Source organism: Phragmites australis, chromosome 21 (genome assembly GCF_958298935.1).
Source record: "Phragmites australis chromosome 21, lpPhrAust1.1, whole genome shotgun sequence".
Lineage (NCBI taxonomy): Eukaryota > Viridiplantae > Streptophyta > Magnoliopsida > Poales > Poaceae > Phragmites > Phragmites australis.
The window spans coordinates 2,296,339-2,367,059 of NC_084941.1; the positions used below are offsets into that span (position 1 = coordinate 2,296,339).

A 70,721-nucleotide genomic window follows, 5' to 3' on the forward strand; every position below is an offset into this window, starting at 1 on the left:
CCTCCGCCGATCCTATGCCGGCCTCCGCCGTCGCAGCAGGCAGGCTCGGCTCTGGCTCCGGCGCCTGCTCTCTCTCCGTCACAGCAGCGCCTGCAGCTGGCCTGCGGGAGACAAGCGAACTTTGTCCCACGAGGCATGGTCGCTGCTCTTATTTCATCTCCAATATTGTCGGTATATTCAGAACCAGGGGTCCCTAAGTCCCGAGGCCAGGCCGGCTATCCACCACATGTCACCACCCTGCGAGGTAAGAAAAAGCTAAGTCCCGGGAGAAGGTGCTCGGGGCCGCCGCCTCTGGTTCCCGAGCACCCTAGTTCCCCGATGATCTGCAGGGTCCAAATACTAAGACCGAAGTGCTCGGGAGAGAGTGCTCGGGGCTGCACGTGGCAGCCCCCGAGGACTCGGTGCCCCGAAGGTCCCACCGAAGTGCTCGGGAGAGAGTGCTCGGGGCTGCACGTGGCAGCCCCCGAGGACTCGGTGCCCCGAAGGTCCCACCGAAGTGCTCGTGAGAGAGTGCTCGGGGCTGCACGTGGCAGCCCCCGAGGACCCGGTGCCCCGAAGGCCCCACCGAAGTGCTCGGGAGAGAGTGCTCGGGGCTGCACGTGGCAGCCCCCGAGGACTCGGTGCCCCGAAGGTCCCACCGAAGTGCTCGGGAGAGAGTGCTCGGGGCTGCACGTGGCAGCCCCCGAGGACCCGGTGCCCCGAAGGCCCCACCGAAGTGCTCGGGAGAGAGTGCTCGGGGCTGCACGTGGCAGCCCCCGAGGACCCGGTGCCCCGAAGGCCCCACCGAAGTGCTCGGGAGAGAGTGCTCGGGGCTGCACGTGGCATCCCCCGAGGACTCGGTGCCCCGAAGGTCCCACCGAAGTGCTCGGGAGAGAGTGCTCGGGGCTGCACGTGGCAGCCCCCGAGGACTCGGTGCCCCGAAGGTCCCACCGAAGTGCTCGGGAGAGAGTGCTCGGGGCTGCACGTGGCAGCCCCCGAGGACTCGGTGCCCCGAAGGTCCCACCGCAGTACTCGGGAGAGAGTGTTCGGGGCTGCACGTGGCAGCCCCCGAGGACTCGGTGCCCCGAAGGTTCGCGCAAGATCATTCAACGACCCGAAGGGTCCCGTCGTCAGGGTGTCATCCAGTCAAAGGCCCAATGCCGCATTTAATAGGCACGCGCGGTCTGACATCCTGACATCCTGACATTCTCAGCTGCCCACGCCCCAGTGTCAGACCCTGCCATGCACTAGCAGGGGGCCGTGGGTCCATTAAATGCACGGGTCCCGTCCCGTTTCATCCAGGTGCCTCGGGATAACGTTGCCAGAATCGAAGCACTCCGCCTGCCACCCTGCCCTGGCAGAAGAACAAGACAGGGTGGGCGCACTGGGCACCTCTGAGGCTGACCGGTGGGCCCCTTTTAGGGCGCCCCGAGGCTTCCGCAGCGGCTGGTGGTCGAATGCGCGCCGTATTTCTCCACCGCCCCTGTCACTTCGCCAAAATGAAATGATTACGCCTTTCTCCGTGGCACCTTGGCATTCGCGTCCCCTCTTTCCCATTCAGGATATGTTGGGGTCGGCGCGCCTATAAAAGGAAAAAAAGGCCCCCGACCACCAGACGACCAACAATCTCCGACGAACCAGGCCAAAGATAGATCGACAGACACTCGAACCAGCTCAAGTTAAGCTAGAACATAAGAGCCTCAAGCTCTTTGTAAACAGCTCTCCCCTTAGAACCAGATACCTCCTTGAAGAATTCCCTTCAAGGATAAATATAGTGTTCATACAGGAGTAGGGTGTTACGCCTCCGTGCGGCCCGAACCTGTCTAAAACCCGGCGTACCCACTTTTTCTTGCATTAGGGTGATCGTCTCCCGCCAGCCATCGCATTTATTTCCGTTCCCGCTTATTTCCCAAACAAGTTTTTCCAGGATCATCCCCCGGCCGAATCTCTAAAAAGGGGTCTCTCGGGATCCCTGCGACAGGAGTTCACTCTCCGACAAATATTTACTTAAAAATTTATTCTCTATAATATTATTATAATATTATCTTATATTATTATAGTACTTTTTATTTTTTCTATCTCCAGTAGTTACTATATTTTTTACTTTCTATTACTCTTTTACTCCCTTCGAACCCACAGTCAACCTCTATAAATAGTATTGCGGTTGCTACAGGATTTCAGCAAATTTGGAGTGCAGATTATCTCTCCTCGATACTGCAGCACTGCAAATTTGAGTGCTACAGTGTTTTTGGGATGCTATAGCAGTGGGAAACCGAACCGGCCTTAATACCGCTGGATATCCATACGTACAACGTTCGACGGTGGCTGGCACCTGGCTCTCCGATCCTGACTTGCAGTTGCTAACGAACGAGCAACGACCTCCCAATTACTACCGCAGAGCTGCTCCATGCTTGCGGTTGCAGGAGGAGCAGTGACGCCCAACCGGTTCCTGAAATGCATGCACGCAGGCTGACTCGGTCAGCCAGACAAACCTTAAACAATAGGGTTGACTCGGTGATCACCTGTCCCGTACCCATGGCACCACAGCCATTTCATTCACTGCATGTTTGACTCTTTGCCTGACCTGTATGCGCGTGCGATTCGGCCCTCGGGCAGTTGAGCTTCCAACGCGGATACTTACGCCGGTGTCGCCGGCTGTTTTCTGTTTTCTGTTCTCTCCGCAAAGCTTCGGCCGTAAACCTGGTGCGGCGCCGACGCCGACGCCGCGTCCCGGTGTGCCGTTCCGGGAGCGCGCTTGCGCTTGCGGTTTTCGCAAGTGGCAGCGCTTCTCCAGCTCCTCATCTTTCCGTTCCGGCGCAAGCCTCGCGCGGCATCCGGCTGCGTCCCCGTCCCCGTGCGGGCGGCACGTTTGTTGCTGCTTTTCCTGTTGGCTGGCTTGCTGCATGGATTGCAGCGTGGCAATACCGGCGTGTGCGCTGGCCTGCAGCGGTTGCCATGTCGTCTCCCCGGGGTTGCTATCGTCAGGATGGGATGTCGGATAAAATAGCACTTTTGGATTTAGTTTAATTTAATTTCTAAATATAATATAAATAGAATAGATACAAGTAATAGATTACTGCTAGTTTTTTACTAGCTCCGACGAGCCGTGACTAGATCCGAGTAGGATTTTGACTAGATTCGATGATCCCGACACATTTGATGATCCCCGACACAGTTTCGACAAACTCTGATTAGTTAATTAAAATAGACCGCAATATGCATACCTGATAGCAACGTGAGATACAGAGGCTCTCGTGACGTCAAAGCAGTAGACGATGATGAAGATAAAATAGTCTAAGTAGATCACGATGATGTAAATGAAGCATATCATGAGCAGTCGCGCCGAGCGCTTCTAAAAAATCTTATTCGTGTTCTCCCATGCATGATCCTAAGAGCAACGGGTTCCGAAAACCTGCTCTCCTATTCGTCGGTGCACGCCAGTGCAACGGGATAGAGTAAACTACGTGCGATGGCGCAGCAGAGAGAAATTGGTAAAACACTAATTGCGTCTATGTTTTGTGGCAGCGTTTGGCAGATATATATATAGAGGAGAATCGCACAGTTGAGACACGTCATGATCGAACTCTGTTACGCGTTATGATCGGACTTTTAACCGACACAATTTTTATATATTTATCTGTTTACCAACGCAGCAAAAAGAATAAAACTGCAAAAAAAAAAAACCCCACACATGAACCTGATTTTGATGGACCATTCATGCAGGTGCTACGCACCCACGCTCTCCGTCCCTACAAGAGGCGCAAACGCACGTGTGTGTTCTTCTAGTCTTCTCATCCACGCATAGTAAGTAGGAGATGAGAGAATCTCTTTTAAGTTAGTCTCATTTTATCTCCACTAGAAATATGAGACTAAAAATACACTACCGTTTTCATATGATTGAACATTTATGATTTATTTGAAATTACACAAATATAATGAATCAATTCTATATATTCTAAGGAGGGAAACCTCTGCAAATGACATTTTGGCACGGTCAGAAAGGTCAGCAGCTACCACATACTTGTCGGGTCGAGCATCAGAGTTAATAGTGATAGTAGCAGGCTATCCATCCAAAATCAGGGTAGATTGTTTTAACCTACAGAATCTTAGTTGCATTCACTTGCAAAACCAAAACCAAAAGAAGGAATTCTTGTCATAGTGCCCACAGGATGACAGGAAAGGCATCTATTCTGTACTGTCCAAAGCGCACACATGCGTTAGATGGTACAAATTCAAGAGCTTACTTTGAGAAATAACACGATTTTCTATGAATAAATGACCTAAAATTTATAATTTTGTGATGATGGTATGTTATGTACGCCAAGGTTCCCAATAGGTAACACGTTTGGATGGACCCAGTATCCATGTTAATGAAAGACCGCAAAAACTTCGAATTGAAAAAGTAACTTTGGATGGAACCACCGATAAACGTTACCCTCGTTCTCGTGACAGACCGTCGACGTGTTAGCGTGGTTGAGGCAACGGTCGCAGATTTCACGGCACGAGTCACCAAAGGCTGAGGAGGGCTGGGTGAGAACGAGGGTGGAATGGAGGATCGCCGGAGCGGAGGATGGAGACGACAATAGAAACTGCGTCATGGGCTGACTTGCTCCGTGACTTGATGGGCTAGTGGAATGACCAATGTAAGACTAAAGGTCTATTTGGTTGGTAACTAAGGCTGCCACGCCTAAGATTAGTTAACCATAATTTTCTTAGTCAGTATTTAGCTGCTGTCATAATTTCAGCTTACCTAACTTCTTAGCTTCCTAGTCCACTCATCATAGAATTTTTCTTTTTTTGTCAAAGCTTTTCTAATGTTAATCGGTCATTTTTTTTAAAAAAAAGTGTGACAAGACTAACCTTAGATAAAGTTTTATAGCAAAGCTAGTTACCAACCAAACGGGCCCAAAGGAGTAGGCTGACATGTGGGCTAGCCACCGGGAAAGGTGTGGACTACAAAAGGCAAGCAGCGACCGAGAAGGGTACCGAATAGAATGTTTAACTGCCCTTCTTCCACCTCTCCTCCCTCTCCTGTGCCTCTTCTTGGAACCTTCTCGAACTTACGTATCCTCTCTTCTACCCCTCCCTCCTCCGTCCATCTCTATTACCTCTGAATTGTATCCTGGAGTGAGTGAGATCCAATACAATCGTTGAGTAATTCTTGTCAGGCACTTGAGGTATGTGACAGCAGGCCGCGTGATGTCTCGGCCACAACGATGCAGACGACGCACACCATCATGCGTAACAGCATCCGTTCACGTCTGATGAAGATTGAGGCACACCCGCGCTCTGCTGATGTGCAGCGGCAACGAAGCGAGAAGAGTCGAATGCTGCTCACTGAATCCCAACACGAGCATGAACTCCTCTCAGGAAAAAGAGTAAAAGGACCGCCATGGTTTGTCCAAACATCAGGCTCAAGCACAGACAAAGGTTAACGTGCTTCGGGTTCAGGACAAAATTAAGAATGCTATGCTCGGTTTGGATCCTTCCCAACCACTGAACTCGACGGATCCTTTTCTGATCAGCAAAGTGCCAAAAGCTGGTAGTTACTCTATTCCAACGTCGATCATAGACTCAAACAACCGATGATGTTCGATATAGAAATGATAACGCCCGCTCGCTGAATTTGATAAGCATTCCGGTTCACTCCAGATATGTACTGCAAGTGGCAATTCATCCAGTTATGTTTACATCCTTGCCTGTATAACTTCTGCGATTTCCCGACGCCGATATTTTACTGTGAGTACATTAGAATGTAATGTTATAGGGCATTCTTACAAAGTTGTGTGCCTTATTGAGATGACTAAAAAAATACCTATGATCAATAAACTGGGAATGTGATATTTCAAATATGATACAGGAACTATTGTTTTTTAATTCAATGTAATATGCTACTGGTACTACCAAATTATAAGTGCAGTGTAATGTTTCACAAGTTGAGGTATGCAGCTGATGAAGGTTGCCGATTGAGCAGAACATTCACTATTCTGAAAAGCAATATCTAGAAGCATATTCTTTCAGTAACCCATGTGTGTTATCGTGTTTCAAGTTGCCTAAATAGCCAACAATGATTATAGCTATAGGAAATACAAAATGCATTCAGATGTAATGAAGTATAAATAATCTTGAACCTTGTATAAAATTATACCTCTTTGTTACAATTAGGGCTGGCCAATGCTTGAATCTCAACAACAGGACCTTGTATCTTCTCTGGACAACTGATGAACCTGAATTCTCTTTGTATATTTCCAAAGCTTCTCAACAAACTTCTGGCCAAAAAGCATAACATCTTCAAATTCTGTTTTAGAATCTCGTCATTATATGTTTTCATGCCAACAGCTGTCCGTTGCATGCATTCCTAAGATCAATAAGAGCAAGTGAGATGACCATGGGAAACAGTGTTTCTGCCTCAGCATCCTTTCTAGTACCACGATTTCTGCTGAGGAATTTGTCAAATTTATATGTATTCTAAAAAAAACTTGACCAACCTAGGAGGAACTAGGTGACATTGTAAATAATAAGAAATAGGCACCCAAATTCGAGTTAAAGAGGACTTGAACCTGGATGATGGAGGTGTTCACCCACACCTCCCACCAACTGAGCTAGACTCGGTTCCTAAATTTATATGTATTCTCAGAGCTTCATAAATTAGTAGACTGAAACTTTTTACAAAAAACAGATTAATCACCAACAATTCCAAGTAAGTCATCTTGCTCAGATGCACACCCCTCTTCATCAACCTCAACAACAGAAGCTGAATCAGGCTCATATCCAGAGAGTTTCATCTCAGCAATCAAATCACTCAACATCTCATATAGCTCCCTCGATCTCGGATGGACCTTATCTCCTACAAGGAAACCGTGCATTTCACTTTGCACCTCAATCCAGCTACAACCAGGTTCCTTCTTCAGCCGCCCCTGCCTCATTAGCCTTCTTGTCCTTGAAACATCAACCCATTTCCCTGATTCTGCATATACATTTGAGAGAAGAATGTAAACTGAAGAATCGTCAGGATCCAGCAGTAGAACTTTGCTGGCAGCAAGTTCAGCCACCTCGACATCTTGACGGATCTTGCAAATGCTTAGGAGAGTCTTCCATATGACTGCATCTGCTTCAAAAGGCATGTTACTGATAAACTTCAGAGCTTCCTGTGGGCCCTTTGAGCGTCCTAGTATATCCACCATGCAAGCAAAGTGCTCCAGTTGTGGTTCCAATTTGTAGCAGGTGGTCATCAGATGGAAGTAGCGGCATCCATCGTCCAGCAGCCCAACATGGCTGCATGCCCGAAGCACTGCAACGAAAGTTGCATGATTGGGCACAACATTCTCTTTTTGCATCCTCTCAAACATCTTGAGTGCTTCTACTCCTTGGCCATGGAGTGCGTAGCCACATATCATAGCATTCCATGACACGAAATCCCGTTTTTGTGCCTTCTCAAACATTAGCAGCGAGTCTGACATGTTTCCACACTTAGCATACATGTCTACAAGAGTGCTGGATATGTATTCATCTCCTAGCATTTCCTGCTTGATAATCTGAACATGGATCTGTTTCCCGAGCTCAATGGTGGCCAGGTTAGCACAAGTATCAAGAACAGTTGCATATGTGAAATGATCAGGCTTTAGTCCCATATATAGCATCTTCGAGAAGAATTTCTGTGCTTCTTCACTCTGTTTGCTGTGTGAAAATCCTGAAATGATGGCATTCCACGAAACAAGTTCCTTCCTCCCAATTCTGTCATGAAGTTTCCGAGCCTCCATAATCATGTCACACTTGCAGTACATGTCAATGACAATGCTCGCTACAAAAGCATCTGAACCAAGTCCCGACTTGATAACTTTGTCATGAACCATCAATCCATACTCTAAAGATTGTAAACCTGCGCAGGCCTTAAGAACACTACCATAAGTGAAATCATCAGGTTCCATACCATAGCGCAGCATTTCATTAAAATGAGCTATAGTATCCTCATAGCGCTCATTTTGCTCAAGAGCCGCAATAATAGCATTCCAAGAGACCGAATCTCTTTGCTCCATCTCCTGGAAGATAAGGTATGCTTCTGCCAATCCTTTGCACTTCCCATACAGATCAAGAACTGCATTTCTGACACAAACGTCCACATCAAAACCTGATTTAATTGCTAAGCAGTGGACTTGCAACCCTTGAAAATACCCCTTAACCTCAGCACAAGCACTGAAAACACCTGACAAGCTGACTACATCAAAACCAATGCCAGATCTGATCATGAATTGAAACAGTTCCATGGCCTCAACTCCAAGCCCTGCACGTACAAGCCCAACCATCATGGCATTGCATGTCTCCACGGTATGGTTGGGCAAACCAAAGAATGCCCTTCTAGCATCGACCAAGCTATTAGCCTTAGCATACACGTCCACAATGGCTGTCCCAACAATACGGTCAGAATTAAACTTGTTCTTTATGGCATGCGCATGTAACTGCCTAGCAGTGCTCAGACATGACATTGCTGCGCAGGATCTAAAGACACTGGCATAAGCCGGCTGGCTCACCCCGAGTCCCAACCTCTGCATGTCCGCGAACAACTCCAGCCCACGCGTGTACTGCTCATTCTGAACACATCCAGCGATAGCTGCACCCCACGAGACCCAGTTTCTCTCAGGCATACCACGAAAGAAGCACAGTGCGTCTTCCAAACTCCTGCACTTGCCATACATGTCCACAAGAGCACTCGCGGTCCGGACATCAACCTCTAGGCCCGTCTTCACTGCCAACGCATGGATTTGAACACCGAGCGCCAAGTCCTCCAAACCACCGCACGCCTTCAGCAGGACAGAGAACGTCGTCCGATCGGAGGCAACACCGCGGCGAGCCATCTCGAGATACAAGCCCACCGACTCCCGAAGCATGCCACGCTGGCAGTAGCTCGACACCAGCGCGTTCCATGACACGACGTCCGGGTCAGGCATCGCATCGAACAGCGAGACCGCTGTGTCGATGTCCCCCGCGTGAGAGTACGCCGTGAGAATGGTGTTCCACGAGACCGTGTCCCTGTGGGGCATCGCGTCGAACACCCTGCGCGCGCGGGCGGCGCCCGCGCAGCGCGCGTACATCTGGAGGAGGCAGTTGGAGACGAAGGCCGTGGGGACGAACCCGGACACGAGCATGCGCGCGTGCGCGGTGCGGCCCGCGGCGAGTGCCGCGCGGCCGGCTTGGGCGCAGTGCTGGAAGAGGCGGGAGAAGGAGGCGTTGGCGAGGGGCCCCGGCCCCGGCGCGGGCGTAGGCGGCCGCGACATCGGGAGCTCGGGGAGCACGCGACGCGGGAGGTGGAGGTCATGTGCTAATGGGAGGCGACGCGATAGGTGGAGGAGCGGAGAACCGTGGAAGCTGCCACTGCCGCGCCGCAGCCCGCGCCATTGGCGGGCGCACGACCTTGCTCGAAAATGGCCACGGGAATCAAGCGGCTCGTGGGGATTAGCTACTGGGCTTTAGATATCGTGCGGCCCATAGTTTCCTATACATCTTCCATCTCGTTGTTCTCTGCCACATTTGTCACGCCTGCTGTGCTTCTCTGTACCATAGTCAGGGTAAGAGAAAATGTATAGTCTATCTCGATTATCCATTCATCATATCTAGATTATATTTATCTGGTGATCCTCTTATATATTTAATAATTTTTTTATCTATTCTGATAGTACAAATCTCAATACAAATAAACGATTTTGATAAATCATACGTCTGTATGTCCTAAGTGTATTTTTCGTGTTCCTAAAACCCTACTCGAGCCGTTTCCTGGCCACTTTGCCATCCACTAGCATCAGAGGAGAAGCGCCATCGCAGACTTTACTAGTCATCCAGAACCATACGAGGAGTTCATATTTTTTGCTCAGAGAGTGGAGCTCCAATCTCCATGGTCAATAGTCCGTCTGCATCTAATCGCAGAGATCAAGAGCCACCCTATCTATTCTACGGAATCATATTCACGTAATCCACACCTAAACACCCAAAACTATACATAGACCCGTTCCACGAAAGGAAAGAGTAACCTCCCCTATTGGCAATAGCGTGCGCCTAGGCCTAGAACCTTCTCTGCATCGGCCATCACGCGCCCGGTCCACAGCCTAGACGACCCCACTATACAGCGTGACATAACTCCATGTCACGCCTGACACGTTCTCCATCGCTATATTGGTTGAAGCGGGGCTTTCGGGTTGGGTTCTCAATTGGGTTTGCTTTGGATGGTGTTAATATGGCTACCAGAGTTGAGTTAGTTTGGATTTGCAGGAAAAACAAGTTAGGTGCAGTTAGAATGTGTTCATACTTTTTAATGGTCGAATGGATTCATTCATTCTATTGGTTATCCTCTAATTTCTGATCTCACATGGACTGACGATAGGTACTTCACTATGAAGGCATAGAGGACCAACGTTGGTCCCTCCTCTCGTTCTCCAACTCTCAAGCTTCTCCATGCAAGGGCCGACTCTGGGCCAAAGTGATAAGGGTGCCGACCTAGGGCCCAGCTTAGGTAAGGGGCAAATATGTAATTTGATTTTTTTTCTATTTACAGTAATTTTGTGATAATTTGTTTATGTAACTAAATTTGTGTAATTTGGTATTAGGCTGAATGTGCCTTCAGTGCATCAACGTGTTGGTAATATGCGCAAAAATCTAATTCCAGATTTTATAGAAAAGCATATTTCATAATCTATAACAAATGAACATACTTCTAACCCTAGCAGTAAGCAACAATACTAAAAATCCATCAGTTTCATCAAGAACTCACAGTCGGGTTGACGAATGGATGAAGTTGATGATGTGTCGATTCGCTGCCGTGCAGATCGTAGATGAAGTAGTGCAGAGCGGTCGCGCAGGTGCATTGCCCAGAAACCTTATTGCCGTCCCCTCGTGCGGGCTTCATGACGGCAGAGGCTCGGAGATACCGCTCACTCTCCAACCTTGTGCACGGCAAGGAGAAGGGCCGGCGAGATCCGGCAGCACAACACACAAGACAGTGATCTGGATGGGTGGAGAAGAAAATGTGGAGTAGAGAGATCTATTCTCAAAAGCCTGGACTTCTCTAGGATTTATAGGGAAATGGCTGCCCTCTTTGACCCGTTTTCTCTCATAAATTGCCCACTAATTGCTACCTCCATAACTGATCAATAAATCTCAGAATTAAGACATTGATCACGATTAAAACGACTAATTACGACATTGATCATAATTAAAAAGGGAGAGCAGCAAAATGGCTTGCAATTTTGTGCTGTCACGCCACGCCATGGCCGCAAGTCGCAAGTCACGCGGATATTCACGCGAAAAATACGCGAATACGCTCGTGCGTGTGAATATAGCAAAAATACTCTCTCTTTCTCATTTTCTCTATTTCAAAGAGACGAGAGAACTCAAGTATTTAAGTTGATCTACATCCCCTTGCTTGGCAATACGGAACTAAACCTTCTTACTTTGCATTCTCATAAATGAGTTTTAAATGAGCCACATTCCAACACAACGATTGTTCATGTGGGTTTTTTTTAATAATTATTTGTTTTATTTATTTTTGATTATTTTCTAATTTCTCTTTTTGTTTTTTCTTATTTTCCATTCATTTATCATTATTTTCTGTTTTCATATGACTTTTCCTAGTGAATCTAGTGTCCAAATTTTAGCGTTCTTGTAACAACCTACTTTACAACCAAGCCTATTTATTTTAAAAAAAAGAAATTTTGGCAGTATTTTCTCTATAGAGAGGTATAACTGACCAAAAGAAATATCACAGGCAGGCAGAAACAGATATGACCAGCATATACATAGAGTCTGCCGCGACGCTACCAGCGTCGTACCACAACATAAACAAAAACAAACGACGGACCATCAGACACACCACTTGTATACACCGGTTGAGCTATCGACATCGTGATAAGTTAGTGTGTGCAACTACTGAGATCCATTCCCAAAATGCACGTCAACATCTAAACATACCTGTAAAGAAAACACGGGTGAGATTCAAAAATCTCAGCAAGTGAAAGGTACTTTAACAAAAAGCTATTTAGCCACAGTTGAATGTGCTAACAATTCTAAATAGAAACTAGTAATGAAACAGACCGTCAACACTAGGAGAAACAGTTATGACTAAGCAAGTCCAACGATAACATTAAACATTTTAGCATTCGGTTGGTATAAGCCTTCAGAGCCGCATATATATCTATATACACGCTAACTAAAGGAAATAAGATTTGATATGAATAATTCATTGAATTTCACAAGAAGACATAACCATGCACATGACATGCTCTTCTCACCCTTACCCCTCCTCGGGTAACGTAAGGGTGTGCACCGTACCCCTCCTCGGGTGACATACGGTACTGTACCGGTACGGTCGCAGCCAGAAGACGACGACAAACTTCCAATGCATGAGATGTATATGTATGACGTGCTTCAAGCATAACCAACATAACTTCCGGAATATGCTTGAGACTTCAAAAAAAAACATTGCATACAACACTAATGAACAACTGCAGAATGGCATATCATGCCTACTGCACTTCATAAATCAATCATCGAGTAAACTTCTGGAAACGTAAACAACATAGTACTCAGCCCATAATCAGTCATTCAGATTAGATGAATGCACTGTAATTAAAGAATGTAGGCAACCCAATATTAGGTTAAAGCATAGTCATACAATACATTCACTTGCCTTTACCGACGATGAAGAAAATTCGATCAAGAACGTCCGGAAATAGTACCACCTGTACAGGCATACTATTAGAACTAAAACACATTTAAAACACATAAAATATGAAGCGTCAATCCTACGCCTGAAAACGTCGCGTATACGCCTATATTTCGAAAAATCGAACAGAAAACCGTATCACATGAAATGATACATTATTTCCAATTCAGAGTCGAACCAAAATTCTCACTAATTAGACTTCGCTTCGATGAACGAAAAGAATACTTCGACTCGGATGTCGTATCTTCGAATCAATAATGATTATCGAAACGAAACAGACTATTAATCACATGAAATAATACGACAGGAATTGATTAATTTAATTTAGTCCAACCACAAACATCTAAGAATTACTGAGAAATCACATTCGAAGGATTGACGATGAATGCGACGAAAATCCAAAATTTTCACCTTTTTCCTCTCTCTTCTTTTTTCCCCCTTTTTTTTCCTTCTTCCTGGCTCTCCACTCGGCGCTGCTTCGGCCGGCTGGCCGGCGGCTGCTGCTGCTTCTTCGGCCAGGCCACAGAGAGAGGGAGAGCCCGCGGCGGCCGGAGCAGGCGCACGGCGCAGGCAGGCGGCGGCGCCGGCGGCGGGAACGGCGTAGCGGTGCGGCGACTGCGCACGGCAGCAGCGCGCGCAGCAGCAGCACGGCGAGCGCGGCACAGCGGCTGCGTTGTGCTGGCCCGGTGGAGGAGACGGCGGCCGGCGGCGCAGCACCGCACAGCAGCGGCAGGAGCAGACCGACGACAGGCTCGGTGCAGACGCAGGAGAGAGAGACGCGAGAGAGAGAGAGCGACGGCACGCTCGAAAGCTCTGGATGGGTCGGGGTGATGACCGATCCATCCGGCTTTATCTCTTTTTTTTTTATTATTATTTTTCAAAACAACGAACGGTCTAAATTTATTGGGCTCGCTACGGGTCTCAAAGTGCCCGGAACGGACATATGAATAGCAAAATGGGTTCGTCTCGACGAGATGAACGCAACCACGGTCTCCGATCGTCGGTACGAGCCTCGGATCAAAAAGTCAAAATTTGGTCAACTCTCTCTCTGTTTTTTTTCTCAAACAATTCAGTATTACAGTTCTTCCACGACACATGCTGCCGAGCCACCTAACTATTTGTTGCACATTAGCTGAAATTAGGTGGAAAATTGGTTAGTGAATATTGTTAAAGAAAAATTGATGGGTTAGTTTAGGTTGGATTCACAATTTTACATAGTTGTTCTTTGTCTTGGGTGGGACTGAGTTCTCTGAGTGTTAGGGACGGATGTAAAATAATTTGTTGGTTTATTCTAATTTAACTGAATTAACTAATTAGTCATTTTGATTACGAATATCCACGGATCGCTCACGTCAATTCTTTGTAGATTTATTCTAGTTTAACTGAATTAACTAATTAGTCATTGGATTGGGTTGGGTTTGGGTCGGGTTGGGTTGGGCTTGGGTCGTTGGATTCCACCCCATTTGCAGGGCTTCTTAAATACCTCGCGTCACAGATGATGCCGTTCTTCTTTCAGTTATTTTCTTGCAAGCAGGGGGGAAGAGGAAAAAAAAAAAAACTCGCAGCTCACGCGCACACGCCAAACCCCAATCGGAGCTGCGACCGCCGACGCGACCGGATCGGGGCGCTAGGTTCGGAGGGCATGGCAGGCGGCGGCGAGGGCGCCGGTAGCGGCGACGGCGGAGAGTCCCCGCCTGCTGCCGCGGCGGCGTCGGCTGCGGCGGAGGCGATTCTGCATATCCGGTGCGCGAACGGCGCCAAGTTCACGGTGCGGGCCGACCTGGGCGCCGCGGTGGGGGCGTTCAAGGACGTCGTGGCAGGGAGCTGCGACGTGCCGGCGCCGCAGCAGCGCCTGATCTACAAGGGCCGCGTCCTCAAGGACGAGCAAACCCTAGAAAGCTACGGTGCGTGCCACGCTAATGGATAGAGTAAAAATAGCTCGCGATTTGACCTCGTGGGGGTGGGATTGGCCGGTTGGGTCCATGAATTCGGCGGCGTGGTTGTGAATTATGCACGGTTCGGGTCGTCGGCGCAATGCGTGCCTGTGTGGCTGTAGTGCATTGATGGTGGCTAGATTCTGCATTTGGTTTCCCTTTGCTATGCATGTAACTATGTGGTAGATTTACCATGCATTGCACTAGCTGATACACGTGTTATCCGGTGATGCAAATAGTGTAGTGTAGTGTGTTGATTGTAACGTATACCGTTAACTTAGATGATATAAATTACATCCTAGCAGTAGATGAAGCAGAGGGTAGCTTCTCTTGTCGTGACTCGCATACAATCTACGTTATCGAGCCATATTAGCTACTGCTGGTTGTGCATATCTAGGTATGTATTGATAGGTGGACATGAATGTTCTCCCTTGGATGGGCTGGCAGGTCAAGCGAAATTTGGTATATTATCTTATGATTGGCACATGGGGAGTTATGTTATTATTATTCGTAATGTTTTGCTAGAGTACACTTGATTCTTGAATATAATTTACAGGGTACAGATGTAAGTAACTGATATCAATCGAATGTAGCAAGTGCAATTTTTTAATATACTATTTTCCATGGGCCTGGATAGTTTTTCTTAACGTGTTAATTCACTATATTTAGAGCCTTCTGTGGCGCTTGAATATTCAGATATGTGTTCCCAACGGAGATTATACTGATTCGTTCTGTTTTTGTAAAGTTCTCAAGTTTCCTGAAGTTATATGTTGTGATGGTCATTGCAACCAAAATAACTGGAATTCAATGTACATCTGATAGATTCCCTAGCAGTTATTGGTTGATCAAGTTCTATTTGGTAAAACTAAATGAGGGGTTCATATCACCCATGGTCTTCTCTCCTGTGAATGGCCCTGCCATATCTGTTTTTTATCATGTAGGTAGTGAGAATCATACACTAAATGATTGTGTTGTTCAATGAAAGTAAGATGTGTTTTTTTAGTGCTGTGGATTTATTATGATCTGTACATTTGCAGTGTAGTGGCCTTTTATGCATTGGAAATTACATATTTGGTGCTACTATAGATTTATGGCATACTCGCAAAATGCATTGCCTTTCGCACATGTATATAAATTCTGTAGGTATTGTCACTGGGAGGTCTTTTGCATTTGTTTACATCAGATGTAGGAGCATTCTCTTTCTTTCTATTTTAATTGACCTGCAATTTAAATCTTGGAATTATTAAGCATTTTTAGTTACTCATGCTTCTTGTATTTTTTAGGTGTTGAGACAGATCACACAATTCACTTGGTGCGTGGTGTTGCTACACCGGCTGCACCGACTGCACCTGCTGCTGTCAGCCCCCATGCTACAACTACTCCTAGCAGTGGCCCAGCAGGTGGCCTGGGAGGCCTACTTCCAGGTGTTGGTGCTCCAAGAAGTGGCAGGTCATCAGGTGTATTTGGTTCAGGATTTCCAGAATTAGAGCAAGTTGAGCAGCATTTAAGCCAGAATCCCAACCTAATGAGGGAAATAATGAATATGCCAGCGATGCAAAATCTCATGAATAACCCTGATTTAATACGTGATATGATCATGAACAACCCCCAAATGCGCGAGATCATGGATCAGAATCCAGATCTGGCCCATGTGCTCAATGACCCAAGTGTCCTCCGCCAGACCCTTGAAGCAGCTCGAAACCCGGAAATTATGAGGGAGATGATGCGGAACACAGACAGAGCTATGAGCAACATTGAATCTTCTCCTGAAGGGTTTAATATGCTCCGACGCATGTATGAAACTGTCCAGGAGCCTTTCCTAAATGCAACAACAATGGGCGGGGAAGGCAACACAGCTTCAAACCCATTTGCAGCTCTTCTTGGCAATCAGGGGTCTAACCAACCCAGCCAACCTGCAACAAATGCTCCAACTCCTGGCTTAGAGTCGACAACAGGAATCCCTGCTCCAAATACTAATCCACTTCCAAATCCCTGGAGCCCCAATGGTAGGTTTTGAATACTTTGAGTAGTTTTGAATGTTTTCACTTTTCTTCTGTTGTTGATGGTGCATGTTACAAATTTTTTTTTGCCTACTTAAATCACCAGCTGGGAGTGCACAAGGAGCAACACGGACTGGTCCTGCTGGCAGTGCAAGAACTGGTACCACTGGTGGCCTGGGAGGGTTAGGTTCACCAGATTTGAGTAGTTTGCTCGGTGGTCTTGCTGGTAATGCAAGAACTGCTGGTGTCGCTGGTGGTCTAGGAGGGTTGGGCTCACCAGATTTGGGTAGTACGCTTGGTGGTTCACCTGATGCTTCTCTTTTGAGTCAGATGTTGCAAAACCCCGCAATGATGCAGATGATGCAGAGCATTATGTCTGACCCACAGACCATGAACCAGGTACAGTATGATTCAACTTGAGCCAACCTTTTCTTGTATGATTTTGGAGATGCTAGAATCCTAACATAGGATCGTTCCGTAATCTCTATTTGTCCACAGTTGCTTAACTTCAACCCAAATGCACGTAACCTGATGGAATCAAATACTCAGCTGAGGGAAATGTTCCAAAATCCAGAATTTCTTCGTCAGTTGACATCTCCAGAGACTTTGCAGGTACGTTACGATATAAGCCTTTAACTATTTCCATCTCTTACTAACACTAAATGTTTTGTCCCCTTTTTTCAGCAATTACTCTCATTTCAACAGACTTTAGTAGGACAGCTTGGTCAACATCAACCTAGCCTGTGAGTAACAGTACCTGAATTTCATATATCTTATTATTAATTTCTGTTACATTTTGTGAAATAGAAATCATACAGTATCATTATTATGTTTTTTTGAGTTCCTTCCAATTTGTTTGATTTAATTCAGGGATGGCAACCAAGGAGGCAATGCCACAGGTAAATTTCCGGTTACTTTTACGCACCGTATTTTTTTTCACTTGGATTAGCATATAGCTATGTCAGGTTTTGATGGGAATAGTTTTGAGTTGCCCTTTTGTGTTGTGTTGCTTGTGCACAGCAACAATTGCTTTGCTTTACATATGGTGCTTGATTTACTGTGTTTTCCTCAAGGTTCCAGTCCTGCCATGAGTTAGGCTATAAATTGTAGCATCATAATGATAAGCATTGATCGGTTTATTCTTAATGCCAAACTGCTGCGGGTTCATAGCATAAGAACATTAAATTTTTCAGGAATATTTATATCAGCAGTCAGTGATTCAAGTTCTGTATGAGGTGATGCATGAATATATAGAAAATAGTTTGTGTATGACTAAATACTGTTCATTCACATGGATTTGATAACTGGGAAACGTAGGCAAGTTCCTTAGGCCTTTAGACCGCCAATTTGGAAACACTGGAACCCTTAAAGTGAATTTGTTAAGTGTTGAACATGCTGAGCTAGTTTTACAGCTGCTGAACCGTGCCATCCAAAGCGAAGTGAACATTAAGTCTGTTTAGGCTAACTTCAATGAGTTCCCCATTCTGGAGCAATGTTAGATGTGCAGCTGTACACTGACCTTAAGTTCTTACTTGAAAAATTCATGAGATCACTCTAGTTGAGCAATAAAAAATTGCAGGTACGCGAGGAACTGCTAATCTTGACACCTTGATGAGCATGCTCAGCGGGCTTGGTTCAGGAGGTGGCTTAGGTGTGCCAAATATTTCCAATGGTTAGTATACAGTTATTTAAGAACTTGTATGGTCTTATTGACTTCTTTCTGTTGATCTGTAATGATTAACAGTGATCTCACCACCCTTTTCAAAATTTCAGTGCCACCGGAGGAACTGTATGCAACACAGCTTACTCAGCTCCAAGAAATGGGTTTCATTGACACTGCAGAGAATATCCAAGCACTGGTCGCTACTGCTGGGAATGTGCATGCTGCGGTGGAGCGCCTTCTCGGGAATCTTGGCCAGTAGCTAAAGCGAGCCAGATGCTGTCTGTTCACCATTTCGCACATCCGAAAGAGTGTTTGGCTTACTGTTTTTCTAGCCCCCGAATTTGAAGGCAGTGTGCATAGTCTGAAGAACCTGAAAAACAAAATAAAAAAGAAGTCAACCAGCCATTAACTTTGTCATACATGGTCGTCATGTCTTTGTTTCTACAGTGTTGTATTTGCAATTGGGATTGGTGTACATACATATGGTTCGAATATTACCGCATAGATTATGCCTGTAGTTTTTCAACTGTTGTTTCCCCATCTATCCATCCATCTCAATCTGATCCATGTTATTTGATGGTTCTCTCTTGGAAAGTCTATTGATGCCGGCATGTTCTATAGATGAGGCTGCTGCCTTGTCTGATGGCTGTACTATCGACTTCGCATTAGCAGGCCTTTAGTTTCAGACATAATGATCTGCTGCTATTTAAATTTCCTGCTTAGGTCGGCCTCCATGTAGGATGTAGGATGGTGTCTACAGAAATTGCTGCCAAAAATTACTTTGATGTCCTCTGGAAAGTTCATCCTGCAGGCCAGGCAGGGTTATTACAGTGCATGCAAATGGTATGTCCCCCTTGTTTTGTAACATCATCCTCGATAAGTTCAATAAGTTTGGCTACAAGCCAAGCCACGTAATTTGGAGACAGGTACTGCAACAGATTGTCTACAAGCTTGCCTGTTGGCAAATACTTGAACTTTTAATTCTTACATACACATGTAAAGTTTTGTGATCAACACTACGTGCATCTATGTGGCTTGTTGTGTGGCTTCTAAACAAAAGAAGCGAACTGAGAGACAAAAAGTTGAAACAGTGAGCTGAATGCCGGGTGCGGCGGCTTGGGAGGTGGACGCCGGCGCCGGAGGGGTAGACGTGGAGGTGGCAACGGAAACCGTGAGTCACCCCTGGGTTAACACAAGGCGGAAGGATGTTGGCACATGAGATCGAGGAAGAAAGTGGCGGGCCCACAAATGTGTCCCTTTTTGATAAACTTGTCTACAATTCAGCTCCACTATGTCCATATCCACTACCTCAGGAGCCATAAGTTCACTCTATTTTCGCACAATCTATCACCCCAACCCTTCAGGGTTGATGTGCTCAGTAGAGTTAAAGTTCTAATACCACCTGTAACATCACTAGTCCAAAATCTGTTTTTAATTTAATCCATCTATAGATAAATCTATACACGTATAACACATCTCTTAACCTTCAGCTTTGTTTTATATAAAAGGCTGGTTACAACCTATCTAAATTATCAAAATAATATTAATCTCACCACACTATAACATTTGAGTCCCACGAGCATAACTAAAACTCTCAGCTTCCAGTGATGTTTTCTCTCTTCATAAGATGCGCTTTCGCCGCAAGAAAACGACTTCTGCTCCAGGAAGCGGATTACTGACAGGTGGGCTCCAACGTACAGGGACGCAAACAAAGACAAGCCGTCGCTAACCGCTCGCTATTCTTTCTTCTCGCGCGCGCCGCGACCAACTAGAGGCTTATAAACCCTAGCCTTGGCCCCCGACCTCTGCCGCCGCCGCCATCGCCAACACCATGGACACCCTCAAGCGTAAGGCAACGGACGGCCCCGCCGCCGACCACACCTCTCCTCTCAAGGCGCCGCGCGCCGAGATTCCAGGCTCCACCACCCTCGCCGCCGCGGAGCCCGTCGCCTGCGTGCACGACGTCTCCTACCCCGAGGGCTACGACCCGTCCGCCTCTGCCTTCCGCGTGCTCTCCGGCGGCGCCGAGGGCTCTGAGCCCGCCAAGAAGTTCCCGTTCCAGCTCGACCCCTTCCAGGCCGAGGCCATACGCTGCCTCGACAACAGCGAATCCGTCATGGTACATTTTCCAAATTCGTCTTGCTTTCTTCTCAATACGTTTCACCACTCGGCTCGGTGCGCGTATTTTTGTGTCATTTTTTGTTTTTTAGTTCTACTGCCCCTTGGATTAGGATAGGAACCTTCCCAAATTAGGTGCACTCAACGCAAGGTTTAACATTTTACAGATTTTGCTGCCGCATAATGTGTCTCTCATTTACTTAAAGTGGTTCACCACTCATCTGTCTACTACGGCCTGTTACAATTAGTATGCATGATTGTTGAGTGCAAATTTGCAATTCTCCTATGAGTCAGACTATAATTCATAGCATAACACTCTTTTTTGTTAAACAAAAATGCTTTGCTGTTCTGTATATACTGGCAAACCATTTATCTTTTGTCAGCTAAGTTGTTTGTCTCATATGGATCATTTTTCTGTGCTTCGCTTTCTTGGGGATTTCCAGGTTTCAGCTCATACATCAGCAGGAAAGACCGTGGTCGCCCTGTATGCGATTGCAATGTCTTTGCGCAACCAGCAGCGGGTCATTTATACATCTCCAATCAAGGCGTTGAGCAACCAAAAGTATAGAGAGTTCAAAGAAGAGTTCTCTGATGTTGGTCTCATGACTGGGGATGTCACGATTGAGCCGAACGCCTCTTGCTTGGTACTAGTTCCTTTCCTCGGTATTCTTTCAAATCACTTATTGTATGTTGCTCGGCACTTAAAAGGTATGCCCTGACAATGCAGGTCATGACCACAGAAATTTGGCGTAGCATGCAATATAAAGGATCAGAGGTAATGAGGGAAGTCGCTTGGATTATATTTGATGAAGTGCATTACATGCGGGATAGAGAGAGAGGAGTTGTGTGGGAGGAGAGTATAGTAATGGCTCCGAAGAACTCACGGTTTGTGTTCCTCTCAGCAACTGTACCTAATGCCAAGGAGTTTGCTGATTGGGTAGCTAAGGTTTGTTGCCAAGCTTTCCTAAGTCTCTCCCTTTTTCTGTTGGCATTGTTGGTTTCTGAGAAACTTTCATGGTTTTATTCTCCAACTCATCTATTTGTTACAAGGCATTTGCTGCTATACATGGTCAAGCATTCATCTATATTTTCAGCACAGTATGTTTTTGTTAATAATGGAGGGTGTTTTATTTTTCAGGTACATAAGCAACCTTGTCATATAGTATACACCGACTACCGACCTACACCTCTCCAGCACTATGTATTTCCTTCCGGAGGGGATGGATTGTACCTGGTTGTTGATGAGAAGGGCAAGTTCAGAGAGGACAGTTTTCAGAAAGCATTGAATGCCCTTGTCCCTGCTAGTGACAGTGACAAGAAGAAGGAAAATGGGAAGTGGCAGAAAGTTATCATGGCAGGCAAACCTAGTGAGGAAAGTGACATATTTAAGATGGTGAAAATGATAATTCAACGTCAATACGATCCTGTGATACTTTTCAGCTTTAGCAAAAGGGAATGTGAATTTCTTGCAATGCAGGTGTGTTCTTTTGTAGATTATTAGTCAATTTAGAGAGCAGGAATATTTTGTTGCTTTAAGGAAGACGAAATTAAGTTGATTTTGACTATCCTACCTGTGTGTAATAGATGGCTAAGATGGACTTGAATGAGGACGATGAGAAGGCAAACATTGAAACAATTTTTTGGAGTGCTATGGATTTGCTTTCTGATGATGACAAAAAGCTTCCTCAGGCAAGTTCTTGTTTTTTCTATCAGTTTTTACATTTTAGTGTCCGGTATCCTCTGGCTATTCTAAGTCCTATGCTTTTTCTGAAAGGCAGTAATTCTTAGCTCAAACAACTAGCACCAAGGAAATCAACACACTCGTGTATGTGTACCCTATAGGCATTATGCATCTATTTGTTGTAAGATTCCAGTCTTAAGTGAACTGTTTTTTCAAGCCATCTACAATGCCACACATTAATCATTTAAAATATTTTTCAAGCCATCTCATTTTACTATTAGTACTATTCTTTTTACCATCCTCTTTATTGGTTGCTCTTGTTGGGTTTCATATCTACCCTACCCCAACTTGCTTGGGACTAAAAATATTTGTTGTTGTTAATGCCATGAATCGATAATTCCTCTGAAAACTGTGCCGTCGGAGCTTTCTCAGGTTTCAAACATGCTCCCCTTACTGAAACGCGGCATTGGTGTGCATCATTCTGGTCTGTTGCCCATTTTAAAGGAAGTGATTGAGATACTCTTCCAGGAGGGCCTCATCAAGGTTAGCACCTTCTACGACTGACACAATATCTTGAGTTGCTGTTATTTCTTAGCCCCAAAAGTAGCACATTGCTAGAGGTATATGAACACCCAGCCAGCTACTTGTCTTTGGAGCAATGATAGTTTGAACTAGATGTTTTATATACATTTTGGACTTTTGCTTGAAGCAAGAATTTCATGCCTCAAAGGGTGAGATTATAGTGCTTGATTCCTACCAGAGAATAGCTGCTACCGTGTCACATAAAAATATAAAATGCATAGATCAGGTCTAGGTAATTATAGGATTCTATGTCGAGTTGCACTTCTAAATTAATAAAGAGGGAGGGAGGTATTAGCTCTGAAATGACAATTTGGAGCTATTTGTTTAGAGATGAGAGTAGATCTCCTCTCTGCTTAATGTCATGTACTGTCTTTACTTTGAGAAATGCGTTCACATTATATTCCTTTATTCTTGTTCTCACTAATGACGATGTGCTTCCACTGAGTCTATTTATATATCTTTCCTTTGTAAGACTAGCTGTGTGTTGTGACCTCATTTCTTGCTGAGTTTGAAACCTGGTGTTATAGTGTTTGTTTGCCACAGAAACATTCAGTATCGGTTTGAACATGCCTGCAAAGACTGTTGTGTTTACCAATGTGCGAAAATTTGATGGAGATCGATTCAGATGGTTGTCGAGTGGAGAGTACATCCAGATGAGTGGCCGTGCTGGTCGTCGAGGTATTGACCAGCGTGGTATCTGTATACTGATGGTAGACGAGAAAATGGAACCCGCAACTGCCAAAATGATGCTGAAAGGAAGTGCTGATAGTTTGAACAGGTCCGTATCATGGAATCGTTGCTTTTCTTTCCCTTTGATTGCAAATGTAGGTCGTTTTAGACTTGTGCAGTGATTAAGAAAGTAGACCAAATGACATTGTTGCCCTTCATTTATACTTCATTGAGAAAGATGACTCATTCATTTGCGAGAGTGATAGCATTTATTAGGCAAGGGCAATGAAGGAAGAAAAAAGATGCATAGAAGTTCTAGGATGACTTACATTTAGAGAAGAGTTGAGAAGGCTAAAACAACTACATTTGCAATTGGAGGGAGTATTTATTGTTGAGCCTATCCAAATGGTACCTGAAAACAAGACTAAGACTGGGACAAGCAGATCCTCCCAATCTGATAAATTTCTTGGTTAATATCATGCTTTAGATGCTTGGTAGCCAGGTCTATGCTGATACCTATTGTAGATAATGCTACCCATGTGTAATATGCCTGTTCCTTGCATCCTGAAATCTTGAGTTAGCACACCAACTGTCTGTTTTGATCTGCTGTTTTCTTTATATCTTTTGCGTCATTATATTTCTTGTAGTTGTTTAATGTGCACAACTTTATTCGGTTCTGCATGACTCTCACATTACTACCCTTCTGTTTATTAGTGCCTTTCATCTGAGCTACAACATGTTGTTAAATCAAATGCGCTCCGAGGATGGTGATCCAGAAAAGCTTCTCCGGCATTCATTTTACCAATTTCAGGCTGATCGAGCTCTCCCTGATCTCGAGGTTTGTTGACACTGTCTATGATTTCCTTTTTTTTTGAAGTGGGAGAATTTTAGTTATACTCTTAAGCATTTTTCATAGTCATCCTACATGTATCACATATTTATCACAGGTGACAGCCATGAACAACATATTTCATGTATTTATTAACTTGTTGCCTGTTTAAACATGTATTGTTACATACTTTTCCACACTTGTTATGCTAAATTCATGTTGGCATTGGAGTTTTATCCTAGCAAAAACATGGTGTTTGAACCTAGTAATCTACCAAGTGAGCAACCAAGGACGAGGGAATAAAAAATATTCCTACACTCCTAACTCTATGGATTTATTTTAACGGGCCTGTTAGGGTTGTCTTATAGTGAGTGTTTAAGGGAATAGTCGTTGGGGAAGGAATGTTTATTGTTGTATTCTATATAAAGTCCAATATAGGCATGGCAACAGGGCGGGTCGGGGCTAGGTGCAGCAATAACTTACCCAACCTGAAACCCGAATAAAAAACCCGACCCAAACCCAAACCACCTAACAGGTGTAAAATTTCCCCCGGCTCCGAACCTGATAGGCGACGGGGACCCAAAACCTAACAGGGACCCACGGGTGTGACCCCTCAATACAAAAAACACTCAACTATGCATTAAAAAAACTGCCACTTAAGACTTCATAAGCAAAAATTCAATCTAATAAGCATATAATAACATAAGAATTCATAGTACCATAGTTCATACTTCAAAGCAATTAAGTAATTAGACAAACTCATAAGGCAAATAAGAAAGAACCCGAACCACCTAACAGGTGCAAAATTACCCCCGCCCCGACCCGTGATCCCCGCGGGGCCAAAATTGCACCCACCCCCATCAGGTGTAAAACCAGTGTGGACCTGATCCGACCCATTGCCAGACCTAGTCCAATACCATTGTTGTTGCTAGTTTTCAAAATGTTTGTTACCACACCATTATTGTTACCAGTTTTTCCCCATGTATGATGTTGCATGTTAAAAAAATGAATATGAGCACTCAAGCATTGTTTGATGCATTCCCGAGTGTTTCGTAGATGCATCCATGAAGTAAGGCTTTTGTTGGACATGTGTATTCGGGTGACATTAGTTAACCTGTATACCATTACAAGCTAGCATAGGAATTTGTGCTGGTAGGTAGACTGAATGTTATCACCTGCTACATTGGTGCCTTTTAGTCACCATTAGAAGGATTTTTACCACCACAGAAAACCAGCAACAAAGTCTAAGGCTTTTCCTGAAACTTACAATAGCACTTCATTTGTGTTTTGTGCAGAAGCAAATCAAGGAACTGGAATCAGAGCGAAATTCCATGGTTATTGAGGAAGAGGAGAGCTTGAAGGATTACTATGATCTCTTACAGCAGTACAAAAGCTTAAAGAAGGATGTCCATGATATTGTCGTCTCTCCAAAATATGTTCTGCCTTTCTTGCAACCTGGAAGGCTTGTCCGCATTCAATATAGTACAGATGAGCCAGCCACCTTCTCTGTTGATGAAAATGTCACATGGGGAATTATAATAAACTTTGAAAAGGTGAAATCCCATGGTGAAGGTACATAACCTAAACAGAGAACCTCATTCAGCCTATTCAGCCTAATTCTCTAGCATGGTTTTCTATTTTGTTCACATGGTTAGAATACAAACTGAATTTTACCTGGAAATTGTTCGGCAATGCATTCCATGACAGGATTCATGTAGTTATACCCTTTGAGGTTGATTGGGAAGGGGTTTTAAGCTCAAGCAGTAGAAATGCCTACTCACTGCTCACTGTTATGTTTTTCTGACGGTTTATGGTCATTCGTAGTTGTCCTACGACCTTATGCTCATGTGCTTGAGCGTTGGTTAATTATGACAAGTGTTTTTTTTCTTGTTAGTATTTTCTAGGTCTCTTACCTTGGGGATGAATTGGCTTGCAGTCCAGGCCCAAGTGCCTCTTCAGAGTTACACAGGGCTGTAAAGCCATTCTGATCTCAAATGAATCTGACTTCGCTTGGTCCAAAAATAAATTGATTTAGTGTTTTTTGACAAACTGATCTAAAACAGCTGGATTTTGGTTTGTTTTGGATCAACTATTCCTGGAGCATAACTTGGTCAGCTTGAATTGCAGAACTTTTGGCAGCCTTTAGCCTGTAACTGTACACAAGTTAGGACCACCTTCTTTTTTTTTTACAAATGTGCATATCAAATTCTCAGCCGCTAGCGCCAAGCCCATCTGGTTTTAATTCCTGAAATGATCAGATTAGTAATGTGATTCTTTACACCTGAAAATATAAAAAGCTATTTTATCTCCTAACTTGGTTTTGCTCTTGCAGATAGGAGGCCCGAGGATTCTGATTACACAGTTGATATCCTCACCAGATGTTCTGTAAATAAGGACAACAGTGGAAAGAAAACAACGAAGATTGTTCCTCTAAAAGAGCGTGGAGAACCAGTCGTAATTTCATTGCCACTTTCACAGGTCATTTACTTTGCCCATTTCACCAGTTAAGTTTTCGTCTTCTGACCTTTTTCTCATTGTGAACCTGTCCTTTTTCTAATTATGGGTCGAACTGAATAAAACAGATTGATGGACTAAGCAGCATTCGGATGTACATACCTAAGGATCTTTTACCTGTAGAATCTCGAGAAAACACCTTGAGGAAAGTTGAAGAAGTGCTTTCAAGGTTTGCTAAAGATGGGATACCTTTATTGGATCCAGAAGAGGATATGAAAGTAAGAAAAAGCTAATGCGTGTATCATATTTACTCTATTTATGTGGTTCTAATAACTTATATTCTTTGTAGGTACAATCAAAATCTTTTCGGAAAGCTACCAGAAGAATAGAAGCTCTGGAGAGCTTATTTGAGAAGCACGACATCCGTAATTCTCCACATATCCAACAAAAGCTGAAAGTCTTGCATGCTAAGCAAGAATTATCAGCCAAAATAAAGTCCATCAAGAAAACAATGCGGTCTTCCACTGCTTTAGCTTTCAAGGATGAGCTCAAGGCCCGGAAACGGGTTCTTCGCAGGCTGGGGTATTGCACTTTTTTACATATATAATGGAGTTTGTGTTTTAGTGTATGCTGATTTGGAACTTTTAAGATGAAGTGCCTAATTACATATCCAATGCTGGACTTGCAAAACATATATCATTTCTCGGTCAATGATTTCGCTGTTGCAATACCATTTTCGGTTTGTTTCCAGGATACATGCTGAAGCATAAATTTATCATAGTGCTAATTGGGAATCTGATGTGAAAATACTGACACAGAACATAATCAATAGACTATTTTACCAGATTAGAAACGCCTTCCACTTGCATTTTGGATATTTGGTTTCATTTTGAATAAAATTGGAATTTTATATTATTTGTCTTGTGTTCTGAAAAGGTCACTAGTAATTCAGAAGACAACATGTTTCTAGTCCTGGTTGCCAACTTGCCATGTCCAAATCTGCTAGAATATGTAAGCATATATGGTAGATGCTGCTTCTATAAATTTATCATGCTGCTGGTTTCCATGTGAACTTATATCATACAATGGTATCAACCTTCCGTTTTTTTCAAAAAGGCATATCTTTATTTCAGACATGTTACGAGCGATGATGTCGTGGAAGTGAAGGGTAAAGTGGCCTGCGAGATAACCACAGCTGACGAGCTAACATTGACGGAGCTTATGTTCAGTGGTGCCTTGAAGGATGCTACAGTAGAGCAGATGGTGGCGCTGCTTTCTTGCTTCGTTTGGCAAGAAAAGCTCCAGGATGCCCCGAAGCCAAGAGAGGAGCTTGATTTGCTCTTCTACCAGTTGCAGGAGACAGCAAGAAGGGTTGCTAACCTTCAGCTTGAATGCAAGGTAGTTAATACTACCAAACCGCCATATCAAATGTTTATCATAATATTTTAAAGATATGTGGACTCTCAGTGCTCTGTGTAAGCTGGATCTTAATGTTGAAACTGGTGTTTTTTCTCTTACTGATGACAGATCCAAATTGACGTGGAAAGTTTTGTGAATTCTTTCCGACCTGACATAATGGAAGCCGTATATTCATGGGCCAGAGGGTCGAAATTCTACCAAATCATGGAGATGACCCAAGTGTTCGAAGGAAGCTTAATCAGGGCGATCAGGAGGCTGGAGGAGGTTCTGCAGCAGCTAATTCTGGCATCCAAGTCAATTGGGGAAACCCAATTAGAAGCGAAACTTGAGGAGGCAGTCAAGAAGATCAAAAGGGATATTGTGTTCGCAGCATCTTTGTACTTGTAACATCCCTTTGCTCTCGTTCTTGTCGAGTGCTGTTGGCACTATCAAGCTGCCTGATTCACTGTTAGCATGGAGCAGTGATGTGACAGAAAAAGTTTTGTTAGTCTTGTTAAGCTTATAGGGCATATTTGGAACTATTGGGAATTTTGCATGAAACAGACTAGTTCTTGCAGGAATTGCTATGCTTGTACTAGTAAAATTGCTAATTTGTTAGGAAGTCTAAGGATGCAAATCTGTGCTCATGAGATTGAACCTCAATGTTAGAAATCCTCCAAAACAAAATCCAGATGAGATGCTTACCAGCTTCGATCAGCACCGCACGCCTCCACAAGCAGCTGGCACAGCTGCTTCTTTTGTTCCTGTGATCCTTTCCATTAGCTTAATTTGCTGGTGTGGTGGCACGTATGGACGAGCATGAAAACCGTACCAGGCTTAATTTGTTGCATAAGGCAGGAAAGCAACATGATGGAGTGGTGTAACGTTTGGATGTTTACCGTCCGTTTTGCAGCGTGTTTTGTATGTTGCCAGTTATAGATCGATGGAATTCGTACGCCTCAAGCTTCCTGCCTCTTATTTCCAGCCATCGAAGTTCCATTCGCCGTTACCTTATCGCCCTTCCCTTAGTTTCCTAACCTAGACTGAGAGGCGACCTAAATATTTGAACACTATTCTATCTATACTTTATAAAATGTATGAATAAGGATGGAATTAAATAATCTTCACTATCAATTCAAGTTGTTCAAATAGTCACCGTATAAAGATTTTTCCCGTTTCTTATTCTAAAAATATATTTAATCTCATATTATTTGTCTTTTATATGTAAACATTCAATATTTGCTTTCCATACATTCTAAAAATATATTTAATATCTTATTATTTACCTTTAATACCTAGATATTCAATATTTATCTTTTATACATTACTACATCTTAGATTAATTTCACATGCGTGAAACACGTATGCAATTTCTAATAAATATAAGGAGCACTCCACCCACACTTATCATGAGCCGTGCACAAGCCACCATAAGCCAAGCAAACCATGTCCATGAGACACCACAAGGAACGGGTGGAGTGGTAAGGTAGCAGTAAGAAGAAATAGTATTGTTTTATTAAGTTTGAAGTAGTGATGTGTTTAGTTCTTCTATCATGTGTAAATGTGATCTACCCAGTGAGCCGTTATTTCTTAGTACATAGTGTTTAAGCGGCATATTAGAAGGTGATGTCGAGAGATCACCAACCCATAAAAGCACCCTAACCATACTGAAAGATCACAAAGTTACAACAACATAAGTTGGTTATACCTTATTCTTGTGTTCCATTCACCAAACACGAACAATAGTGAATCATTTGTCATACAAATAACTTGCGACATAAATTTTTTATCTGTTTTAAGTAGCAAGAGGAGTCCAACATTTTTATTGCACCCTTCTTCGAGTCCCAATCAAACAAATATATCATATTCAGTAACTAATTTGTTGTTGTCTCGGTGGGGTTCTACCACTTAGTAACTACGCTTTTTTGTCTGGACAAAGTAATCAAATTAATGCATCAGAAATATTTTGTTCAACACCGGAAGCCGCCAAGAGGACGGACAGCAACCACATTCAGTAAGATCAAAAGGGATATTGTGTACAAATAAAATGATGCAAATCTATACTCATGAGGTCCAGGTTGGACCTAATGTTATAAATCCTCAACAAAAAAAAATGGAACAAACCATTCCCATTCCTTTGTTCAAAGGTTAAGGATTAGAATCCTCTAAAATTCTTATATAAAAACCGGTGCCATGCGCGCGTGCGGTTTGCCGTTCAGAGAGGTGGGATTATGGAATGTGATTTGCGGAGCAGCGTCGACTCTCAGTTCATCAGCCCAGATACTCAATCATTAGCGCTCAAGCGTGTGTAACGTGCCAGATCAGCATGCTCAATTGCCGGCAACGGTGTACACGTAGGATGAACAGCACGCACTTATCAGCATCTTATTCACTCGTCCATGTCTCATGCATGTGTAATCACAAGCTCGTTATTTTATTGCACACTCGTTCCAGTCCGCATCGCATGATGCAACTTTGGGAACATAGACTTGACACGTAAGACCTTCGTTATGATCGACCCGTCCCTTCGCTACGAGAGCTTGGAGCACACGCGCGCGCGCGCTCCGTGCGTCGATCAGGTCGAGGCGCAGGAGGTGCAGGTGCAGGCCGGCCCGCAGGAGCAGTTGGCCCTCCGGTCCTCCCGGCCGGACGGCATCATCGCCCGCCCGCACGCGCACGGCCTGCACTCGCAGTGCTCGCCGCACTGGCACGTCGTGTGCTCCCGCTGCCCGCCGCTCCTCGACGTGCACCTGCGCGCATCGACAGGAGAAACGCGAAGCGAGAGTGAGAGAGTCAGATGATAAAATCAGCCGCCGGACACGTACGCCGGCTGGCTGCAGCTGGACCCGGCACCGGCAAACGTGTGATCGCTCGCTACATGCCTGCAGTCCGTGCCGCCGGGGCACGGAACGGCGCAGCCGCACTTGTCGTCGCAGCCCATGTCCGGCGTCTTTGCAGATCCTGGTCCTCACTTCTCACGCGCGAGCGAGCTACGGCAGCGTGTACAGAGAAGAGCACAGGGCGTGATGAGTAGTTGCACCGGCAAACTAGACGGCGGCCGCGATATATAATACGAGAGGGCGAGCTCAAGAGCGGCCGCACGGGCGGCCGGCTGCGCGTGGCACGTCTCGCGATTGACAGGTGGGGGACACGCGGGTGCCGGAGATGACACGGACGTTCCTCGGGGTTCGGGTACGGACCCTATCCACCCTCGTTCGTATCGAATCTTTTTTATTTTTTATTTTTTTAATATTTACAAAATTATATATTTATTTTAAAATATTATACATCTAGACTATTATCACCTGTTGATTAGACAACAACCTAAAAAAATAAAAAAATTGTATTATATTACTCTTAAAATTTAAAATACTATTGAAAATAGTTATAAAAAATTCTGAAAAAATTATATGTTGTACATGATATTATGATTAGCTAAAAACATTTAGATAAAAATATGATTTGTACAATAAGAAGCAAAAAAAGATAAATTTCATTATATATATAGTCTGCATTGTACATAGTCTATAATTCTTTTTATTTCTCATTGTAAATGTATTGGTTTGAGTTGAATTTTTTAGATAAATTATAGTATCCTCTATAATATATTATTTTCATAATTTTTTATGATTGTTTTGATAGTGTTTTAAATTTGAGATAATAAAATATAGTGTTTAAGTGCCGCCCATTGAAAATGTGACATCTGTCACACTTTCAACTGATAATGATAGGTTAGATATACAATATTTTAAAATGGTTTTATACTTTTGTAAATATTGAAAAATAAAAAAAAAATCGTTCGTATCCTCTTGTTGTTGACGCGACGGCTCATGAGGCGAAGAAATGTGGCGCGGCGACGGCTGCGGGCGCCGGGCGGGGTGGGCTCCGTGGTTACTACGCCGGTCCGACGAGGATGCGCGCGGCCCAATCGGATTTACCGTGTCACAGCCGACGACAGGATATAGAGGTCAACGGAAAATTGAAGAGCCAACGAAACGTTCAAAAGTCACTGGACAACTAAAGAACACAACGTTGTTTACATAGATCACTCTGTGACGATTACGAGGACTTCAGTTGTTTACAAATAGATCACTCTGTGACGATTACGGAATGCTCTGGAAAAACAATGAAAAAATTATGTACATGTTATCCTTGAGAGTACACACAAACACATGCGCATTTTGGCCTTCAAAACCCTGCTGATGCTAGAAAAGAAGCATCGAGGGGTGGTCTTGCGTGAGGCCGACGCGTTTGCCGGCATTCCTCCACGAGGAGCAGACCGCCCGGAACCGGACGAGGTCGTAATCGTCGCCGGTATGCCATCCGGGCAATGGCCTCCAGGGGTTCCGGCAGCAGCTCCGACCAGTCGGCCTGCCTAGCAGCCATCGAATGACCGTATCCTGGAATCCACAAGCTATGTGTTTTGCCTCTCCAACATCCTAGCTAGCTAGGAGAGTCGCGACTGTGTCGTCCGCGTGCTCGGCGTCGTCGTCGACGATCCCCAGGCCCTCGAGCGTCTTGGCCTTGAATGCGTACCAGCCGGTGGTGCTGTACAGCACGCGCCAGCGTCGAGTCCTTCAGGTCCGCCAGCGTACCAGCCGGTGGTGCTGTACAGCACGTGCAGCGTCGAGTCCCTCAGCTCCGGTCACCGCTCGGGGTGGTGCTGGTGCCCCTCCCGGAAGCAGAGGGCAAGCTGCACGGAGGTGCAGATGTCTGCCCATCGCCATAGTTCAACGAAGCCACAGCCCCATCCGCCGCCTCTCAGTTTTGAAGCCTTCCCTCCCCTGCCGCGCCGGAGGGAAGGCCACTTTGCTGGGACTTCCGACTGCCGAATGTCTTGCTAGTGCGCCGCTGACGCCACTGATCCACTGTAGAGGGAACCCGCGCTGCAGGGATCCGTATCCTCTTGCTTTGCGGAGGCGCTACAGTAATTTAAAACAAAATGGATCCGCGCTGTAGTGGGTTGCGCCGCGGTGCCCAATCAGTCTCCTGGGACTCGCATAGGTGGTACAGTAATTCGTGAGTGTATAAACAGTAAATACAGTTTGTCACGGCAACAATAAGCTGTAGCAGTTACTGTAGCGAAACACTGTTGGAAGTATTGTATCAGTACTGTATCATAAAAACCCTAACCGTCTATTCGTGATCCCGCGGATATGAAAACGCGAACTGCGAAACACGGTAGCACCTCTAACTTTGTTTTTGCTAAAGCAAAATCGAAGGATGCGAATCCCTCCTCCTGAAGGAGGCCAGGTCATGGCAAGGGTTGTCGCCGTGGCCGCGAGCAGGACGTGGACTACATCTTTTCCAGATAATGGAAATCAACTTTCCGGCCTCTGCACCAAACGATGCACGCAGCCTGATTCGCTAGTACAATCCGAAAGCTCAACTCAAGCATGCTTGAGTTAGCACAAAAATAGAGAGGTAAGAAATCATCCAGCACAAATGCTGTTAAGTCGCAGCTACCAGGTTGTCTGTTTATGTATCTACGGCACTCTGTCTGTTCATCGGGTGATTAACGTATGGCCCAATGTCACAAGCTATTGCCTATTTGTAAGGTTCTTAATTGGAATGTTAGGGGCCTTAATAACCCGGCTAAGCGGGCATCAATTAGAGGTCTGATTCTATGACTCAGTGCAACTGTGGTTTGTCTCCAAGAGACCAAATTGGCTGCTCCAGACAACAACATCCTCAGGTAAATTCATGGAGAATTGCTTGGTGTTGCCAGCAGAGGAAAGGGATTTCAATTTCGTTTTAATTTTTTTCGTTCACTGACGAAAAGACCGAAACTCGTGAAATTTCGGTTATTTTTCGTCCTCTTCGTTGTGGGTCCTACATGTTAGCAAAAGAAAATTCCATAATTAGATATTTTGTTCCCCCAAAATTTCCGAAATTTTGGCAAAATTTTAATTCCTAGAAACAAGAGGTGGTATTACATTTTGGCTTGGCATGCCGATGTCTTCTCATTTTCACAGACAAGGTTAACCATATCTGCCAAACTGACAATGAAAAGTGAAGGCACCTGTTGGTCGATCACCTCTGTTTATGGCCCCCAAGATTGGCACCAGTAAAAGAGCATTTTGACAAGAATTGAGCGCTCTCGATGCTTGGCTCATCATAGGAGATTTTAATCTCATTTACCAGGCGGCGGATAAGAGCACCATGCACATAAACAGGCGGCTGATGTCTGAATCCCACTCTCACAAGAATTGATCGGGCCTTTTGCACGGTGGATTGGGGCCTTCTCTTCCCTAACTGTCAAATGCGCTCTCTCTTCTCACGTTGTCGGATCACTCTCCCCTGTTCATTGCGGATGACATGCAATTTAGGAAGTCAAACGTGTCCCGTTTTGAGGTCTACTGGACAAAATATATGGTTTTTCTCAAGTGGTTTCTGGGGCATGGAACAAGCATACCCAAGAACAAGATGCTATACGCCGGTTACACATCAAGCTCTGCTAAAGCACTTAAACAGCGGAGCCGAGCAAAAATTGGGGACATTCGGCTTCAGCTCGCGGTGGCCAAGGAAGTCATCTTGCAAGTTAAAATTCTGCTGCCTTGGCCTTGCCGCCATGAAAAGATCGAGATTACAACAGAGAGCTAGGCAAACCAATGTGCAAGAGGGGGATGTTAATACAAAACTCTTTCACATGAAAGCAAACGGGAGGAGGAAAAATAACTACATCCAACGTTTGTGCACACCATCGGGATTAGCCATACCACACGAGGAAAAGGCTCAAGAATTACACAGGCACTTCGCTGATCATATGGGGAAGAAAGTGCACAGAGAATTATCTCTAAACTGGGTGGCTTTGAAGATGCATGCTACTGATCTCTCCCACCTCGAGGTGCCTTTTGAGGAAGAAGATGATCTAGTGGCTGCCATTCAGCAGATTTACAATCTCGAGGTGACTTGGATAAATAAATACGACTACAAAGCCACCGGAACATGGTAATTAGAATACCTCATGTCCAATTCCAACCTAATGGCGTAGCATCTAATTATAGGGTAATCCAAGTCCATATATAAGGCAGCAGATGAAACCGAACATTTCGAGGTAGCCACGTGAGGTCGCAAACCTTACGAACCTTAGACATCTTGCTTTAGGTCTATGAAAGGGGCAGCCTTTGAGTTTGTTGCACTCGTTTTTCTTTCTTGTACCTACTGTAAATACTCTACTTCTTAATAATCAGGGGGAAAATGCAACCCCCAAAAGTCACTTGTATTTTGATTTCCCCAAAAGTTGTTTTTTTGAAGAAAAAAAACCCCTAAAGTTTTGATTTTGTTGCAAAAACACTTCCAAAAATTCATTTTTAAAAAAAAATCACAAAAAATTCTAAAAGAAACTAGAGACAATTCTAAGAACTTTGTGATTTTTTTTAAAAAATAATATCCTCCGCATCATATTTCATGGAGAGGAAGTTTGAAAAAAAAAGAGAAAACGTGCATATTTTTTTTGAATTTTTTTAGAAAGTTAAACTTTGGGGGTTTTTTTTAACAAAATAACTTCGGAGAAGTCAAAATCCAAGTGATTTTTAGGAGATTTTGCATTTTTCCCTAATAATTAAGGCAGAACTCCTGCTATTTCCGGGAAAAAAGTCACCTATTCTAGCTATTGAATCTAAGATCCACATATCAACTTCACTCCCATCATCATATATATATAAGCCTAGTTCCTCTCTCTAAGTTCTGCAAGATTAGTCACCTTGAACCTAGGAAAACGGCTAATTCTAACCACCTCCTTTGAGAGCGAAGACGAGATGGAGGACGCATCCGGGCTCGAGGTCGCACTCGAGCGCGGTCTTGCTATCGACGAGCTGCTTGCCACCGAAGATGAGCCGCTGCTGCTGGGGCGGGATGCCCTCCATCTCCGCGATGCGCTCCTTGATCTTGTCCACCGTGTCGTCGGCGAAGTCGACGTCAATGTCGATCTCCTTGCCCGTGAGCGTCTTGACCCTGATCGCGCTGCTGGTCCCGGCCACCCAATCCATCGCGTCCTCCGCGGGCTCGGAGCCGACGTCGACAAAGTAGATCTCCTTTAGTTTCTCCGTGAGCGCCTCGACCTCGGCCGCGGTGCCGCCGCCGCCGCCGCATGTCGGGGTCGTCACGTGCAGCATCGCCGCCTTCTGCACGCCGTACTTGGCCAGCATGCGGTATTCCTCTAGCTGCTCGCCGGCGAAGAGCGGCGGGACGCTCACCTGTCTTGCACCTGGGCCTGTCGACCGTGTCCGATTCCTCTCAAACGCTTTCGATGGCAAGTTGGCAACTGCGTGTCACCAAGAATTTGTTTCTGCGGCTCGGGTCATCGGGTGGATTTATATATGGCGTGCGACTCCGCCTCCGTGTCGCACTGTGATCTACCGGACTCTGTCACGTATCTGGACAATTGGATCCAGACACTAAAAACCGCGTCCCGGTCGGTTGGTGCAGCACACGGGCCAGCTCAGACCTGCCCAGGCTAACGAAAAAGTCTTGCTCAATTTGTTAGAGCGCGCAGGGGCACGCAAGAGCTGGCACGGCTCACTGTACCTATGAGCCGCCGTGACTACTACAAATTGATCTTATATACTATTCTATCACTATTTATTTCTAATAAACTATTAGAAATAAGATATCACTATCGTCTAATAAACCACGCATGAAGAATCAACTAATATAGTTTATAAACCGGTACTAATAAGGATCATCACTATTGATCGATAGTGTGAGACAGCAGTGATGTTCAACTCTATCATCACTGTCGGCTAAAGCTAATGACCGATAGTGATAATTTGACTATCATTGTTGGCTCTAGCGCTCGTGACTAGAGCCAACAGTAATAGTTAGATAAGTATCACTGCCACTTCGTAATACGAATCGTCAGCGCTAGTAATGATAATAGATCATAGCTTATTTTAAAAAATTTATAATTTTTTATAATAAATTAGATGGGGACAAACTTTATATAAAAAATTGTAGTTTTTAATGAGATGTACAACATTGTAGTTGAAAACTTTTCATTTGAAGTTATTTAGATGTTCAAATAATCATTTGGAAGTTCAGCCAGAAGAAACCAAAATAATTGTATATGCTATTGTTATTACTATTACTTCTATGGTATGATGGTAATGATATATCGCTCGAGCTAAAAGGTTCCGGGTTCGAGTGCTCTGAACTGCACATACGTGTATTTCACGTGAAAAATTGTATGACTTGTGACTTGCAATGGCGTGGCATGGGGGTGCCTAGTCGCCAAAAAAAATTCATTACCAATCCCTGAACTAATATATCACGTGAGCTGAAAAGGTCCAAGATTCGAATGACCTAAACCGCACATGTGTGTATTTCGCGCGACTTGTGATGGCATGGGTGAGCCTAGTCGCAATTTTTTTTTAACCGAAAAATGTAGATCGATGACCGACTATCACTGTATGTTCCCTACTATCGGCTCCAAACCAACAATGAAGATGATTTTAGAGTCAATAATGAAGATATTTTCTATAGTACTACGTCCTTAGCCTAGATCTTATTAACCTATTATACGTGCAGAGCTAATCAGAACCATAATCAAAATCCTTAGCCTAATGTGATGGGTGAAGAAACTTCACCTTATAAGTCGTGCTCTCACATCATCGTTTTTCTTACTTTCTCTAACTATAAATGTATGTTAGTGGACTCATTTGTACACATAATTGTTGTAATATCCAAAGCATTAGTATTTGCATGTTAATTGGATTATTATTGACTATATAAAAAAATATGAAAGGAGTAGTGTTCGTCGACTAAAAAACTACAAACGTTTAATCAATTGCTTTGTACGGTCGACGACAACGTCTTCGACAAAGTTAGGACCCAAAGTTTGGCGGTGCACCTCGGTAATAGATGGAGGGAGGCGGCTGCCCAGTGATGGAATGCAGTGGCACCATCGGCCACAAGTCAGAGAAGAGTGGTGGTGGCTACGTGGTGAAGAAGTCAGATTAGTTTGTAGCGACAGATCTAGCGCCGAGAGTCAGATTAGTTTGTACAAATCATAGTTTTGTATGAAATACTTTTAGATAGGTTATAGAATTCTCTATAACATTCTTTTTTTTAGAATTTTTCATGATAATTTCAATATTATTTTGAATATTAAGAGTAATGGAACACAATATTTTTTTATTTTTTTAAAGTGTCGTCTGTTAAATGGTAAATGGGGGTGGCGGTAGCATATGTGCAATATTTTCAAATGATCATATATTTTTGCAAAAAAAAAAAAAAAAAAAAAGAAAATTCAAAATAATACGATTACAAGTCACCCAAACCAGGCAAAATACTCCGAGGCACCTTCCAAATCCCTAAAAAAAACCATACTAAAAATCCCATACTATCAGTGACCAACAATCCTAGTCACCGGCATTGGGCCCCACGCAGGCCCTAGTCTCTGGGCTCCACAGCCACTGCACCAAGAACCTCCTCCCATTCCTCCCATTCACGTTCCAGCTCCTCCCCTGCGCGTCCACCGCCACCTTCCCGGCGTACCCGCCGCCGCCGCCGGTCCCATACACACCCTCACAGAGGTCGGCGATCTCAGTCGGCGCCGTGGGGTCCTCCCCGGCGTACCACGCGTTGATCAGCGGGTTCGTGGCGAGCTCAGCCAGCTCGTGCCCGATGACGCTGATCATGCCGTCCACGCCCGCGTCGCCGTTCGGCGGCCGCAGAGCCGCCATGCCGCTTCTGGACATGTACTCCGGCAGCGCGAACGGGTACGCGCAGACGTCGGCGCACCGCCCGCCGCTGTGGCCCACCCATGCGTACGGCAGAGTGTGGCCGACGAGCGACGGGAAGGTGAAGTAGTGGAATCCGCACACGGCGCGGCAGAAGTCCTGGACGCCCACGCCGGGCGCCGTGAGCACGAGGTAGGCGCCGCCGCGGGTGTCGGCGGGGAGACGCCCCGCGGCGACCGCGGAGGCGAGCACCCGCTGGATGTCGAGCCGGGAGAGCGAGCGGCCCAGCGAGGCAGCCTCGTCGGCCGCCTCCCCGGCCAGCGCGACGCGACGGGTGACGTTGGCGAGGGTCTGGTCCGCGTAGAGCCCGGCGGTGGCCCACCAGTCGGCGACGGAGGGCCGCGGCGGGGACGGGTCGGAGAGGGAGAGGAGGAAGTCGCGGACAGGGACCTGATGCGCTGGGTCCCAGCGGCCGTACCAGAGCACGTGGAGGCGGAGCGGCGCGGTGGAGAGGACGGGCCCCATGTGGTAGCGGAGGTCCACCAGGTTGGAGCTGCCCTCGTACTTCTTGGAGGCGCCGAGGACAGGGTCGCCGCCGCGGCCGTGAGGGTACGGCGTGGCCGCCATTGCCGTGAGAAGGACAGGGAGCAAGAGGAGGAGGGCGGCGGCGAGCGCCATCTCTGTCCAAGCCCGCGTGGTTGTCCAAGCCCGTGTGACACTGTGACTGCGTGAGTGAAGTGAAGAGTGTGAGGTGAGTATTAAAGGGTGGTGGTGGTGGGAGGCAGGATGGCAGGGTGTGCTGGCACGGATGGGATTGGAGGTGGGAGTTGGGCACAGCTGCGTGCATGCGATGCTGTGGTTGCTCAGTGAGGCGTGAGAGTGACAGGAGAGTGATGGCTGTGGTCCTGTGGGTAGGCGGTGGAGTACTGCTCTAGAGCCAGGGCTACAAAACAGGGTCGCCTATATAGCAATACAGATTTTGGAATTTGATTTGGATCCGGATATTGATTTGGTAAGAGAAGTTTAACATGTGCAATACAATTTAAATCTGATATGAGTGTCAAAATCTGATTCAGATTCTAAAATTTAATTTAATAAAAAAATTAGATACGAGTGTCTAAGTAACACTGACAAAGAGATATATATGTGAGGCGCCAACTCTTTTCTTAAATTCAAACGTGAGGCCGAATGAACAAAAGTCGGGTCAACTTCGAATTGTTATGATTCTTTTTGGCTGGTTTGCACTGGTGCTCATCCGATTTCCGATGGTGGCAACCGGTTCAAATTTCCCCGCACTCATTGTTGCACCTACCCTCTTGGCATTGCAATTGAGGAAGCTAAGGAAGAAAGGCGGAAGGCGCGAAGCAAGAGTAAAGACGTATTTGCTGAAATCATGTATGTACTATGGCTAAGGACCCGACATGTGGGCCCAACATGAGTGACGTGTGTGGTTTGGCTGTGTCCAGCTGTGGGTAAGAGAGATTGGAAAATTAAATAGCTATATAGCCGAATGATGGATTATCGACAAAGAAAAAGACAGAACTCTAAACCTCAACCCCTTTCTTTGTCCCCCTTTCTCCTTCTTCTGTCGAACACTGCGGCGATCTGTGGTGAGCCCCGGTTAGCGTTGTAGGGTGTAACATCTGGTATCAAAGACAAAATTGATCTGTGTGGGTGCATTCTCGAATCTCTCGGCCTTGAGTTGTAATTCCTTAAGGAGGTTGTTGGTCACCTTCGGGTTTGATCAGTGTAATTCCGCTCTTGGTCGCTTGGTTTGGAGGAAGAGATCAACCACGACGCACGCTAGGCAGAATCTACAGACTCGTCAAGTCTGTGAAGCAATGGAGGGCATGGAGGGACGCTTAAAGGTGCAGTTCGATGAGCTGAAGTTGGTGTTGGTTGGTTTCGACGAGATGAAGGAACAAATCGCCGGAATTGGGAAGCGGGTGGAGCAGCAAGGGTCTAGGCTCGATCAACTTCAAGTGAAGGTAGATCTGTCTATGATGTCTCTCGGAGAGGTGAAGGATGAGAAAATGCAAGTGGCTCGGGCATTGAAGGGAGCGACTCCTCCAGCATCGCAAATTATGGAGAAGGGAAATGGAGTTTTGAGTGCTCCACTACCACCACCACCTCCGCCACCTGGGGGGAGGGGGGGAGTGTTGATGGGAGAGGGCAATGCAGGTCATGGATGCCAAAGATGGATTTCCAAAGTTTGACTGAACAAGGCCGTATGTTTGGTTGGATAAGTGTGAGGATTTCTTCCAATTCTTCCAAATCTCTGATGGATTCCAAGTGACAGCAGCCTCAATGCACATGATTGATGATGCTGCAATATGGTTGCAGTCTCAAAAGATGACCAGATTTTTCCAGAGTTGGTCGGAGTTTAAGGCAGCAATCCTGTCAGAATTTGAGGTCCATGGACATAGGAACACCATGTCTGAGTTCTTAAAACTGAAACAAAGGGGTTCAGTTACTGATTATAAGAAACAATTTGAGCATTTGATGTGTGAGCTTATGTTGTATAGTGATCAACACAACAAGTTGTTCTTTGTGATGCAATTTATTATGGGATTAAAAGCAAAGGTGAAAGCTGGAGTGGAAGCTCATTTACCTGAATTGGTACATGAGGCTGCTACTTTGGCTCTGATTCAGGAGGGAATGTTATCCCATGAAACAATCTAGGGGTTTCAAAGGTACAAATGACACGGACTAGTCTGGTAAGTCAATTAGCATAGTTTTGCATCTAGGGGATTATGGAGAGCCAAGCAATTGAAAGATTATCGATGAGCTCATGAATTGTGTTTCAAATGTGGGGAGAATACTCTCCTGGTCATAAATGTGCAATTGGACCACCAGCTCAAGTTTGAGCTATGGAGGTGGGGACGGAGATACTGTCTGATGACATTCTGGATGTGATTACTAAGGGAGAAATAGAATAGGACCATGAGTTGATGTATATATCAGAAAATGCAGTGGCCGGAACTAAGAGAACCAGAACAATCAGGATAAGGGCTCTAGTGGGGAACCAGGCGATGCTCATGTTATTGGACCCCGGTAATTCACATAGCTTTGTGAGTACAGATATGGTGGAAAAGCTGGGAGTGAAGATTAGAGCTATGCTGGATACTCCAATTAAAGTGGCTAATGGAGTCGTGTTGTCCTGCACCAGTTCTATTCTTGAGATGAGATTGTGGGTACAAGGACACAGTTTTGAACATGATATGAAGGTACTAGAACTTGGTGGCTATGATTCAATCCTGGGTATGGACTGGTTGGAATTATATGGACCAATGAATCGCCATTGGTTGGAAAAATGGATTGAATTTGAGTATAAAGGGCAGAAGATCAGGTTGCAAGGAGTGGTTGAGCCATCTCTTTATGATGTTGAGGAAATTTCATTTGCTGCTTTACTCAAGTGTTTTAGACGAAATGATGTATGGGCTACAACTTTGGTCCAGAAAATACCCACAAAGCCTAAAGATGAGTTGATTCCTGAATCAGTTGTACATGTGCTGTCCAAGTATGCTGATGTATTTTCCACTCCAAATGGCCTGCCACCCCACATGCACTTTGATCATGCAATATCTTTATCCCTAAAAGCTCCCCAATTAACTCAAAACCTTATAGGTACTCACCTCTGTAGAAGGATGAGATTGAACGCCAAGTGACGGAAATGATCAAAGCTAGTACAATAATACCTAGCATAAGCCCTTTTGCATCTCCTGTGCTGTTAGTCAAGAAAAAAGATGGTAGCTGGCGATTTTGTTTTGATTATAGGAAGCTAAATTCCATCACAGTCAAGAGTAAGTTCCATATACTGTGGCTATTGGATGAGTTAGCTAGTACTACATACTTCTCTAAGTTAGATTTTACTGTTGGTTATCATCAGATAAGAGAGGTGGAAGAGGATGAATATAAAATAGCTTTTAAGACACACCATGGGTTATTTCAATTCAGAGTGATGCCATTTGGATTGACTAATACCCCTTCCACCTTCCAATGCCTAATGAACTCCATTTTCTCTGCTTATATTAGAAAATTTGTCCTAGTCTTTATGGATGACATACTAGTGTATAGCAAGTCATTGGAGGAGCATATAGTTCATTTGGAAATGGTGTTCACTGTCCTGAGACTACACCAACTTTTTGCAAAGAATAGTAAATGTTCTTTTGAATATTCGGGTCACATTATTTCTGTGGAAGGAGTGGCAATAGATCCAGCTAAAATAGAAGCTATGCTTAAATGGCCTGTCCCAACTAATGCTATTGAGCTGAGAGGATCTTTGGGTCTGACAGTATACTACAGAAAAATTGTCCATCATTATGGCATCATTGCTAAACCCTTGATTGTGTTATTACAAAAGAAGGGATTTCAGTGGAATGATGCAGCCCAAACTGCATTTGAGAACCTGAAACAAGCAATCAGTGAAGCCCCAGTATTAGCTTTACCAAATTTCAACAAGCAATACATAGTTGAAACTGATGCATATGACACGGGCATTGGAGCAGTGTTGAGTCAGGATGGACATCCAGTGGCCTTTTAAAGTAAAGCATTGGGGGTTATGAATTAGAAGTTATCTATATATGAAAAGGAGTTTTTAGCTGTCATGATGGCAGTTAATAGGTGGAAGCAGTACTTACAAAGGGGCTTGTTTATCCTCCGAACTGACCATGAAAGTTTGTGCCATTTGGCCGAACAAACTCTTAAATTTGACTTTGTAGAAACAAGTAATGGCAAAATTGTTGGGTTTGCAGTTCAAGTTCTAGTACAAGAAGGGACCGGACGATAAAGCTGTGGATGCCTGTCTCGAGTGGGCCATCAAATGGGAGTTCATGCTGTAACGGGGATAACACCAGACTGGGTTCAAGAAGTGTTGAACTCTTATGCAGTTGATCCTGTGGCACAAAAACTATTATCTCAGCTGGCTCTTGCTCCTGATCTTGGAAGTGGCATGTGCTCGACAGATGGACATATTCGACAAGATGAGAAGATTTGGGTGGCTGCAAACTCTAGACTCAAGACTAAGCTACTTCCAAGTTTTTTATGCTTCACCATTGGACGGACACTTAGGTATGCAAGCCACATACCATTGAGTGAATAAATTTTTTGCATGGCCTAGATTGAAACATGATGTTGAGCAACTAGTCAAGCAATGTGGGGTGTGTCAACAAAGTAAGCATGACAATTGTAAGCCACCAAGATTGTTGCTACTCTTGCCAATTCCTGAGGCAACTTGGCAGAACCTTACAATGAATTTTATTGAAGGATTATCTAAATTTGATGGTTACAATGTGATTATGGTGATTGTGGATAGGTATACCAAGTATGCACACTTTATCCCTCTCAAGCATCCCTTTACTGCTCCTTAAGTGGCCAAAGTCTTTCTGAATAATATTGTGAAATTACATGGTATTCCTCACTCAAAATAGTGTCAGACTGAGATAAAATTTTCACTAGCAATTTTAGGAAATTCAAGTTATTGCAAATTCAGCTACACATGAGTTTGGCATATCACCCTCAAAGTGACGGTCAGAGTGAGAAAGTTAATCAATGTGTGGAGATGTACTTAAGGTGTTCTGCTAATGCAACTCCAACAAAGTGGTATAACTAGTTAGTTATGACTGAATTTTGGTAAAACACCTCTCACCATATTACTTTAGGATGTTCTCCTTTAAAGGCATTGTATGACATGGAACCCAATTATGGTTTTCTTCCTGATCTCTCTCGCACAAGCAACCAAGAAGTTGTTGATGTGCTCAGGAAAGGCTTTTACAATCAGAATTTTTGAAGCAACAGTTGGCCAAAGCTCAGCATAGGATGCAACAAGTACCTGATAAGAATCACTCTTTGCGAGAATTTCAAGTGGGGACCAGTTTATCTGAAACTTCAGCAATATCTTTAGAGTTCAGTTGCATCTCGACCATATCCTAAGATGGATTTCAAGTATTTTGGGCCTTATAAAATCATTGCTAAAATCAACAAAGTTTTTTACAAACCCTGATCACACATCTGTATTTGCTGATCCACCAAAGTTAATTCCTCTGGATGCTGATGACATTACACCGGAAGCAATTGTGGGCAGAAGGTTGGTGAAGAAAGGTAATTCAGTGAAGATCAAATGGAGTTCCCTACCGGTTGAATATGCAACTTGTGAGGATTATGATGTGTTGATCAAGAGCTATCCAGATGCGCCTGCTTGGTGTCATGCAGCTCCTCAAGGCGGGGGCGATGTTGCACCTGCCCTCTTGGCATTGCAATTGAGGAAGCTGAGGAAGAAAGGCGGAAGGCGCAAAGCAACAGTGAAGTCATATTTGCTAAAATCATGTATGTACTGTGGCTGAGGATCTGACATGTGGGCCTAGTAAGAGTGGCGTGTATGGTTTGGCTGGTCCAGCTGTGGATAAGAGAGATTAAAAAATTAAATAACTGTATAACTGAATGATGGATTATCGACAAATAAAAAGATAGAACTCTAAACACCACAACCCCTTTCTCTGTTCCCTTTCTCCTTCTGCAAAACCCTGCGGCGATCGGCGGTGAGCCCCGGTTGGTGGTGTGGGGTGCAACACGCGTGAGCGACTGAACAAATTGACGATGAATGTTCTGCGGTGCACCTTCTGTGAACTCGGTCCAGCTGGGCTGTACGCTGATTATAGCCTTGCGAGGATACAGGGTTTCGCCACTGCATGGGAAAGCGACGAGGAACAGAGCAGAGCGTGCCCTGGCTGAGTTCGATCCAAAGGCGTGGCCGTGGGGCAGTGGCAGGGCACGCCGCATGGACCATGGTGGCTGGTTGCGTTCTTCGTTGCTCAGCTCAGGAGGATGCATGCAGCTAGATGCCACGTGAGGAGGGTGGGCAGTACATGCGAGATATTTTGCCCTGTTGGTCCGTGCGGCTGCTTCTTTTGTTCGTTCCCGTGGTCCTTCCCGTTAGCTTTTGCCGGCCTCGCGGACACGTTTCAACGAACATGAGATGAGGGCAGCAGCGGATCTAACTGTGAGGCGATTACTATGACGTAATTGCACGGTGATCTTATTGCTGACAGCGCAAGGTCCATTAAAAAATTGATCCACGTATGAGCAGTCACGTTGCATTTACAACAGAGGATCTCTTTTCATCGAACCGGTACCCCAGATGCAACTGGAAGCACTCAAAGCCCCTCTTCATTTTTTTCTGGCATGGAAAAGAAAGAAGAAGAAAAGATGGGAAACAAGACGAGAGATAATCCTTTATTTGGTCGATCTTGAACTACCACTAGAAGAAGGCTAGAGGAAGCTTTTAGTTTGTCCCCAGGGGCTGGGAGGCAGTTAAGGAGGTGATTGGTTGTCGATACTTAGAGATCTCGGCTTAGCGAATGCGTATAATCTCAGTAAAAAGCGTGTTTAGTTGTCCGTATATACTGTTTCAGTCTGATCTGATGGATGTAAATGTACGCCCGCAGGTTGGTCTAAGAGAAGTTTGATTCGAGCTTTCCTCCGCAGCCTGGCTCAGCGGATGCAGGCTGTCGTATCAGCTCATGCAAACAGACCCACTTTTCAGTGTCATAAAATCACCTTAATACGAGCAACCAATCATAATATTAGCTCTTACATCCGCTCATGTGACCTTAGATTCAGTTAATCAAATAGAAACTCAGCTTAGCCTATTCAGACAGATACAACTAACCAAATATTTTTCTTTTTAACAAATATGACTCTACTCAATCTACTTTCACTTAACCTATGTATACGGTTCATATGGATAACAATACATACGGGTAATAATCACATCCTAACATGATGGAGCGGGACGAACTGATGCGCTATTTTGCAGTGTGTTTTGTACACCGAAACACATTCCTCCGTGAAATCAGGGAGGGGTACTCGTCGATGGAATCAATGGGAATGCCCATGGCCCCTCACGTCCGATCATCCCCGTTTCATTCCCTTTCCCGCCCCAATTCAAAAATAGACTATATATGCATCGTATATTTAAAAAATAATATGTCGTCATATTTACAAATTTAGCATGCGTATTAGGTACCTTATTTACCGAAAATATGATTTCGGCACCTAAAATATTGAATACGATACTATGCACCATATTCGACATCTCAGATACTGAAAATGAACTATATTCGACACCTGAGATACCAAATACGCTACATAGTACTGTATTCGACACCTCAGATACTAAATACGCACGCGGAATGAACGGAGGCCATGCACGGAAGAAAGCTAGAAGCAAGCTAGTACGTGTTTTTATCTTTTTTATTTAATTCTCAATTTTATTTGGAGTACACAAGTAGTCTAAAAATTATAAAAGTTTTTATAAGCAAACTAGAGTTCACTAGCAACCTGTTTTAATTACTTTGATCTAAAAAGCATGAGTTAATATTTAATTAAAATTCTCTAAATAAGCCTACTTTTATAAATTCTAGCAATTTTTAATTCCTTAAATAAAATTCCAAAAATTTAGAAAATTCATTAATATTCTTATCATATGATTTACTAATTTATAAAAATGTTTTCAACCCTAGGTTATTGAGTGAAAAAGTAAGTTCCTTGTAATGTTCTATTTATATGCATTTTTATCATTTCATGTGATATTCTTTTTTTAATTTAATTTGAATAAAAATAAATTCAAACACGCACAAAACCTACAATCAAGTGGTAAGTTAAAAATAATCATCATAAACAACTCAGTTATTAATAGCGCAATAACTGAGCTTCTTGCCATGCATCTATTAAACCTTCCATTTTATATTATGCACTTATTTTGTGTATGCAATGATGATGCTGAGTTGGATATGATGATTTTTCGGTGAACTTACCACTTGATTGTAGGTTTTGTGCATGTTTGAATTTATTTTTATTCAAATTGAATTAAAAAGAGAATATCATATGAAATGATAAAAATACTTATAAATTGAGCATTACAAATGAACTTATTTTTTCACCAAATAAACTAGGGTTAGAAATATTTTTATAAATTAGTACATCACATGAGAAGAATATTAGTGATTTTTTTCTAAATTATTGAGAATTTATTTGAGACATTAAAATTGCTAGAATTTATAAAAGTATGCTTATTTAGAAAATTTTAATTAAATATTGGCTTAGGCTTTTTAGATCAAATCAATTAAAACAAGTTGCTAGTGTACTCTTGCTTATAAAAATATTTAGAACTTTTAGACTATTTTTATACTCTAAATAAAATTGAGAATTAAATAAAAAATATATAAACACACATGTACTAGCTTGCTTCCAGCTTCCTTCCGTGCGTGGCCTCCATAGGTTCCGCTACTGTCCGTGTATAATACCGTATTCGACACCTCAGATGTCAAATTATGTTTTCGGTAAATAAGTTCTGAATATATATATTAAATTTATAAATATGATAATATATTATTTATTTTTATAATATACGGTGTATATATTGTCTATTTTTAAATTTTGACCCCCGTCGGCGTGATGAGCAGGCCCCCACGACGCCGCCGTCCGTCGTCTCTGTTCGATCTGGTGATGGCGGGCCCTCTCTTCCTTGACGCAGGATCTCCGCAGGTTTTGGCAGATCCTCAGGGGCTGTTTCAAAGAAAAGTGCATGAAGCTGATGGCTGATGGGGGCCAAAGTTGGCCGCTGGATGGAGATCAATCGGAGAGCAGACAACGTACGCTTTCCATCAGATCTGTGCCTGCAAAATCAATGGCGTCTGATCCGGAGAGAATAAAGACTGACACCTCCCGTCGGTCACGGTTCCAACGGCGACCAAGCTATTGTTAATACTCGGATTCGAAGACGTTTTACTGGTACAATCCGAAAAAAAAAATCTTTGCAATACCGCTTCCAGATCAGGTGAATAGGTGAGGTCATCCAAACGATATTACACGAGTATCTATATAAGTTATGGCTATTAGTATTTCTTCCTTTGTATGGTTTTAGGATTTGGATATGCGCTTGTTTGTATATAGTAATATGATTCTCACATATTTTTATGAAATAAATCTTCTATCGAATCAGACATTGAAAGATTGACTTTTTCTGCATTGAATCAATAGTTGTTGAACTGTACAAAAGAAAAATGGACCGATGATCTACCATGATAGGAAGAGGAAAAAAAATACTCGCCCCTTTCTTTTTCGTTTGTGTGCGACTGATTAGACAATGGGAGCAGCAATATATAGGTACTTTTATTAAAATATACTCCAAATTTATGTGGATTCAATTTTGCCATCGCCAGTTTAGGCAAGAATTCTCTGAATAGCACCCGTATGTCTGAATTGGCTATCCCTCCTTTCTTTTCAATCGCTTGCTTCATCTATTGTTGCTGTGCTGGTCACCAATTATTGTCAACATTTTCTTTTACTTATTTCAAGCATGATGGTGGTAAAAGTGATGATGAAAGTATTCGCCAAGGAACTTCCATCATTCATGGATACTGGTAATTTTGCCTTTTATCTTATGTGTATGACTGATTGATATGGTGGGTGAAGCATCATCCATTAGATTTTTGTTGGATATCACTTCAACTTTTCAAAATTCCTGAATGGTGCAAATCTGATTGGCCAAGTAAGTCACTCATAAACTAGGTATACAAAAATTTATCAATAAAATTGTTAATATTGTTTCCTCATAAAGATCAGACCAATTTTCCAACGGAAAGACCAGCCAAACAGAAAAAGGAGAGGCAAATATAGATGAGCTCCTTAGTAGTTGCTATGACAACTTGGAATGCATTCATGTTTAACTTTTTTATTCATTTCTGAAAGCAGAATACACGCAAAGCTGCTCTTGAGATTAGTCCGGATAAATAGTATAGAATATTAGCATGTGTAAATTGCAAGAAAAATGTATCATTGATTCTTTAGGATCAAAACGGGACATTAAAGCATGATTGGCTCTGACAACTAGATTATTTCAGTACATAATGTGGTTTTAACATATAGATAAGCTTAGCAGTTGCTAAGACAACTTGGAAGACTTCAGAAATTTTATCCACAACAATTATAGAATTTAAAATTGCAGGGGAGTACAATCAAAGTTCAAAAGGGGAAGCCTTTGATAAGTCTTAGAAAGTGTAGAGAAGAGAAAGAGGGATAGAGGGAGACAGCAGGTGGGGAGTTGGGGGCGAGATGGGAGGAAGAAGCTTCTAGAATGGTTTGGCTAGGATTGGTTGATGATGTCATTGGTTGGTTGTTGTCCTCTTGGCAAAAAAAAAAAAAACCCATGAGCTGTTGGTAGGAATAGCTAATGACGATCAAATGTCCGTAATTAAGGAAATATAAAAAAAGATGAAAATGGTAATTTGATTATTTGCTATATTTTTCTGACGGGCCATATGATTTCCCTAGTGGGCACACCCCTCTTTCTCTAACTAGAGAGCTGATAGCAAACAACCAAGTTTGTGAGATTATGAGTGCAAATAGTTTATTTTATGGAGTTGCTAGAAAGCAATTGGTCCTATAACTATAGAGGTTAATCCTTTAGACCTATAGTAGGTACAATTAGGCAACTTTTAAAATTATGGAATAAATATTTAGAATATATCAGGTGACAGACAACCAAGGATAGTGATAATAATGATTCCATTCCAGGTCTGATGATGATTGTGATAAAGATGACGGTTCTCTATTTGATGACCCTTTTCTAGAGGAAGGATTTGGAAACTTAACATATAGGGGGTTGATTGATCTTAAAAGAGAATTCATCAAGCATTTAGAGGATGAATCAAATAAACCAAAGATAAAAGAAAAGAAAATGTCAAAAGAAGAAAAACTGAAGTTTCATAATGATTGTATGGAACAATACATGGAGTTTGCTCTAAAGAAGTACAACTGTGAACAATACATGGAAATTGATCTTTAGACTAGAAAGCTGCTCAAAAGCATCTAGCATCATATTTTTGACTTTTTCTAGATCATGTTTAGATCACGTTTCAAGAAGAGAATTGTGTCATGGGTGTAATGGAGAATTTCTATGCGTAGCTTTTGAAACAAAACATGCTTTAGTAGATCTGTTCCCTCCATTGGCTTCGGAATCGCGATGTGGCGAGTATTTTGCCTATTCTTCTGGACTGGAATGTAATAAAGAATTTAAGTTTGATTCTTTTTTGCGACTAATTTTTCCATACTTAGTAACTAGTGACTGATAACGTATTAAGTGGAAAAGTGTTTAGAGACAGAGAGATTAGAGAGAATAATTCTTGTATTCCATTGATGGTGATGTTTACATTAAATATAGAGTGAAGGGGTGGCAAAAGCACATGTTGGGAGCCGGTTGCCCCCAACGGGTGTCCCCTCATTTGTAATTGTTAATTACTTTGAAAGAACTGTTGATGATAATTATATGACTAATTGATCACATGCTCATGAAGCTAAGGACGTCTGTTTGTAATACAAATCACGATGGCTGCTCCCTCTCTACCAACCACTAAATTACGATAGATGGACAACCTCTTCACCACCCCATCATGATCATCTTCCTTAGGTTATCCCTAACCCAAGCTCTAAGGTTGCCCACCCATTAGAATTCACAGTAAGCCACCAATTGACGGGTTGGGGATACAAAATCTTGTGAGTTTCACGTGATAATTGGTAATATTTCTTTAAGTTGATCCGATGTTTTTATACCTTTGCACTAATTTTCAATGGCTAATGTATTTTAAAAACAAATAGATGAGTTGATAGAATCACATAAGGGAGCCATTAACAAAAGTTCTAAGAGTAATACGGGCAGTTCAAGGAAACTAGATGAGTTGGCGATAATCGTAGAAGAAATTATTTAAGATGATCTTAAAAAATGTTTAAGGTGAGCGTTATTTTTTTATACTTTAAGTGTTAATTAAAAATAATTTTTTAATCCATCAAATATTATCTTTATAATTTATATATTAGTTATTTTTTGATATTTCAATTCAAAAAGCTCTTGTTTTTAGTTTTGCCTTAGACCATCAAAATATCGGAAACAGACCCTACTCTCCCTTAGCTTCTTCTAAGCTAGAATCCTCTTAAACTTGAATCCCATAAACGCCTCTTCTCTAACTCTGGTCAGAGGTGAATGTCGCCTGATCATAACTTCTATATTTTAAGCATATGAAATTTAGGAGGTAAGGAAAAAAATTCCTACAAGGTGCCGGGCAAACAATACACAGCGTCAGGGAAGTATCATTTTTATTCATGACCCCCGGCACCACCACTCTGGTCTCCGTCAGGCGCGGCCGCCGGCGCCGGAGTCGCGCGCGCACGGCGTGATGCAGTAGCAGTAAAAAGCTTTGCGGCATTTGCCGCCGGAGTAGCCCTTGCCTTCCTTCATGCACGCGTCGGCGCAGGGCCCCGATTTGAAGCACCACCCCAAGTACGTGGTGCTCCTTGTGAAGCACTCGCCCGCCTGAACCGGATCCATCTCTGCACGTACACGTGTGGACAAGCACAGCCGCGTTAGCCAGATCATCAAACGACTGCGACTTCTTTTTCTTAAAACGAAGAAGAAAAAGGATGCAACAGGAGGACTTCTGAGCTCATGCATTCACGTACCGGCGGCCATGACGAGCACGAGGAGGACGATGACGGCTGCAGAGAGCTTCTTCCGTGATGGCTCCATTGATCGATTTCTTCTGCGTCGAAGAAGAATGAACGGAGAGTAGACGAGTGAAATGCCTTGGGTGCTTGATGATGGCAGTATTATATATCACATGTGGAAGAGGAGAAACTAAAATGAAATGAAACACTCCAAATTTTCGCAGGGATGCTTTAATTGTTGGAGATAGAGTCCAGCAGGTACACGGCTGGTGCTAATATTAGCTAATTACTGCAATAATTCTAATATTAATTACTGCTGTACAGGTAAGACATTGAATACATTTTTACCATTGTGTTCGGTGTTTTGTTGCCAAAACTAATTAAACTGTTAACCTCGGGGGTACTATTAATTGCATTAAAATGGAAACCATTATGTGGAATAGCATACACGATCTTCCTTTTTCATGTAAAACCAGAATAATACTCTCTTAGTATCAAAATAGATAACGTTTTAAATTTGTTCACAAGTATTAAGGTGAAATATAAAATGAGGATTTTATCGTCTTTTAATATCATTCAGTGTACAGTTGGCCTATGAGTAATAATGAAACAACATGTCTGCCCATTTACTTAATTGAGAGGTAAGATTGGAAAATTCGACTAAAGTTATCTCAAAATTGTAAAACATCATCTATTTTAAATATTGTAGAAGAGGCAAAATAGATGGAGACGGAGATAGTATATTCTAAGATGTACTTACCAAGATCCACATCATAATAATTGGATTGATTTGTGAGGGTTGAGTGGGATACGGGCCACAACTTAATTGGGCCAAAAAAACAGCCCATTTAGCGGTGCACCTCTTCGGCCCAAAGCATGGTGTCCGTCCCCACGCACGCAGTCATGTCTATTCCTCGTCCTATTTGACATGCATTGTCGTCAATTATATACAGCGGTGCAAGAAATTTAAGACTCATGGAACATAATTCCTGTTGCCATCTCTGAACATTTGCATCCGTAGTCTTATGCAACGCCTACAGAGCAAAATGTATGTATGTACGTACATACATAGGCCTGTCACAACAAGTCCTGTAGCATGTTGTGAATACGAAAATTCCACTCGTCCTTGCAGATACATGTCTTATCAGAACTGTTTGTCTATGTTAAAATTCGTATTAAAGGTATAGATAAAAAAAATCATAAGATAGGTAAAAGAATCAATACATAAATATGTATTAGATGAGAGATAGATAACCGAGATATGCCGTATCTCCCGTGTAGCATACAGAATCGCAGAGCATGCGATGTGTGATGATGAGAAACTGGTGCTGTACCGGGTCTAACCTGTGCGAGGAGTGGGGACACGATTCGATCAGGAACTCAACACATACATACTAGCGAAAGCGTCTCCCTTGCAGCACAGTACTATTTTTCGGACTCCGGCAAGAGCATCGCTGCTGCGACTGCGACACACTGTGTTCGCTGATGTCTTCGGTCAGCCACAAGTGCTACAAATCCACGGTTACTCTTGTGCCATGCAGAGGTCGATCGATATGCACTTTGATACCCAAGTTGGAAACTTCAATCTTTTCAAACTCGACATAGGCGCCTACTGAACGGTACCTGGAGTGGTGTCTGCAAAATTCTGCACAGAGCCAGGCATGCAGAACGAATTCTTACGAGCAGGAGCAGCCAACCGTCTGGAGAAGATGTAGTCATTGCTTCCCCCGTCACGCGCGCGTTCTCGTCGAGTTGGCTTCGTTGGAAACCAGGCACTTACTCTCTCACAAACTCTGCTGTTCAGGCGCTCGGCTGAAGCACCTGACGGAATTCAACCAATTGCCAAAACGCAACAGTAACTGAATGTGTCTGACAGAGGTTGGTTTTTGTGCTGATGAAGTCGCAGCGTTTTCTCGTGCTCCTCTTGCCATTTATTGCGATCAAACTAACAGAAAGATGCGCCATGATCCCGATTCCAACGTGCCATCCCACGGACTCGCGGTCATGGCGATGAACTAGCTGCACGTGCACACAATCCGCGCAACCGCCTAACTGAATAACCAACTACAACCGAGAAATCAATTAGAGAAATGCCTTAGTTCTCACTAGAAACATAGCACGCCGTTGGCGCGCGATATTGACCCGTCGCCGAATTCAAAGAGAATGCATATGATAGGCACAATATCAAATTTGGTACAAAGGTTTACAGTCAATTAGATTATCATGAGTGAGCTGATTTTTGGTAGGGAAATCTGATCGTAACTGTAAATGTTTTGTGCATGTTTTGTGCGTAAGCTTCAGTTGAGCAAAACAGCTTAATAGAAAGCATTGCTTAAAAATTGAATATTTAGATTAATAACTTAATGAGAAGCATTTAAATGTTTTTTGAAAGAAGTAGTTGCAATGATCAATGCTACATGTTAAGTGCAAAGCATGGGATGGCAGCAGCAGTGTGAAAATATTAATAAGATTGCCAATTGTTATTTGGAGTTTTCTTTTTACCAAAGTATCTCACATGCCAAAGAGAGAGTAATGGGATGTATGGCTGATTTTAAGTTTACAAGCATATTTCACCAAATAACAATGGCCTTGATTAATCTGTCAGGAACCCAAATTTAGGCCAATAACTTATTAGCTGTTTATTGAGGATGTAGCCTTTTAGGTTTCTCTCTGGTTTAGAACAGAAACTTACCAGTTTAAAGGCCAGCAATTTATTCTCATCTTCCAACATCTTATTCAGCAGTCAACCAAGAAAACAATGGATGAGGGAAAGAAATCAAGAATGTGAAACAGCCATATGTTCAAACATAATTTATAATACAAAATCACATGGTTAGATTAAGCTCATACGCTTCTCATGTGCCTTTCCCAATATTCCATCTGCCTCAACAAAACAGACTAATGCCATATCAAAACAACAGGATCTTTGATTGAATAGATTTGTTACCATTTTTTCGTTCAGGTTCGTCAGCCCATTATCAGGTGCCTAATCAATCATGACCAGGTCTTTGGGTTGCAGCGAGTTTAGATCATCACCTTTCAGGTGCATGTACCATCAAGACAGGAGATCGCATTCCCCATAAGTATCAACCTGAAATGAAGAGAGAAACTCCCCAAAAAGTGGCATAGCATCGTATCTTTCGCACTGTAACATGATTTATATCCTGATCCTAGTGTACAGCTTTGCTAATGAAGCTAGATGAAGTATAAGATTAGCAAATCGACCAATTGTAGCAAGTAAATATCTTGCTGGTACCTTGATTTTGCAATCTAACAAAAGGCACTGACTAATCCGAAGCAAAATAAAGTAGCAGCGCTTTCAAGTATCACATACTGACCTGTTAACTAAAAAGATGTATTTGATGTTAATTGTGAGGCCATTTTTTTAGGCTCCAGCAGATTGCATGTATATCCTAAATACAAAGAGCCTAGCAGTTTTTAATAGTCATTCAAAAAGACTCATGGCAATGGTGATGAGGGTGAACAATGCTGACGCTCCAAACTCTCTCTTCCTCAGCTTAGTGTCCCGATTGATTCTACCTATACAGAATTAAAACAAATATATCATTGCTGTCAGATGTAATTCACAATGTATCTAATCAATGAGATGCTATGCAGTCATTAGGATACAATATCCAATCCTCTAACGAAGCAGTGAAAAGGGTATGTGAATAACTAAAAATATTGAAAGAGGAACTGTCTTGTCCTCGGCATTCTCACCAGCTAAGATGACCTCAATCTTCATCCACATTCAGCTCTTTGCTCTTCGCAAATATATCTTCATTTTTCTCCGTGGTGCAAAATATATGTGTTGAAAAAGAAAAGGTGGGTTAAATGGCAGAAATTTTTATGTGCATGTTAAATAGCAATACTGAAGAACTTTTGAACACATAACTGTACCTAAATATGGCAGAGGTAATATACCTAATACTAAAAAACAAACTATGAAACTGGCCTCAGAAGCATATGACATTAGGCACCCTTTTCAAACTGTCTTAGCAAACTGTCTTGGCAAATTACATCATTAGGAACCCTTTTCAATACCGAAATCATGACTAATCATCATATGAGGAAAACAGTGGCAGATAATGAGGTACCTGTCAGCTTACTGATTTAGTTGCCATGGGGCTCCTGGAAACATGAAAGGTGGAATTCTTGCATACAACTTGTCGGTTCAGGAATTAATGTATTCGTAAAGGACTATTCAGACTGCAATTCTTATTGGTGATCATGCAAGTTAGCGATTAAAAGATCATTAGGAACCCTTTTCAATACCGAAATCATGACTAACCATCATATGAGGAAAACAGTGGCAGATAATGAGGTACCTGTCAGCTTACTGATTTAGTTGCCATGGGGCTCCTGGAAACATGAAAGGTGGAATTCTTGCATACAACTTGTCGGTTCAGGAATTAATGTATTCGTAAAGGACTATTCAGACTGCAATTCTTATTGGTGATCATGCAAGTTAGCGATTAAAAGATATTGATCAGTAGCGAGAATGAGAAATTGTGAACCGGATTAACTTTACCAATTAAGGCAGATTAAGTGATTCGTTCATCAGCTATGATGGAATTTTGATGGCAGATCATTCATGTGAATGCTTCAGTGAAGGCAGATCGTGGTTTCTTTAATTAACATTTTTGTTTGCACTAACTTAATTGCGCTCCATAATTAGTAAAAAAGCAGAAAGTTCAATTCATACACACATGCAGTGCTAAGGGAGCCTTTGTAGGAGCTACAAAATTTTGACAGTGGGCACACAGGTACGTGGTTAGCACTTTTTTTTTTTGGAAAATATTGGAACACTGCGAAGCAAAATAGACAAATGAAATTGCTCTAAGTCTACATGCCATCATCGAGCTAGCTTTAAATATATTATTATGCCTAGATCAAGTCATAGCAGCTGTTCTTTAAAGTCAACATGCACACCTTACTCTCAGACACATTATCACAGATTTACAGTGAAGAGGGTCAAATTGAAGTTGACATTTGTTATTATGAAGCATGATAGTAAGATGAGGAATTTACTCTCAGATGTACATTATCGATTTAATTTTGAGGACATCATCTGAAAATGTATAATTGATTATCAGTCATCACATAATAATGCACGATTGCATCTCCATTCATATGATTTAGCAGGCATATATTACCATCAGTGCCTGTCATCGCAGCACAACATTGAGAGCAATCACGAGAGCGGAGGGAAAGAGAGAAGTAATACCTGAAGAAGCAGCCTACAACGGAGTTGCGGAGGCCGTGCCACCGTCATCTCATGGTGACGACCAGTGAGGATGGAAGAAGGTAGCCGCCGGCACGCGAAGGCCAAAATCCTGCTGCATCAGTGCGAGCAAGGAGACCCAGGGTAGGGCCACGGAGAAACACGTCCAGGTCTCAAATCAAGCAACGAGACTGCCGGGAAAGCGCGATTGGAGATGCCGAAGACCCACCTCGACCACCAATAGTTGCAAACGACTGGTGAGCGGCGTCGACTGCGAGGCCACATGCGGCGGCTCCATGGGGGTGACGAAGATGCTGACCATAGGGCCGGTGACCGGCGGTTCGGCCGGCGCCGAGTCGCTACCGCACCAATCGCAGCCAGATACTGAGAGGAGAAGAGAGAGGAAGGGGATTGGGACTGAGAAGTACTGAGAGAGGGAGGCCAGCATGTTGTGTCCCTCGTAGGTAGGGGCGGCGGGGGAAGCGGGCTGCCACGGGGAAGGGGGAGGGGGCGCGCGGGGAGGCACAGGCTGCTCTGGGGAGGTGTGGGGAGCCCGACGACCGCAACGGCCGTGATGGCGCCGACCTCCACACCGGCCTTCTTGTCGCCGTTCATCTCCTCGTGGCTCTTCGCCTCTCCGTTCCCGGCCTGCTCGCCATCGGCAGTGCCGCCGTTTGCGGCCTTTACCTCCTCGGCGGATGGAGCGGGCGCCAGGACTTGTGCTTTCTCCTTCTCCTTGTACTTGTCAGCGTCAGCTTCCTTCTCAGCCATGGGCTCGGGCTCGGGAGAAGTCGAATGCAGGTGGGTTTGTGGGACCTGGGACGGCGCCTGTGCAGGTTACGAGGCAGGAGGGAAGAGCGCGGCGTCGTGGATGGCGTCGGCGGGTGCGGCGGCAGGGGAAGCGGAGGAGGAGGAGGCGACCGCCGCCGCCCTGCGGCGCAGCGAGGTGAGGAAGAGGAGGCGGGCAGTCCATACGGGAACCAGACCTTATCCGTTCGCGAGAGCCAGCACGGGAAGTATCTAGAGAGAGATAGAACGGGAGATCTATTTGGAAGATGACGTACAATCACAGTCATTAGTTAAAGATCAGACGGTAGAGGAAATTTGTGCTGACGTGGATATGTCGGGAGGCCGCGAATGCGACGCGGTTGGGACTAGTAAGAGATGTGACGATATATTGACAATACTTGATGTATCTTAAATTTGGTTAGCATGTATTTATAGATGTTTGTTCTTGTTCATATCTAATTTGAGTTGACGGTATTTGTAATTGACGAATTCTTCTCTATACGCAGAAAAATTACATATATCGAAAGTTCTGGTGTGAACATCGTATGTTCCAGTGTTTATCGAAAGTTCCGGTGTGGACAGTGTATACTTGCCAGACTATTTTTTTGGAGAGCAAGAAAGATCCGGTGAGTGTGGTGGCTATATCGGAAAGTATCACCAGAGCATTTTCAATGCTAAAGCAGAAATGAAAGCAAACACCGGATGGTCCGGTGATGTACTTTGAGAACACCGGAGTATTTTCTGCACGGAGGAGATTTTTGGCGCCAAGTCTGATTATGTACGTCGGATAGTCCAGTGCTATAATTGTGAACACCGGAGAAAGCACCAGACATTTTATTACAGAGAGGTTGCATGAGGGTGGTTCGATGGATTGGCACACACCGGACCTTTTCTTGTACAGAGCAATATTTTCCTGAAACAGATAATGTTACAGTCACCAGATGGTCCGGTATTCAGAAGCAGAATACACCGAAACATCTGGTATTCACGTTTTCTGCATAATGTGCTCTGAGTTGAAGTTTTTGATTTTAAGCTAACCTGGAAATGTTTTAGAGTGTGAAGAAATGTATTTTCTTGTTTCATAGTGTGCAGGTGATGGATGCAACTTGGCGGTCGACGACGGGTGATCGGAGCTAAGTGGGTGCTTGATGTCGGATGATCAAGGAGGGCCAGACGAAGTTAAGGGTGATCCTAGCTGTACATATGAAGGTCAAGCAAAGTATGAAACGAAGGATGAAGAGTGTGTTGACAAAGTTAAGTGAAGGGGATGCTAGTGCAAATGACAAGGCGGCTCGAGGGATCAGGAGCGAGAGAGACTTACCGGCGGTCAAGATCGCAAGATGGAGGACACGCGTCATCATCGGAGCGCTTGTTTCAGGTGGAAGTAAGTGACGGCTAGTCACGCTTTGGGAAGCATGCTAGGGTTTCGCAGTTTGTCCTCAAAACCGTGGAAGGACTAGAAGAGTATATAGCACCATCGTGAAGCTTGCGTCGAGGCGAAGCTAATTCGTAAAGGCGCCACTGCCGTCCGATGAACGGAGAAAAAAATGGACTAAAATGCTCTCAGTGACATGCAGAAGTATACAACAAGAGAGAGGTATTTTAGGAGAAAGATAGGAAATTTAGGGGTCAAGTTTTTTAACATATAAATAGCAGGGTAGGGCTATGAGAGATGAGGAACTAGCCATTTGAGCCCCTTGTGTCATCTATATGAGAGTATTACGTTAGGGTTTTAGTGAAGAGAAGGATGAGTGCTTAGCTTATGTATTAGGTGAGAGTTTTGGAAAAAAAAATTCTTTATAATTCATCTAAAATAGGGCTGACCTCTTTGAGTAATAAAATTTATTTTATTTCATATGCTTGAATTCTCCTCCTTCTAGTTTTACTCTCTTGGTTCTCTTGTCTTGTGTGCAAGTTTATCCCTTCTAGTTTTGATTTTCTTTTTTATTTTTGGCTGAAATTTCAACACCTTATGAGGTCATTCTTCTTATTGCTAGAGGCATAAAATTCACATACACACACTTATATGATGGGGTCTTAAATTTTCTTGCCTCTAGATAATCAACTTGGAGAGTTTCGTTGCTCGAAGTTCTTATTTTCTTGTTTCTTTGCTAGTTGTAATCTTTCGAGTGCTGAGACACATGGATTGATCTTAAATAGAACCTATGGTTCATATAACATCTGTGGTGTCGTGTTGCTCAATTTTTTCTTGTTAAAACTTCTCTTGATTTTTTACTTCAACTTGAGTTTTGAGGTGCGTTGGGTGATCCAAATAGGAGAAGGACATCGATTTCACAAGAAATTTGTTGATGTGCCTATTCACCCCCCTCTAGTCATCAATCTCATTTCTATAATTGGTATCAGAGCCGGTTTGATCACTTATTGACCTTAATCGACTTTGTTATCCGTAGGCAACATGGAGAGAAGTGGGAAGATTATGTTGTTTGATAGTCGTGATTTTTCGTACTGGAAGGTGCGTATGAAGGCTTATCTTCTAAGTCAAGAAAGTGCAATATGGAAAGTAGTTGATTCCAATCACTAGATCCCTGTTGCTTGCACGACTCAAGTTTAAATCGAACAGTGTGAGGCGAACAACAAGGCCATAAATATTTTATTCACTAGGCTGAGTCGGAATGAGTTTGATAGAGTCTAGTACCTTTGTACTACTCGAGAGATCTGAATAATCTGAGTGTCTTTCATCAATAAACTAATCAGATTAAGGCCAGATGTCAAAGCACATACAACTAAGAATACCAAATGTTTATGCAAGGCCCCAGAGAGTCTTTGGATGCGATGTTTGCTCGCTTTGATGAGATTGTTAGTAATCTTCGATCAACTGGTATTTTACCCTATTTTGATCACGAGAGAGTAATCAAGCTTCTCTATGCTCTTGACCGTAGCATATGAGAAATGATGATCTCGAGCATTAGAGAGTCTCCAAGTTATGATACGTTGACTTGTGATCAGCTTTTCAGTAAGCTCAAATCCATCGAGATAGCCAATGCGGCTCGAATCGATCTCGGAAATCTCCTATCTCAGAATATGGTGTTGGTTTTCGAACCTGGTGGTGGCTATTAGTCTGCAACTGGCTTTTCTTGTGCTAACACTTCATCGAGTGGATTTGCTTTGTCTTCCTTGGTTTCTGTCATGGAGGAGCAGGTGAATGTGCTAGATGGTGAGGACCTTGCACTGATCGTTAAGAAGTTCACCCGCTTCTACAACAATCATCGAGACCAGAGGAGGGGTGGTTATTGTGCCTGCTTTTAGTGCGGTGACACTATCCACTTCAAGATGGACTACCCCAAGCTCAAGAAGAGGGAGGACGACAACCACGATTACAACAAGCACAAGAAGAAGAATAAGAAACCTTTCTTCAAGAAGAACTGTGACAAGATGGCTAAGAAGATGGCCAAGGCGGCTTCTAAGGCATTCGTGGTAGCTCTCAGCAACATCGACACTTCTTCTAGCGATGAGGAGAGCTCGGAGGAGGATGAACCGCAAGCAAAGAATAAGAAAAAGGCCAAGGACTTCACTGGTCTCTGTTTCGTGGCGGACGACAACAATGATGACAGTGACCCCGAGCTGGATCATTCTGAGGTATTGCCTTCCTACGACAAGCTTTACATCCAAGTATATATCTTGAATGATGCTCTCGTTAGCTATGATAGGTTACTTAAGAAAATAGTACATAAGTTGAAGGATCTTAGGCCTAAGTATAAGTCTATTTCTACTAAACTTGCATTACTTAGGTCTAGATCTGATGTTGAGGAGTATGAGAGTTACCTGATTGCCATAGCTGCAGCTCTTTTAGGGAGCGATAAAGATACCACGGTGGTACTGCCACTCCTTACCACCCCGACACCCGCCACCCTTACCACCCTCGCCTGCCCTCCTCTCCTCTCCACCCCTATATAAAGGCTAAAATTCAGGGGAAATGCTCATTTTAATCTGGAAAAAAGAAAGAAAGGAAGGGGAGATGAGAGGAGAGGAGGAAGAGAAGAGAAAAGGAGAGGAGAGGAAAGGGAGGCAGCGCAGCGAAGCCCTACTATTTTTTATTTGTGGATTTTGGATCTCGCTTTTTGGTAATTTTTTTATACTTAGGTTTTTTAGTAATTAAAGTACCACTAGATCTAGGGTTTAGCGGTATAATAATAGCTATATTAGATACGATCTAGGGTTTAGAAATGTAGAATATGCTGTATTTTGTAGTATATTGTAAATATTAATTACGACATGGGAGGATAGCCATCAGATACATAGTAGTATTTTGTAGGACCGAGAATGACGACTAGAGGGAAGGTGAATAGGCGACTTAACAAATTTCTTTTGAAATAGATGGTATTTTCCTATTTCTCACCCAACGCACCTTAAAACACTCAAGCGGAAGCAAAAGAATCAGAGAGAAAAAGTAAGAAGATTAGTTCTGTGGCAACATGACATTACGGATGGAGTATGAACCATAGGTTCCATTCAAGACCATTTCATATGTCTTTGTGCATAAAAACTTGCAACTTTCAAAGAAACTAGAGAAGATAGTCACCGGGCAAGGTTATCCTCCAAGATGATAATTTAGTAGCAAGGGGACTCAAGACCCACTCAAATACATGAGTATGTGAGTGTTTAAGCCACTAGCATCAAGAAAAACAACTCTGCAAAGATGAAAAACTACAGCTCAAAGAAAAAATCATTGGACAAGGAATCTCTCCAAGTTGATGATCTAGAGGCAATGGTACTTAAGACCCATGAGTGTACACTCGTATGTGAATTTTTATGCCTCTAGCAATAAGAAGAGCAATCTCCCAATGTGCTAAAAATTCAGCTCAAAAATCAAAACAAAAATCACAAAGAAACACCAAAAAATTGCAAACTTGTAAGTGAACCAATAGAGAAAAACTGGAAAAAGGTGAGCACAATAACATGAAGAAAAATAAACTTTATTGCAGCAGATGTCAGTTTTATTTTAGACAGATTACAAAGATTTTTCCTCACAAAACTCTCACCTAATACATAGGATAAGCACTCATCTTCCCCTCTACTAAAACCCTAACACAAGGCTCTCATATGGGTGGCACAAGGGGCTCAAATGGCTGGTTCAAACTCTCCTATAGCCCTACCCTTTATTTATAGGCTTACGAAACTTGACCCTAAGTTTCCTAGCTTTTCCCCAAAATACCATTATCTTGTAGTACACTCCACCTACCACTGAGGGTATTTTGGTCCATTTTCTTCTTTATCCATCGGACAGCCGCAACGCCTTCACAACTTAGCTTCGCCTCGATGCAAGCTTCGCGATGGTGTCACATACTCCTCCAGTCCTCCCATGGTTTTGAGGCCAAACCGCGAAACCGCCTGCACGCTTCTCAAAGCGTGACTCACCGCCTTGCTTACACCTTAAGCAAGCGCTTCTATGTCGACGCGTGTACTTCGTCATGCGATCCTGACCACCGGTAAGTCTCTCCCGCTCCTGATCTCTCGAGCCACCTTATCACTTGCACCGACATCCTCTTCACTTGACTTTATCAACACGTCATCTCCATCCACCTTCAATGCTTTGCTTGAGCTCCACGTGTTTAGCTAGGATTACTCTTGACTCTGCTCTGCCTCCTTGATCGTCTAGCACCAAGCATTCCGCTTGGCTCCAATCATCCAACCGTCGACCGTCAAGTTGCATCCATCACTTGCACACCATAAGACAAGCAAACACGTATCTCCAACTCCAATTTCAATTAGTCCATAGTCAATATACTCAAATGAAATCACAAATCAATTCAAATCACATCAAAACTCATACAAAACCGAAGATCATCAAACCAAATAAATAACAATATCAATCACTCATCACAAGTAAACCAAGTCACATTTTAACTTGTTTTCTCATATTTAGAGTATGGTAGTTTCGAATATCTAGATTTTGTAGAATAATAATGCAAGTAATTATTATAGATAATTAGAAACTTTATTAAATAGACGGAGAATTAATTAGTTTAATTTGGTTAGTTTGCTTAGGAGCAATATTAAATAAACCTATTGTCAGATGATCATCGTTGTCGGTACAATATTGTATTTTATATAAATATTTTTAAAAGGTGGTAGTCGTTTATTTCTGTAAATTTTGCCACCAAAAATCTATTTATTTAAATATTTAATAGAAAAAATATAAAAAAAACTCTTGATTTGGAGGTCGAGGTGGCTGCCGGGGCTGCCCCAATGGCGGCCTAGTGAACTCGAGGCGCTTTAAGCGTTATTATATTTTATATCATCGCGGTATCAATTGGCAAGCGAGCAACAATTAAGTAATATGAGCGGTTTATCATTTAAAGAGTGTTGGTGCACTGGTGAACCACTCGACATGTGGAGGTACTCTACTTTTCCGTGGAATGCAAACCCTGTCGACCCTGTTTTCCTACTAGAAGAGGGTGCAGAAGGAGTGCAACGTGAGATAAAGAAATGTCGGCGCAATTGCCACTAGCCAAGATAAAAGTGCGGGTCGGAATGGGGATCTTAGGACGAGGAAAAAAAGTAAATTTTATATAATTCTTGTAAGATACTGAAGAAGAGGATACGTGTCGTATTAAAAAAGAATCTTTTAAAAGACCTGATCTATAAAATTTTATTCTGAGACACGCGGTTTGCTCGCCTAATCCCGAGAGAATAGTCTTGCTTTTATTTTTTGCAGGTCTAGTTGCCCTTTGTATTTCGTCCCATCTGAGTTTTACTTCTACTTTTTAATATAAATTAGGTAGCTCTTTTGCTACTTTCATTTCAAAAACCGTATGGACTGTTTGTTGTTCATCCTATAAAACCTGTATTTTCTATCCACATGGGAGGGTGACAAGATGAGGACCAGGATATCATTTGTTCTTGCTTTGAGTTTTTGACAAATTACTCGCTTTCTTTAGTAAAAACTTTACGCTTAGATTAATCTACATCCGTTTAGTTTATACTTGTTGCATAAATTCTTCGAGGATAGAGTTTTAGTCAACTGGTCAAAGACAAATCCTTCGGCCTAAAGGGGATGATCGTATCCAACTAAAACAATAGCATAAGATCATCTCTAACAGATACTTTAAAAATTCATCCCTATAACACTATTACAGCATTCCTTAACACTATATAATATCTCCTATTTTTTTTATCTCAAGCAGCTACCTTATTTACTACCTTTTATTACTCTCTTCCTTCTCTCGAACCCACATACATACTCTGTGAACAGTGATGAGGACTCCCTCTTCCGGCTGCAAAAAATACCGACGCTTGCTTCCATTTGCCTCCCGTCCGCATCACTATTGCCCTGGAAACCGGAGCTACTGGAGCTCTGGCCGATCGGCATTTTTATACTGTAGCGCTGGATTCTGTTGGCACAGTAAAAAACGATGCGGATATGACAACGGCTGAAGATGGCCTAAGTCCAGCAAATTTATAACACACAAGGTGTCGCGCAAACATTTTACACGGAGGCAGGCGCGGCCGCCGGCGCCGCCGCCCACGGCAAGGTGCAGTAGCAACGAGCGAACCAGCCGTGACACCTGCCACCTGTGTAGCCCTTGCCCTCCGTCCCGCACACGTCCGCGCAGTGGTCAGGGTTCAAGCACCACGCATGAAACTTGCCGCTCAGATGCAAGCAATCACCCGCCTGAACAGGTGCAATCTCTGCATGAACACGCACACAACGCGTACGCACACGCGAGAACGTTAGGCAAAGCATCAAACAAGGTCACCAATGAATACTGCGACTTCTTATACAGCTCATGCACGTACCGGCGGCCATAACGAGCAGGAGGACAACTACGGCTGCAGAGAGATTCCTGCGTGAAGGCTCCATTGGTTGATTTGTTTTGTGCGTTGAAGAAGAATGAGAGTACAGCGGATGAGTGCAAGCCCGGGGCCCAAGTGTGGCAATATAAATCGATCAGATGTGGAAGAGGAGAAATTAAAGGACACTCCAAAACCTTACAAGAACTATGGCAGGAAATTACTCCCTCCATTCTTTTCTATTTGCGGTTATTGACTTTTTGCGGACTTTGAGATGCATATTTGGCTACTACTTTATGCAACATTATATTATTGCATGTATTAATAAGTTTAAGTTTTTTTTAAAAGAATTTCAAGAGATGAATCTAATAGATGATTTCCCTATAATAATTCTTGAGAGATTGGAACATTGTAGTCGTCAAACACGGATCCAAGGTTAGAAAAAAAAAGAACAGTTATCAAGGATTTAGCTAAAATGAACTATGCTTTGTTATGTAAATGGTGGTGACGTTTAGAGAACCAAGATAGGTTGCAGCAGGAGATTGTTAGGAGGAAAAACGTTTCTGATACTTCTATAGCTCTTGTCAAATATAAATTTGATGATGCTCCTTGTACGACTGATTTTTTAAAGGTCAAGTTTTTATACCTTTTGAGAAGATTGTGGGTAATGGCCTTAAAACTATATTTGGGAAAGATGTCTGGATTCTAGACCCCTTTCTATTCTCTGTCCTAGCATGTATAACATTTGTCTATATAAAAATTGTTCAGTTAATAAGGTTGCTATGAATCAATGGCATATCTCCTTTAGAAGATGGTTTACTGGAGATCTGTCTGATCAATGCAGACTTATAAATAATTGGGTTTATCAATTCCACTTGTCTGTTAAGGATGATATTGTGGTCTAAGTTTAAATCCTTCTATTAAATTTTCTGTCAAATTCATGAATAATTGGTTGATGAGAGACTCTCTCAACCATTCATATAAACATATTTGGAAGACAAAAATTCTTGAAAAGTAGAATGCAATCTTGACTAAGGATAACATGTTAAAAGGAAATGGCACTTGTTACTTCTGTACACAGCCTGAGAGCTTTAGACATTTGTTTTTCTTATGCCCTATTGTGAAGGCTGTGTGGGGCTTGGTGGCTAGCTGGTGTGGGGCTAGCACTATCCCTAGTTCTATAGGCCAATTTTTTTAGATGGATTGAATCAATTATGAAAATTGATAACTCTTTCTATGTCATGGGCTTTGCAACAATTTGTTGGGCTATTTGGAAAGCCGAAAACAAAGCTTGGTTTGAAAAGAAGTTGTAGCAACGAGATTGGTGACTATATGGGGTGAAGGCACCTCAACAAATTTCTTGCGAAATTGATAATCTTCTCCTATTTGGATCACCCAATGCACCTCAAAACTCAAGCGAAAGTAAAAATAGAGAGAAGTTTTAACAATAGAAAATCGAGGCAACATAACCCTACGGATGGTATATGAACCATATGTTTCATTTAAGATCAATCTATATGTCTTAGCACTCGAAAGATCACAAATTGTAAAGAAACACGAAAAGATGAATACCGAGCAACAAAACTCTATAAATTGATTGTTTAGAGGCAAGAAAATTCAAGACTCCATCACATAAGCTTGTGTATACAAATTTTATACCTCCAGCAACAAAAAGAATGACCTCACAATATGCTAAAATTTCAGCCCAAAAATCACAACAAAAATCAAATTTGGAAACCGAAAAACTTACAAACTTACAAAGAAAGCAATAGAGAAACACTAGAAGCAGGTGAACATAATAACATGAAGAAAAATAAACTTCATTGCAATAGAGGTCAACCCTATTTTAGGTAAATTATAAAGATTTTTTCTCATAAAGTTCTCACCTAAAACATAAGCTAAGCACTCCTCTTTCTCTGCTCTAAAACTTTAGCACAAGACTCTCATATGGATGGCACAAAGAGCTCAAAATGGCTGGTTCAACTCATATCATAGCCTTACTGCTCTATCTATAAGCCTAGAAAATTTGACCCCTAAGTTTCTTAGTTTTTTCTTAAAATACTCTTATCTTGTAGTACACTTTTACCTACTACAGAGAGTATTTTGGTCTATTTTCTTCTTAATTCATCGGACGGCCGTAACACCTTCACAACTTAGCTTCGCCTCGATGCAAGCTTCACGATAGTGCCACGTACTCCTCCATTCCTCCTACGGTTTCGAGGTCAAACCACGAAACCCTAGCACACTTCTCAAAAGGTGACTCCCCACTTCCTTACACCTTAATCAAGCGATCCGATGCCGACGCATGTACTCCGTCTTACGATCTTGACCGCCAGCAAGTCCCTCCCGCTCCAGATCCCTCAGGCCGCCTTGTCATTTGCACTAGCATCCCTTTCGCTTGACTTTGTCAACACGTCGTCTCCATTCATCTTTCATGCTTTGCTTGACCTCTATGTGTTCAGCTAGTATCACCCTTGACTCCGCTCGGCCTCTTTGATCGTCCAGCACCAAGCACTCTACTTGGTCCCGATAATTCCGCCATCGATCGTCAAGTTGCATCTATCACCTACACCCCATAAGACAAGCAAACACATATCTCCAACTCCAATGCTAGTTAGTACATAATCAGTATGCTCAAATAAAATCTCAAATCAATTCAAATCACATCAAAGCTCATACAAAACCATAGATCATCAAACCAAATAAATATTAATGTCAATAACTCATTACAAATAAACTAAGACACATTTCAACTTGATTTCTCAGAGGTTGATTTGTCATTCCAATAAAATCATTTTTCATGTTTGTTGTTTGCTAACCATGTGGACAGATTTTCTTAAAAATATGAGTAAGGAGGAGTTGATTCTAGGTGTTCATAGCCTACTTCAATCGGTATCAAAGATGCTGGCGCAATATCACCCACCACATATCCCCTTTGGAAGTCAGCTGAGGTTTCTGCATGAGGAAGATCATACTGACAATGAGTTGGAGAATGAAGAGGTTGCAGATTGAGGGCTCTTGTTCTATTATTTCTAGATTGATCTAGTTTCTAGGGGTTTCTTTCTGGTTATGAGGTGTCTTTTCTGCAGTCTTGGATATGGTTTATTTCGTCCTGCTTTTGGGTAGTTTCTGGTAACTCTGATTTGGTTCCTTCTTATATCTTCGTCAGCACGTTTGAATCTTTGTACTGGTACTTTTTCGTTACGTTGTTAATGGAAATGGGATCCCCGCCTTCGAAAAAGAAAAAAGAACGGTCTTGTTCTAGGTCTATCCTGTGTGAGGAGTTGGAGAATCAATTCAGGAACACAAACATGCATACAATACATGTGAAAGAGTGTCCCTTGCAGTACTATTTTTGCGACAGACTGTAACTAAATCATAATTATCTAACGATATGTTCACTAATGTCTTCGGTACTATATATGTTGTCGTCTTGTTGCTCGATGATTATGAAGCAAATGGGCCACAACTTGGGAGCGCTCTGTTAGCCTTATAGGCTGGCAAAGTAAGATGGAAAATAGAGGCAAGGAATGATGGAGTGGTCCGAGTGGAGCAGTTGGGCATGCCATGGACGCTTTCTATGCGCGGTTTTTTCTTATTCTTTAACGTCGAAACTGATAGCAAATATATAAAAACACTTGTCAACTACCATCTATATAAAATACATACTATATATATTAAATTTTTTATCAAAAATAATAGGTATTTAGTTGAATACCCTTGAATCATGGTAGCGCCGCCCCTCATCCTGCAGCCCCATCGCTCACTCCATCACAACACACCAGGGATGAAGACATGGCGGCCGGCTTGGGGTTCCAGTTTACCGTAGGCTGCAAACGATAGGTAGAGTCAGGGCAGGAGCGTCACGTGGTGGGGTTACGGTCAAGGCTGTGCAATGAGCAGCCGCTAGCAGTACCGTGGAGTGGTGGCGGTTTGATAAGGTGCAGGAAGAAGGAGGCGGAGGAAGAGAGTCAGCGCAGAGGAAGGCGATGGGTAGGACGGGCCTAATTCACGCGTGCGTCCTAGGAAGCTAAGTCACAACTTCCCTTTTTTAAAAAAGTTTTCTCCCATATGATTTTCCTTATTTAGAAAGTTTTTAAAAATAACTTTTCCAAACAAGTTGTGAGAGAAAAGTTTTGAGAAAAAATTACCGCGAGAAGTTTTTTGAGAAAAAAATATCGAGAAAAGTTTTGAGAATGAGAAAATATTGGCGAGAAAAAGTTTTGACAAAAATTTATTGAGATAAATTTACCAAGAAAAAGTTTTGAAAAAAGTTACCGATAAATTTTCAGCACAAACTTTCTTAACAAAATTTTTTAGCATAAACTTTCTTAACAAAATTTCAGCCCAAAACTTAAAAACCGGCCCGGAGCACACGGCTTAGCAGCGCAGCTGCAGCCCCATCGCACTCGAGGCACCGGCCGAGTCCACGGGCTGCTCGGACAGCGCGTCGCTCGCGAGCTACTGAGCGCTCACGCACTAAATACTTTTTTCGTGACAGGTCACATGACGGGTTGCAGGTGACCTCAGTCTTCCATATATAAAGCCTTTATTTTCTATCCACATTCGAGAGGGTGGCAAGATGAGGACCACCAGACCAGGCCAAATGGTCCACCCGGTACGACTCGATTGATCGGACTAACTAACCGATCATGTCGTGCAAGCCTGCGTGTCGAAGACGTGGCTCACGATATAGTCTCTGAAGCACAGTTACCGTGCCGACCCGGCCTAAGCACATTTGCGGCATCACGGGGTGTGTCG

The 70,721-nt window shown here is 43.2% G+C and overlaps 6 protein-coding genes and 1 long non-coding RNA gene across 11 annotated transcripts; 2 read left to right on the top strand and 5 right to left on the bottom strand.

Moving 5' to 3' along the window:
• Positions 1-4,716: 4,716 nt before the first annotated feature.
• Positions 4,717-9,484, bottom strand: LOC133903860 (pentatricopeptide repeat-containing protein At3g02330, mitochondrial-like). Of its 4 annotated transcripts, XR_009907374.1 has the most exons (3): positions 6,540-9,484; positions 6,128-6,337; positions 4,718-5,716 (listed from the first exon to the last, which is right to left on the bottom strand). XR_009907374.1 is itself a non-coding variant. In XM_062345332.1 (1 exon), exon 1 carries the CDS (start codon positions 9,249-9,251, stop codon positions 6,660-6,662), a length of 2,592 nt encoding a protein of 863 aa, XP_062201316.1. In that variant the 5' UTR covers positions 9,252-9,483; the 3' UTR covers positions 6,086-6,659. The 4 variants fall into 4 exon arrangements, 1 of the variants encoding a protein (XP_062201316.1); XR_009907375.1 differs by having other exon boundaries at positions 4,717-5,689; positions 6,128-9,483; XR_009907376.1 differs by having other exon boundaries at positions 4,718-5,638; positions 6,128-9,483.
• A 4,712-nt stretch (positions 9,485-14,196) lies between these two features.
• On the top strand, positions 14,197-18,811 carry LOC133903307 (ubiquitin domain-containing protein DSK2a-like). The gene is made up of 8 exons (XM_062344612.1): positions 14,197-14,592; positions 15,906-16,628; positions 16,729-17,021; positions 17,121-17,234; positions 17,307-17,365; positions 17,493-17,521; positions 18,202-18,294; positions 18,396-18,811. The coding sequence occupies exons 1-8, from the start codon at positions 14,331-14,333 to the stop codon at positions 18,542-18,544; spliced, it is 1,722 nt and encodes a 573-aa protein (XP_062200596.1). The 5' UTR covers positions 14,197-14,330; the 3' UTR covers positions 18,545-18,811.
• A 1,210-nt stretch (positions 18,812-20,021) lies between these two features.
• Positions 20,022-28,733, top strand: LOC133903335 (DExH-box ATP-dependent RNA helicase DExH9). The gene is made up of 14 exons (XM_062344658.1): positions 20,022-20,404; positions 20,847-21,047; positions 21,131-21,349; positions 21,542-21,880; positions 21,988-22,092; positions 22,517-22,627; positions 23,194-23,444; positions 24,050-24,173; positions 25,460-25,736; positions 26,497-26,642; positions 26,747-26,896; positions 26,968-27,200; positions 27,752-28,016; positions 28,146-28,733. Exons 1-14 carry the CDS (start codon positions 20,117-20,119, stop codon positions 28,422-28,424), a joined length of 2,988 nt encoding a protein of 995 aa, XP_062200642.1. The 5' UTR covers positions 20,022-20,116; the 3' UTR covers positions 28,425-28,733.
• A 1,710-nt stretch (positions 28,734-30,443) lies between these two features.
• Positions 30,444-30,957, bottom strand: LOC133904121 (EC protein homolog). Its single transcript, XM_062345612.1, has 2 exons — positions 30,899-30,957; positions 30,444-30,766 (listed from the first exon to the last, which is right to left on the bottom strand). The coding sequence occupies exons 1-2, from the start codon at positions 30,955-30,957 to the stop codon at positions 30,592-30,594; spliced, it is 234 nt and encodes a 77-aa protein (XP_062201596.1). The 3' UTR covers positions 30,444-30,591.
• A 4,608-nt stretch (positions 30,958-35,565) lies between these two features.
• On the bottom strand, positions 35,566-36,289 carry LOC133903718 (uncharacterized). The gene has a single exon (XM_062345161.1). The coding sequence runs from the start codon at positions 36,164-36,166 to the stop codon at positions 35,747-35,749; it is 420 nt and encodes a 139-aa protein (XP_062201145.1). The 5' UTR covers positions 36,167-36,289; the 3' UTR covers positions 35,566-35,746.
• Positions 36,290-38,204: 1,915 nt separating this feature from the next.
• LOC133902980 (protein EXORDIUM-like 5) lies at positions 38,205-39,600 on the bottom strand. Its single transcript, XM_062344311.1, has one exon. It carries the CDS (start codon positions 39,374-39,376, stop codon positions 38,378-38,380), a length of 999 nt encoding a protein of 332 aa, XP_062200295.1. The 5' UTR covers positions 39,377-39,600; the 3' UTR covers positions 38,205-38,377.
• A 13,929-nt stretch (positions 39,601-53,529) lies between these two features.
• On the bottom strand, positions 53,530-58,524 carry LOC133903897 (uncharacterized). 2 transcript variants are annotated; one of them, XR_009907380.1, is made up of 3 exons: positions 55,916-58,428; positions 54,888-55,735; positions 53,530-54,259 (listed from the first exon to the last, which is right to left on the bottom strand). It is a non-coding gene; the product is annotated as an uncharacterized LOC133903897 (long non-coding RNA). The 2 variants fall into 2 exon arrangements; XR_009907379.1 differs by lacking the exon at positions 53,530-54,259 and having other exon boundaries at positions 55,293-55,735; positions 55,916-58,524.
• Positions 58,525-70,721: the final 12,197 nt, after the last annotated feature.

Bases quoted from the DNA above. Each gene is read 5' to 3' on its own strand.
- LOC133903860 (XM_062345332.1), bottom strand. From the start codon at position 9,251: ATGTCGCGGCCGCCTACGCCCGCGCCGGGGCCGGGGCCCCTCGCCAAC.
- LOC133903307 (XM_062344612.1), top strand. From the start codon at position 14,331: ATGGCAGGCGGCGGCGAGGGCGCCGGTAGCGGCGACGGCGGAGAGTCC. The intron at 16,629-16,728 runs GTAGGTTTTGAA...TTAAATCACCAG, and splicing joins AAATCCCTGGAGCCCCAATG to CTGGGAGTGCACAAGGAGCA. The intron at 17,522-18,201 runs GTAAATTTCCGG...AAAAAATTGCAG, and splicing joins CCAAGGAGGCAATGCCACAG to GTACGCGAGGAACTGCTAAT.
- LOC133903335 (XM_062344658.1), top strand. From the start codon at position 20,117: ATGGACACCCTCAAGCGTAAGGCAACGGACGGCCCCGCCGCCGACCAC. The intron at 21,881-21,987 runs GTGTGTTCTTTT...TGTGTGTAATAG, and splicing joins GTGAATTTCTTGCAATGCAG to ATGGCTAAGATGGACTTGAA. The intron at 23,445-24,049 runs GTCCGTATCATG...TCTGTTTATTAG, and splicing joins AGTGCTGATAGTTTGAACAG to TGCCTTTCATCTGAGCTACA.
- LOC133904121 (XM_062345612.1), bottom strand. From the start codon at position 30,957: ATGGGCTGCGACGACAAGTGCGGCTGCGCCGTTCCGTGCCCCGGCGGC. The intron at 30,767-30,898 runs GCATGTAGCGAG...CGATGCGCGCAG, and splicing joins CCCGGCGGCACGGACTGCAG to GTGCACGTCGAGGAGCGGCG.
- LOC133903718 (XM_062345161.1), bottom strand. From the start codon at position 36,166: ATGCTGGCCAAGTACGGCGTGCAGAAGGCGGCGATGCTGCACGTGACG.
- LOC133902980 (XM_062344311.1), bottom strand. From the start codon at position 39,376: ATGGCGCTCGCCGCCGCCCTCCTCCTCTTGCTCCCTGTCCTTCTCACG.